The 58,074-nt window shown below is 38.3% G+C and overlaps 5 protein-coding genes across 11 annotated transcripts in view; 3 read left to right on the top strand and 2 right to left on the bottom strand.

The window, feature by feature from the left end:
- The window catches only part of LOC146475740 (histamine H2 receptor-like), a 15,849-nt gene extending 5,456 nt beyond the window's left edge, over positions 1-10,393 (top strand). Inside the window, exons 1-3 of one of the 3 annotated variants that reach the window (XM_085115468.1) lie at positions 1-40; positions 587-651; positions 8,245-10,393. The exon at positions 1-40 is cut by the window's left edge and continues 138 nt beyond it. In XM_085115468.1, coding sequence (XP_084971594.1) covers positions 8,288-9,286 — 999 coding nt within the window. In that variant the 5' untranslated portion in view covers positions 1-40; positions 587-651; positions 8,245-8,287 and the 3' untranslated portion in view covers positions 9,287-10,393. Of the gene's footprint in view, positions 41-586; positions 652-3,519; positions 4,348-8,244 lie in introns of those variants that run through there. The other 2 variants (XM_085115469.1, XM_085115470.1) reach the window with 2 other exon arrangements.
- An 8,942-nt stretch (positions 10,394-19,335) lies between these two features.
- Positions 19,336-22,485, top strand: LOC146475739 (histamine H2 receptor-like). Its single transcript, XM_085115444.1, has 3 exons — positions 19,336-19,549; positions 20,918-21,233; positions 21,768-22,485. The coding sequence occupies exons 1-3, from the start codon at positions 19,495-19,497 to the stop codon at positions 22,468-22,470; spliced, it is 1,074 nt and encodes a 357-aa protein (XP_084971570.1). The 5' UTR covers positions 19,336-19,494; the 3' UTR covers positions 22,471-22,485.
- Positions 22,486-26,183: 3,698 nt separating this feature from the next.
- LOC146475738 (beta-1 adrenergic receptor-like) lies at positions 26,184-32,955 on the bottom strand. Of its 3 annotated transcripts, none has more exons than XM_085115445.1 (3): positions 32,704-32,955; positions 28,193-28,605; positions 26,184-27,037 (listed from the first exon to the last, which is right to left on the bottom strand). In XM_085115445.1, the coding sequence occupies exons 2-3, from the start codon at positions 28,576-28,578 to the stop codon at positions 26,419-26,421; spliced, it is 1,005 nt and encodes a 334-aa protein (XP_084971571.1). In that variant the 5' UTR covers positions 28,579-28,605; positions 32,704-32,955; the 3' UTR covers positions 26,184-26,418. The 3 variants fall into 3 exon arrangements, with proteins under 3 accessions (XP_084971571.1, XP_084971573.1, XP_084971572.1); XM_085115447.1 differs by lacking the exon at positions 32,704-32,955 and adding an exon at positions 32,527-32,621; XM_085115446.1 differs by lacking the exon at positions 32,704-32,955 and adding an exon at positions 30,492-30,586.
- On the top strand, positions 32,206-46,899 carry LOC146475737 (monocarboxylate transporter 4-like). 3 transcript variants are annotated; one of them, XM_085115443.1, is made up of 5 exons: positions 32,206-32,240; positions 41,438-41,687; positions 42,301-42,860; positions 43,342-43,711; positions 46,217-46,899. In XM_085115443.1, the coding sequence occupies exons 2-5, from the start codon at positions 41,462-41,464 to the stop codon at positions 46,402-46,404; spliced, it is 1,344 nt and encodes a 447-aa protein (XP_084971569.1). In that variant the 5' UTR covers positions 32,206-32,240; positions 41,438-41,461; the 3' UTR covers positions 46,405-46,899. The 3 variants fall into 3 exon arrangements, with proteins under 3 accessions (XP_084971569.1, XP_084971567.1, XP_084971568.1); XM_085115441.1 differs by lacking the exon at positions 32,206-32,240 and adding an exon at positions 36,768-37,087; XM_085115442.1 differs by lacking the exon at positions 32,206-32,240 and adding an exon at positions 36,769-37,078.
- Positions 46,900-48,139: 1,240 nt separating this feature from the next.
- On the bottom strand, positions 48,140-53,875 carry LOC146475736 (C-reactive protein 1.4-like). The gene is made up of 6 exons (XM_085115331.1): positions 53,791-53,875; positions 52,519-52,642; positions 51,495-51,709; positions 50,517-50,550; positions 50,031-50,268; positions 48,140-49,284 (listed from the first exon to the last, which is right to left on the bottom strand). Exons 2-6 carry the CDS (start codon positions 52,622-52,624, stop codon positions 48,870-48,872), a joined length of 1,008 nt encoding a protein of 335 aa, XP_084971457.1. The 5' UTR covers positions 52,625-52,642; positions 53,791-53,875; the 3' UTR covers positions 48,140-48,869.
- Between the last annotated feature and the right edge of the window lie 4,199 nt (positions 53,876-58,074).

The following is a 58,074-nucleotide window of genomic DNA, read 5'->3' as shown; positions in this document are numbered from 1 at the left end:
CGGTCGTGTCGCACAGCGCAATAAGAAACATCGCAAGAAGGTATAGTGGAAAGCTTTCATTTAAGGATTTCATGAAGGATTTTCGTATAAGATTCAATGTTGCAATCGCTTAATTTCTCACACACGAAGGTGTCGCTCGGTAGCTTGCATTTTAATAATCCTCATAATTTAGGATTTCATCCACATACTCAAAAAATACAACCACCTTGTGCAGCTTAATATTAAACATCACCACAAGAAAGGAGTGCTCATTAGCTTCCATTTCGATCGTCACATTTTAGGATTTTATAGCTTCAGACTCAAAAGTTATAATCTCCTTTTTCACACAAAAGGGTATTGCTGTTTAACTTCGATTTGAATAATCGTCATTTTATAAGAACTTTGCTTCCACAAATCCAATAATTATTATAACTATGTCACTCCAATTAAGAATTGGAGATGATGAAGATATTGGTGGTTTTCAAAATCACAAAATTTAATCTATTAAAATAAACACGACAATGTGTTTGAAGTGATTGCTATCGTTTTTAATTTGTACCCCAGGTGAGTGCGTTTATTTGCTGTTTTCCATTTTCTTCATTGTCAGGCGAAAGAAGTTATAAGCGGTACAGCATCAAGAAGAGAACCTCAAAGAATCCAGAGCGCATAAAGGTATTACGTTTGAAGTTTGTTAGCTACACCACTTTCGTGAACGATGCCGGAGTGGCGATTTTCAGTCTGACTATGATTTCTTTGGGATTTTTTTTTTTTTCAGAGTAAATAAATAAAGCACAAGCAATAGCTCTTAACTTAAGCAAATATCAGTCCATCTTTATCAGGTTGGACACAGAATCATTAAAGGAGCCTTAAGAAAATAATCAAAGCTTACGATGCGCTTTTCGACTCAGCAGTACGTGATAACGTAAAGAGGATAAATTTGCTAGAGGCGTAGCCGACAGCTACTTAAATCTGCATGACCACTCTGCACACAACCAAAAAAAAAAAAAGATCGCCTACAGATTAAAGTTTTGGTGCTTAAAATCCGACTTAAAATCCGCACGTGCGCTTAGTTTTGAACAAGAAGACTGCAAATAAACTTACCCGTTCAAATTCTTCCTAGAAAGAAAGCTGTTGGATCTTATCATTAATGGCTTATATTTTTTCCCTGACAACGTTTTATCAATCGAATGTATACAATCTAATCTAAAGTCACGAAAATCTTTCGGAACTTGAGGCTACGCCCTACGGAGCTGTGACAAAATTTTCATGTTGCCAGTAAGGGAAACCTAGATGCGATAAAGCAGTTAGGGTCTGACAATAACAGTTTTACAAATCGATCCCGTGCGAACAGGATTCTTTATCGACATTTGGCATTTTTTTGATATTATGACGCCATATTTAATGATTTGTATTGCAACTTGATTGCTCAAGGTACTGTCTGAGGCCACATTCACGACGCCTTGCTGAGATGAATCCTATTTAGTTTTTTTTTTTTTTTAACAGTAGCTGGTTCTTCATCATGAACAATAGCTTGTCGGGCGAAGATAAAGGCTGTATGTTTGTTTGTCTGTCTTGTTAACTAAAGGGACAATACTAAGATACATTCGGTCAAGCTTAGGAGAGATAAGACGGTTGGTTTTTAAAGAAACCGTGGTGCTGCGTCGCTGGGAAAGTAAAAGCGAATGTTTAATGGTTTTATCAACAGAGTTAAATCGATAAATATGAATATTTAAAAATATATATTTGAAACAGAGTTGAATCGGTAGTTTGGCCGCCACAAAGAGATTTGAGTACTGACGTTTCGAGCGTTAGCCCCTCGTCAGAGCGTATTCGTTCTCACAAAGGGCCAATTCGTTCCTAACTTACTGCAGGGTTTTGTGAACCTGGCCTCAGGCTACCGCGTAAGATACCACAGCACAAACACAAACAGGAACAATATGTCGAAATATGTTACGAAAGCGGTAAATTAGTTGGGATTATATAGCTTGAAAAAATACTTAGCCGTTGGAAGAATTTCCTCAATAGGACCTTTATGGGACCTTATGAAAACCACGTTACGTGATGGAAGTTTCCTAATAAAAGATAATTATTATTACCTCAAATACAGTATGAAACATAGGCGCCAATTCTTGATCACGTGAGCAGTATCGTAAGGTATCGCAACAACTGGTATTTTTAAGGAGAGGCAAATCGCAGTATCGACGATATTGAATATTTCGGGATCGATATTGGTCGACCCTTCTAAAAGAGAAGCAAGGCTAAGACGGAGCGAAAATGGGCGGTTTATTTCCCGTTGTATTTTCTGACAAAGCTGTTACAGAAATAGAATCAGAATCAGTTTATAAGGCCATTTGATTTTTAAAAGCTTATAGAAGCTCGTGAGAAAATCGGTAAAACAAGAATTATAATTTTTAACGTACTGTATCTCCGTACTGAGTCCGCATCGCATGCAAATTGGAGACTCTTAATTCTAGTAACATTTTAATAACTTTGTACGAGGTGTAAACAATGAGACGTGTCTTTTAGACAAATTCCTTAAAAGGCGATGAAAATCCAAGGATACGCTAAATTGAGCTTTGCATGATGCAGTCATTACCATGACAAAAAATGGAAAGAGATCTTCACCCTTTACAAACATAATTTCTTAATTTAATAACCCAGTCTTAATTTTCCAGCAGTGTTTTGATTCCTACAAGAACGTGGCTATTGTATAGATGTTTATTTTTAGGTAAGCTAACTGATTATAACCAAAATAGAAGCGGAGAAAACTAATTACCTCAGTGAACCCAGTTGTGCCATCTACATTGAATGTTTTCGAACGATTGCTTTATTGCAGTGTTGTAATACAAATTAAGTTAACAAATATAAAAGCAAGATGTAAAGTAGCATGTGAAATTATGGTTGTCCGCCGAGGTATCGAACTCCGGTCTCCAACATAAAAGGCAGACGTGACAACCGCTACACCACAGGGGATCCCACGTGGTGGTGTAGCGGTTTTCACTTCTGCCTTGATTGCAGGGGACCGAGGTTGGAGTCCTCGCCGGGAATCATATTTTTGCATAGTACGTTATATCTGACTTGTACACGTTGACTTACTTTGTTTCTTTCATATAACAGACCATAACAGACCATAACTGATTTGCTTAGAAGAAATGTACATGTTCCTTGCTGTCTGTTTCAGTTAACAGAAATTAGTCTTAAGCTTCGATTTGCCGGTTACTATTAGTACGGTTGTCAAGAAAGGAACAGTCTGGCAGTCCATCGAAATTGACATGAATATTTTTTAAATTTAAGAACAGACAGTGCCTAATGTCAGATGCAATATTTTTTATTCCACACGTTTTGGAGTAAGCTAAGTTCTTAAAAGAGTATATTCAAGCTAGCAGGCTTTACAAAAACCTTTTAAAGGATGCATGAGATGAATATCTTTTCTATATTTTGAAATATTTCCCCTACAATAACAATGCGAACAAGTGTATCGTATCCTGAAATAGTCCCTTTGAAAAAAAAATGATAATAAAATTATGGATATTTGTTTTCTTAAGGAAGTTTTTCTTCCAAAAAGCAATAACAATTGCTAAGCCTTAGCCTGAGGAAGTATTCTCAAAGGATTGTCAGTATTTGAATAGTATTTTCACTGCCTTTTAGCTCTGCGTCCAAGCTTCACACCGTTTGCCTCCTACAGGTTTTTAGGCAAGGCAAGGATTGCAAAACGTGATTTTCCCCAAAGATAAAAATAAAAACAGTTGCCTCCTTCCCCTATCCCAAAAAATGAGATTGTTGTTCAACGGAACGATGACTTCACCCTAGAATATAAAAAGTAAAATGTCAGGTATCGTATATTGCAATATATGACTTCTATAGAATAGACTGTTAAGCATAAGCCAAACTGATAGGTTGAATATAAAATAGCTGTTATAAATCCGAAGGTTTATCTCAAATCACCTAGATTTTTTTGAAATTATCTTTATACCCAGATGAGTAGCAAGATGAAATAATTGAGTTTAAATGAGGCATAGCAATCGAGGGCTTCGATCAAAGCTTTAACAATTCATCGTGATACCTTTTGGATCCAAAGATGCCAAATTAATTTTAGCATTTTGTTTTGTATAAGTGAAAGAAAAAAACAATTTGCATAAGTAAGAACCCTCGCACTCTACAGGGTGCCTAATCAATTAACAGAATAAAACAAAATATATAGCCTCATAGCTTTTACATCAATCTTCCCACCTGACTGTCGAAGGAACGTTCTCATTGCGCTCCGTTCCGTTTCCTCTCGCAGTTTTGTATGAAAATAAGGCAATGGTGTAAGTAGAAGACGATGCCTCGATACATCAAAAGACAAGGCTGAAGCTGATTCAATTTCTGGTAAGATAAAACTAATATTCAAAGGAAAATATATGCCAAGATTTCTCCGTTTATGATATTTATAACGGTCGGCGGAAAAAGCTGTAAGCTTTCCACAAATATTCTGTTGTCAAATCTTGTGTTTTTCCCCATGTTCGTTGAAAGTTGCAATTCTAAGGGGGAAATTAAAAGACGAACTCTTCAAGGCTTGAACTCAATCGCGAGCAATTCAAGAGTGACAGAGCGTAACCCGCGCATAGAAAAAAATGTGATAAGAAACGGAAATCCAGTAACTTCCACGAGAAAGTTGTAACCAATCTGACGAAAAACAGGAGTTTTATTGTTAAAAATCGTCCTGCTTTTATGACAGGAACTTGTAAGAACCTCGAGCCGACTTTCCAGACAATCAGCTTTGGCTTAAATGTTTTGGCGTGTTTTTCAGATCATATCTCGTTGCATGATCAATCAACTTTTATGAAATCGCCAGTATTTAGTACGAATTAACCTTCTCATGTCATTGAATTAATATCAAAGATATGTGCATATTTTAAAAGTTTTGGTCTTACTACCAACCGGGACAATTCTGCAGATTTTATGCCAGCCTAGGTTGGTTAAGGTAAACCTCGACAAACTTGCACCGCTTGTAGTGTTACCGCCAAATAAAAAAAAAACGACAGCAAGTTGTAAATATGATTCTACCCGTAATTTCCATAATCAAATCGATCAATTTAAATAAGTAAGTAAGTTTTTTCCTAAAATACAATATTATTTTGTAAAGCTAAGCTGCTAAGACCTTCGGCTTGATTTCATTTGGTGCCTCTCATCCCAAGAAAGCGAATTTCGCTTTGAGAAGAAAAGCGATAAATCGTATCTTTCTAAAGTTAGTTTTATTTCAACCGTTAATTTACAGTTCCTGTTGGCCTATAAGGCGTTGTATCAACCATATTGTTATTCTTAATACGGTGTCTTCGGCATCTCCAGTTGTAGACCCAGCTGATTACACTGTCGGCTTAAGTCGGGACTTCAGTTTTTTTTATCGCCTTTGTTGCATGACTAAAAGCTTGATCCAAACACACGCGACGAGATAACTACAAGTTCACATTAACCACTGAAACAGCTTGAGTAAAAACAACATGTACATAGGCAAACGTCTAGTGTTTTATCACCATTACAACTCTTATCGCCGCCAACGCTTCAAGCTGGCAGCGTTAATTAAAGTATAGCGGAATACTTTGTAAAAGGAGTCTAACAGTAAACAAGCGAAATCTCTACTTTCTCGAATCGTCTGATTATTGTTTATTTTGAGATCTTTAACAAAAACATCTTTCCGCAAAGAAAATTGGCGTCAATCAGAGCAGAAAAAAGTCAACAATAACTGATTTGGCTAAAAAATATTGCGATTTTCATTTTTCTGTTGACAAAATCGGCTGTTTAAGGCAAAAACACTAATAGATTTTTTTATTTCAAGAATTTGTCCTGAGGAGTCAAACCATGAGTTTGGCAAGTACTCAAAATATTTTTAATGTCATTGAAAATTTATGTAGGTCATGTGACGTGGTCTTTTACGAAGCCGTTATTGGGTTTGTCACGCAACCCTTCTAGCGTTTACTAAACCTCATGGTGCGCTGCACATAAAGGAAGTTGTTGGTTTCTGATTCTTCTGTTGTTTTGCAGGAAATTTAGTTTCGAACTATTGAAAGGTATAAGGGAATAGGTGTGAGAACCCAGATCGGTAAATCGCTTCTTAGAACAATTCCAAGTTTCACTTACCAATGAACAATTTTAATTCATTTAAGTATACCTGGAGTATAAAAATCGGCGATAAAATATTCTTGTAAAAGAAAACCGAGGACGTTTCGAAGTTAACTGATCGCCATTCTCAAGTCAAAGAAAAATAAAAAATAAAGTTCATAAAATTAATACTGAATAAAACAATAGAAAATTAACAATCTGCTGAGAAAGTACTGTTCAAAAGCTTTTAAGTAAAAACACTTTCATTTATCAGGATTTCATCTAAATAATAAAATGTTGAAACCCACTTACTATAGGATAATAAATAGCACCACATTAGAATAATTTTCATATTTAATGCTTTTCGAAGTATGCTTTTCTAAGTAAGTGTCAAATTTTAGGTTATCCTCCATATGTTTGAAGTGAGAACCGCGAAAGATGTACAAGTTTTGAACGTGAAGGCGTTAAAGTGATTTAGGTGACGTTTCTAGGGCCTTAATCGCATTTGGCAGTCAGCGTGCATGTCTTTCGCAAATTCTAGAGATCGAATTAAAGTCCCGTAGTCCAATCCCTGTATTTCATTTCCAAGAGGCATCGACCCTTGTTATGTCCCTACAATCCCACAACAACAACAACGACGACAACTTTATTTAACGCGGTCAGTGCACCCACAAAACAGGTGGCAGTAGAACAGTCATCATATTTCAAGGGTATACTCTCTGATTCATCCATGAGAGAAGCATACAACAGCCGCATTGCTTGAAGTTGTGGGTCACAATTAATAGCAATAGGACTGAACCATCTCAAGTACCTAAGGCAAGTATTTCAAGCAGCGCCAGCTTTTTAAAATATATTTTGAAAGTTCATTGTTAGCGAGCACTTCAATTTGATGATTTTAAAAAAGTTTCATCCGTCGATCCGGCGAAAGAATTAAAACAGAACTCACATTGACGCCAGCCAAACAAACGTAGAAAAATGGTAAACAATTCAAAAAGGAAAGAAGTAGACATTAACTTGTAAACATTATGTTTATTTTGAGATTATGAACAGCATTTTATTTCACCGTAGTTTTACCTGCAGTTAGCTAAGGCCTTGTAATGTGGAGTAGCTGTAGTAACCAGGGCTTTTTTAACGCAATAGCAGGATAGCAGGGCAGCAAAGATAATGTTTAACCTCCCGTACGACACCTCGTAGATGGACGCCTTACAGTTAGAGAAATTGCCCATAAATGTGAAAAGCTGCAAGTTATAGGCGAGTGCAAAACGCTGTTTTTTTTTTTTTTTTTTTTTTTTTTACGTTTTCGTTACATGTACATCAATGACATCAAATTATCTGCCATCCAAATCACTATCTTTTTCTGGTTTTTCTATAACCTGTTTTGTATTTTATTATATATAAGGGGAGTGGCCTTTGAAAGAAAATTAAATGTCCCCTAGCTACTATCCTGCCATACCTTTGTTCTTTGAAGTTGTAGTGCGTTTTATTCATTTTTTTTGTTATTGTTGTTGCAAAGTATTATTTAACGTTAAACATTAAACATAGCATGTCATGCGTCTGTGTTTATCCTGCAACCCGCAAAGTGCTAACAGCATGTTTAATTTTGCTTCATGTAAATTGCCGTCACGTTGTCAAAGCGATTATAGTATATTAATTACCCCTCGTGAATGAGTGTGCAATAGCAGCTATATGTGAACTGTGTGCGTTAAGCCCCAAGGTACAAAAAAGAAGAAAAGAACACGTATAAAGAAAGAATGGATATGCGAATGTGTTTACACGGATGACCAGTAACTGCGGTATTAACTCCTGATTAAGGAAACCACATTTTAAACTAATTTCATGAAATTTTCATGTAATAGTACATACTTCTTCTTATCAATACAAGCAGTATAATCCTTCAACGTCAGCATATCCATCTCTACAGATGTTAAATTATTATTGTTATTATAATTATTATCATTATTATGTGTTATAAAGGTGTTCAATAAATAGAATCATAAAAACGTGGAAAATAGATGGTGAATATATCGTTTATATAATTTATGTTTATATATTGGATAATTGTGTAATTTATAGACGACAATTGGACAGTATAAAAGAAATGTGTCTCTTTCTAGATCCTTGGAATCCAGGCACACTACATGTAGTTTAATTACTACTAACTATCTTTCTTATCTTTCCACTTGTTAGGTTCTATCTGATATCAAGCGTCTTTTAATTTGAACGACCCACGATGAATTTAACAACGATGAACGATAGTTTCTCGAGTCAGGAAGACAATGAGACTTATGAAGACATTTTCGCAGGGGTATTTGATGCACGTTATCACATCCCTCCCCTGTTGGTTGCTCTTGTTATCATTGGACTAAATGGTTGGGTTATTTACTTGGTGAAAACACGTCCAAACCTTCAAACAAACATGAACATGTTGCTCAGTAGCCTGGCCTTGTCGGATCTTCTGACCGGGTTACTAAGCATCCCTCTGCACGTGAGTTGTGACATCATCAGAGAGACTCAAATCTGCGTGGCGTCTCAGTTGGCTTTGAGGTTCACTTCCGTGTCCACAGTTTCTCATTTGCTGGCCATCACTGTTGACCGCTATATTGGTATCAAACACTCACTCCGTTACAATGATGTTGTAACAAAGCGAAGAATTTTGATCACTTCCTTATTCATCTGGAGCTCATCCATTTTCGCTTCACTTATTCAACTTGCATGGATCGACTACGGGCGCGAGGATATCGATGAGGAAAACGATGATGTCATCAAGCATGAAATCCGCTATGACGTCACCTCACTGATATTGTACGTCCTGCTTCCATTCATGATTATGACCATTGTGTATGTGGATATATTTCTGGCGATTTTGCGTCAGTATCGTCATATCAAGCAATACAACTCTCCAGGATGGCTAGAAACCAAACGAAAAACCCACCAAGAATGGAAAGCAGTGGCGATTTTCTCAATGATGCTTGTCATGTTTCTCGTGTGTTGGCTGCCATTTTTTACAGTCCGACTTCAATATAACCTTGGAAGTGACTTTTTCGACCTCACCCACACCATGGAATACATTTTTATGTACCTGAGGTTCTTTACCTCGATGTTTAATCCGTGTATGTACATTCTTGGCAAACGAGACTTCCGTCAAGCGATCAGTGCCTCAAGAAGGAGCCTCTTCATTCGATTGCGCTCGAACTCGTTTCTCTCTTCCGTCAAGACAACCACTGTGTAGGTTTGATGAGTTTGGTAGTTTAGAGTCAGCTCAACTCTGCAAGGCAACGTGGTGGATTGGCTTGGACAGTGCCCTAGTAACGTTTATTTGATCAGCAACTGTTTACCATCAAATGACTTAGAGAACGACATAAGTTTGGTAGTTTACCATCAGTTTAACTCTCCGAGACAACGTGGTGGAGTGGCTTTGACGGTGCCCCATTAACGTTTATTTGGTCAGCAACTATTTACTGGTGAATAATTATAAGTCACTAAATGACTTGAGTAAGAGATAAGTTTGGTAGTTTACCATCGGCTTAACTTTCAAAAGCAATCTGGTAGAGTGGCTTGGACAGTGCTTTTACGAAGTTTGTTTGGTGAGCAACTGTTTACTGATCAACAAGTATAACCCCCAAATGACTTGGAATAAGACATAGTTTGCATGGTGGCTTACCATCAGCTCAACTCTCCGAGGCAACATGGTGGAGTGGCTTTGACGGTGCCCCAGTAACGTTTATTTGGTCAGCAACTGTTTACTGGTCAATAAGTATAAGTCACTAAATGACTTGAGTAAGAGATAAGTTTGGAAGTTTACCATCAGCTTAACTTTCAAAGCAACCTCGTGGAGTGGCTTGGACAGTGCCTTTGTAAAGGTTGTTTGGCCAACGCCTGCTTACTGACTAAGAAGTATAACTCATCAACTGACGTAGAGTAAGACATGGATGTTTGCTTAGTGAACAGGGAGATGTAGGCATCGTTATTGATTCCCGATGGGTAGTCAATGCGTGACGTTCAGTGCGTGACGTTTAGTGTGACTGACTGCACTGCGGTCAGTACATAGTTTCTTGAAACACACAGCATTCTAAGTGAAAACCAATACGGTTTCCATGATAAGCAAACAACACACCTTGCAACACTGGAGCTTGTTACAAAGATACCTACAGCCATAGACAACAATCAATATACTATGGGTGTGTTTTTAGATCTTTCCAAGGAATTTGACACAGTCAATCATGATATCTTACTAACTTGAGCACTACTTTATAAGGGGCCCCGAATTGCAATGGATTGGTTTAGAAATTATCTGCTAAATGGAAAACAAATTGTTAAATAAAAAACATTCAACTCAGACAGCTTAACAATGAAATACGGAGTACCGCAAAGCGCTGTTTTAGGATCCTTATTATTTCCAATTCATTACAACTTCACGCCGATTTAAGTGTGTCATTGAGAAATGGGTGACTCCGCTGGATTTTGTTGCCTGAAGGCTCTCTTTATTCCTTTGGGCATTCACTTCGGAAGCCACGAAGAATGATGCAAATTTGCTCGTTTTTACTCGGTTGAGAAAAGGTGAGAATTTTACAGGAAGACCAAGAAGCGAATTCAAAAGAGAGGAACAATTGACTAATTAAGCAGCCTTGAGCCGCGTATTCCTTTGTTCTTGTTATCAATAGGAACTGCGAGGAATCACTGCAGACGTTTGATGGTTTTAAGTTTTTCGCAAAATACTTTAAGCTGTTCTTTATATCAGTGAAAGACAAGTCTTTTGAGAGCTTTAAAAAGAGATCCTAAACGTTGTGTTTTGATCACTGTAAGCCGAGTTTCGATATTTTTCGCCAAGCGCTGCTCAGAGCGGCGAAGTTATTATGCTTAATTAAATTTGTGCATGGCATCATCATCTTCCCGACGCGTGGAAATCAATGCCATCCGTTGAATGATAACTGTTTTACGAAAAAGCTAAAACATTGATTTGTATTCCCTAAAGAAAGCACTTTAGGAGCTATGAAAGAGTCAAAAGAGTTCCAATTGTAATTCACTGTAAGCAAACTGGTATTTGATGTTGTGCGCTTTGTTTGTTACGAGTGAAGACGCGGTCGATCGTAATTACGTTTATGTTTCTAAAATACTTGCTTCTAGCGAAGAGATTCCAAAATATCCGACCAAAAAAGGAAAAAAAAAAGGGAAACTCAGCGTGGAAGTCGCATTCTGATTATACTTAATGACGCATTGACAAACAATAACATCAGCTCTTTGGCCTATGTAGGCACGCGCTCTTTTTAGTTTACCTTATTTACATTTTATACTCAGCGGTTCTCTTAGCTAACTTTTAGCTGAAAAGCGAGAATCTGTTATAGATTGCTGTCATTAAAGACGAGAGATAAACAAATCGGCAAATCCATGTATCCGTTTAGCGAACAAAATTTGTTTTTGATTATTCGTTAGTTTGCAGGACTGGAAGTTTTTTTTAAAACTCTCGATACTGGAGCGGCGCGTTGCGAGTCGATGTGATCATGGTGACTGATTTCTCTAGCCTCCCCAGGGAGCTTCTACAGGCCAGCAGAAAACTCTAAAACAAAAGATAAAATGTCTCACCTACTTCAAAGGCTTTGCGATCTTCGGAAACACGCTCTATTGTCGGAAATTGTTCGACAAAAGAGAGAACAATAGCTTGAATATATGAATACTTAACGACCCCAAAATTTGGGGTACACACTTAAATCGGCGTGAAGTTGTAATGTTACGTCAACGGTATGTCCAAATGTTCTCAAACATCTTTTATACTTTCGCAGCCGAGACAAATTTGTTCTTGAATCATAACACTATATATAATACTATAATACTATGAATCAAGAACTAGATCAGTAATGTAGCGCCTGGTTAGCTGCTAATAGATTTATTTATCACTAAATATCAACAAAAACAGTACGTCATCGTAATATTTAAAACTAAAAGAAACGGAGGTTCTGTAATAAGCAAACTTGTTTATCAACAAAAAAGAGTTATTGAAAAGGTAAATTGATAGATAGATAACCTTTCTTTTAACTCGATAAAAATTTCAAGCTAAAAGCTTGTGGGGTCGGGTATAAAAAAAAGTAACAATTATTTACGTGCTAAAAAACGTACGTTCAAATTTGCAAAATCACCATCTCTATGCCACACAGTTGAGGCGGAGACAACGTCGAATTTGAAATCTTTGCAATAATCTTTAGTTCTTAGCCGATGGTTAAGTTGTTTCTGCTTTAAATGTTGAACTCCATGTTAATTAAAACAAACAGCGTTCAATAATATAGAACCTCTATATGCAAGCGCTTCCTTCATGTATCTAGTATCGAAATTACCGTGAAAATGTTTGGGCTTTCGCATGATGAACAACTCTCTTGGAAATACCATATTGATCACATTGCAATGATCGTATCAAAGATGACAGGCATAATGGCTGAGGCGAGCAATGCATATCCCTTCTAACATTAGTCATTAACACTATTTAACACTGTGACCTATCCATATCTAACATATTGTAATGCTTTTGGGCAAGTACTTATTCAACGAGAGTACTTCTATGTTCGAGATTCAGAAGAAAATAATAGGAATAATGACCTTTTTAAATCATACAGAAGAATCAAGGCTAATCCGGTTTGAGTCTTAAAAAATATTGAATACACATAAGCTTAACGGGATATATCTAAAAGCAATTTTCATGTATTCGTATCACCATATAATTTAATCTTTCAGTCTATTTTAACAGAAGCATATGTTTCTGATTTTAATAATTTCTTTACTACAAATGAAAAAATATATATACTTATAATAAACGATCAGCATCAAAAATACATATTGAATTTAGAAGAACCAATTATTAAGTTTCTATTAGGTATAGGGAAGCAATTACATGGAATAATCTACCGAGTGATATTAGAAGCATAAATTCGTATAATCTGTTTAAAAGAAGTTGTTAAAACTATATATTTACAATCAACCATACACTAATGAACAGTTAATAGAGTGTTATAATAGGTATTATTAAAGATAACACTTGGAAAGTGTATTTAACCAATCCCAGCAGTCTCTGATATTACTGATATATAATTATATACGCCTTCTGTAATAACTAAATAGAAATATTTCTGTGGGATCTTTCTAAATTAAAAGCCGAATAGAGCTTGCCGAATCTCTTGTCTCATCTAGTATTATCTTACCAAGTAAGGCGAAATAAATGAATAAATTAAAATTCAATCATAATTGAGAGAAAGTAACTGAATATGTATTCGACTTCCCTTGGTTGAGAGAAAGAGAGATAAGATCGATCGTTTTATTCCAAAGTTGCCTCGCAGGCAATTGGCTGAATTGCGTAACTTAATAATTTACAATTTACATTTCTTCCACTATTTAGATAATCTTAAAATAGATTAGTGAGGTAAAGATGAAATTAACGCTAATATAATACAAGGAAAACACAAAAAAGGCTACTAATAAAATTTATGTAAAAGCCATAAAATGAATTTTGTATTTACACCTAAGCAAGCACTTTGCAGGAATGAACGAAGTTCGGTGTACGTTTTCTAGAGGTTGTATAAGGGCCGTTGTTTAAGATTGTACTTTGGTTCATGTCTAGGTCGAAAATGACTCTACAGTTTATGAGTTGGCTGGGAAATCATACTGATCACTGTCTTGCACAGTTCGTACGCCTGGCACATAAGGTGGATCAATTAAAACGGTCTCAATAATGAACAAAGCTCTCTTCTGTACTCAAAATACAAATATAGTGGCAAGGCATGATGGAAAAAAAGGCGCGCCATATTCGAGGACATCACGGAAAAAAGACTTTCCAGTGGTGCGTCCAACAGTTTATTTATTTTTAATTCTGAAAGTGAACAAAAATCGTTTTTAGAAGGCAATTCCGCGTGAACCCCACCTCAATAAACGGCACTGCACACCCCGTTATGAAATCGAGGCTAGTCTCTCGGCTGCCTGAATCTCGGACGGAGCGAAAGAAGCGCTATGTTTTCTGAAACCCATCCCAATAGACGAATTCAGGAAAGAAAGTGACCGTTAGCCAAGCTAGAATGTGCTCCATAAAATACGGAGTAAGGCCCAGTCAATCCAGCAGTGTACATGTCACCCCACTCTCCCCCGTATCGTTGAAAGGAAGAGCCATGTTATGCTGCGATGGGAGGCTCACGAGGCCGTCAAACGCCCCCCAATATATTCATGCCCGGCTCCCGGGACGGACAATGTATGTTCATTGCTAACTATAAGTTAAATTATAACTATTTTTGTGCTTGTTTGCCCTTTCTCCGTTATATTTACACTATTTTTTGTTTGTCAATAATTATTACTGTTTTGATGCGTTATGTGGAGATAAATAAAGGTAAAGATAACCAGGACAATGTCGAAAAATGCCCCGGGGGTGGGATGGGCAGTGCTGGAACTGACATTAGCAGTATTTCTGAACAACCACTATCTTAGCCTTCTCGATTCTTTGAAACCTTATGAACTTGAAACAAATTGTCCCAAAAATAATCAAAACCATTTAAGAGGGCGTAAGAGTAAAAGTTAACGTCAATACAAATTGTTAGTCAACAAATTGTCCAAATGTAGCCAGCTAGGAATCCATATTTGGAAGGTTACCATATTTGGAAGTGCACTGCACGTGCATCGATGTTAATAGCAGCCATTTTGATACGGGAGTATGTTTCAGCAGTGGTTTCCGAACAATTTTACTTTCTTTGAATATATTTTCCAAGACTCGACGCTTAAGATGATGGTGAATTTTAAGCTGAGGAAATGGTATACCCACAAGGACATCCTGTCTTGTTAACAAGACTAATTCATCACTACTAATTCATTGCTTCTATTCGTCAGTCGGGGACAAGGAGAACATGATGATGACGAAAGAACGTCTCGGTAAGCGAATGATTGTCGATATTTCTTCAGTTTGTAATCTTTATTACGATCTATAAGTTTGTATTAAACTGTGTCTGTTTGAAATGAAACTGTGAGGGAGCTTTACGATATATCAACAACGAAATGAAATATAACAATACATCGCTCTTTTTATCTGCTTTTGCGTTCCGACGTTTATTAGAATATTCATAGAAAGCTTAACAATGGTTGTTGATGTAACGAGAAAGAAACAACTATGAACTCTAGTAAACTCTTAATCCGTATACCAGGCATTTTGCCTCGCGTTGATTTGTTTTGATTATAGTTGTTGTGTTAATTTACTCGTGTTTATCATATAACAATGACTTCCCTTGTTCTTATTAATGCCACTTGCAACAATTTCTGGAATAATAATAATAATAATAATAATAATAATAATAATAATAATAATAATAATAATAATAATAATAATAAACTAAAACAATTACCCTGCTCAATCTCGCTGAATGCCCCCCGATTTAGCCAACTCGCACTCTTCTGCTATGTATCAGATTGCCTATGTCCTCGTCGGCCAAGTATCAGGCGATATTCAGTGCGATTTCGCAGGATACATCAAATATCGCAGAACGATTGTTAAATATGGGGGTGTACAATGGGGATGCATCATCCTCCCCATGCTAAAGGACTTTAACTAGACGATATTATCATTCTGTTTAGTCTGTCATAATAATGTCGATTCAGAGTAATAGTGCGGCAGCAGTACAGGCGCCAATACTAAGCTTCTTCTCCCCCCCCCCCCCCCCCTCCCTGTAGGGTCAGTCCGTGGACATGGTTAAACTGTCTGGTTTCAGAAGCCGGTTTTCATCCTGCTGTCACAGATTCTGGAGTACTGTAAGTAGAAGTTTGTTTATTTCTCGGTCTGCGCCGCTAGGTGATTTGTAACCATCCCTGATAAAACGTTAAATTAGTAATACTCAAAGATTAGGGAGTGCGTTCGATTTCACCAGGCTCCCTCCCCTTTGCCAAGTTGGTGATGATGTCATCCGCCCCTGCAAAATCTGCGGGGGATGCCAAGATCCATTCATTTAATCAACGTTATCCGAAACAATCTCGACTCCAATCTGGGCAAGTAGGAGTGCGTTCTTTCTATGTCGGCGCAATGACAGCTCACAACAATGGGCTCGTTGTAACCTGTTTGATCTCATGTAACGTTCTTCACTTTATACTTTGCATAAAGCATACCAGCTTTAACAAGCACATTGTGAGGTGAACGGAGAACCTATTAAATATGGTCAGCAACCGTTCGAGTGTAAATATTGTCGGCCGAGGTTCTGCTTCTGCCACTACGTTTGAGGTCTGTTCTATTCGTTTTCACCCAAAGTTGTCAGTGAATTCATTTAAAATTTTGGAATCCGTCCCCAGAGCACTCATTCCTAGAACCATACTATGAGCGTTCTCTCTTTTTCTATAGACTCCCTCATCACTTGTAGTACTAAAGTATTCCCTGTAAATTGTATGATATGATGGTGACAGTAAAGTTAAGTTCATGAAAACGAAGAAGCACCAAATCTTTACCTGCTAATACAGCTATCGGTGGTGGAGGCCTATACCTGATTTTAAATGATATGTCCTTCCGTATTAGGGACGGTTCATGTCTTACTACTGTGTGGTATAGGCTGATGGAATTAGGGGGAGGGGTGGGGAAACTGTTGGGAGGGGGGTGACCGGCGACAAAACCGGCTTCTTTTTTTAATAATTTATTCATAATAACACTGATAACAAAGAAGAAAAAACATAACTACATAATTACGATAGCTCTACTTCGATAGATTAATGATACGAAGGAAATTGAACAAACACTACTACTAACTACTACTACTGTAACCACTTCAGTACTGTGCTGATAAACCAGATCTTATATAATTAATTAACTCGTACAGTGTTATTATGAAAACTAAGTTCATGAAAAAGGAAAATGGCTCCTGCTTGCGAGCTATTCGCAAGAATTCTGAAATCCGGTTTGAAATTCTTTGACAAGTAGCTTACTATCCCACACTTTTTGGAATATGATATAGTGCCTCAAGTATATGATGAAGTAATTTTGTGTAAACGGTCTTATGATGTTGTTATTCCGTTTGTTGCAGACCCGAAGAGAAGAGGGGAGGAAGGGAAGGTGGGGAGGGGGTGGGGAGTGTCGCCTAGAAATTAAGGGAACCTGATGGCTCAATAGTCAATGCAACAAATTTCAATTAATAAAAAAACAAAAACATTAAACTACAGACTTTTCTTTTTTAACCTTTCCTTCAAGCGGGGTAGGGCGGGGTGAGGAAGAGGTCATCGAAAACTGACCATTTACCTTGCTTTTCCAAAATAATCACGATGTTTAAAAGTAAGGTAAGTTCTCTCACGGTGTGATGAGAGGGCATATGTGACAAATTTACCTCAATATTAATGAATCGACTGTTCTGTTTTGAACCAGGCAGTCTTTTATCTTGTTCAATAAACTAAAAACTCTCTGTGCTGTGAATACTGCAAACGCTAATTAATATACTTAACACGAGGATGGTTTCCAAACACGGAGAAGTGGTTTGAAAAACGAGGCGCAGCCAAGTCTTTTAAACTAACTTCGAGCTTGTTGGAAATCGGATGAAACTTTCTTTCTTTTTTCTTTTGTTTTTTCTTTTTTATATAGCGTTTCAAAAAATTAATAATACTTGGTGAAATTCAAATCAAAAGTTCAATTTAAGATCACGTTGCAAACTCCCTTCACGGTAGTGATTTCCTTTGTTTTCTCTTCATGAGGAGTGTATAATTAAAAGAAGTGTTTAGTTAAAACACAAGCAGCCCAATGCGGCAATATTCATCCTTTTAAGCCACGGTTAGCGTTGTCTACATTATGCCGGCATAATTTTGAGCATAATAGTGAGGAATCGGCATCGAGCATTATGCCAGCATAATAGTAAGAAAAACTCCCGGAAATATGTCAAAATATCGAATTTCGGGACAACCAAGCATGTGCTATGGAGGACTATATTGAAGCCCCCATCATGCCTCAGTATAATCAGTATAACCAAAGATGATCACATAAAGGGAATGCTTACACTATATGTTGTCTATATAATCCTCCATATAAGCATATCAAGCGATCGTATTTTATTTGAGGTAAAAAAATGAGTGATCCGCGGAAAATATTCTGAGCATAATAGTAAGATTTTTTGAGCATAAAGCCTAATAGTGTAAATTGTGAGCATAATGTGGACAACCCTAGCTACGGTAGAACAGATGTATTTTTGTCTTTATCATATGCCTTACACATGCCATTCTTGGGGGTAAACCTCGCGCTTTAAGGTTAGCGGACATTTAGATTTATCAGTGCTGTTATATTTTAGATAATAAATCACGTAAAACGCATTTGTAATCAGAGAAATGTTCCTTAATTATTGACTGAGCAAATTAATAGATAAATCCGTGTTTGGGGTACTGCGTAAGTTTCCTCGTTCCATCTTCATTTTTATTCACATTTGGTATCTCGTATTTTACTCTGCTACCAAGGCAAGATCTATCAGTGTTGGTTTTCTTCATTTTGTCAAAACAAGTATTGATTCGGTTGATCAACCGCCCCACCGTGCAAACTACCAAGCTGGCAAATACGCAATTTTCAAGATTAAGTCCAAAAATACTGAAAACCGGGATTTTATTTTCAGTTTTTAACTAGATCGTCAACGTAACAGATTGCGACATTTAATACGTACTCACCGCCTTTTCTTGGCTTGAGACAAATCTTTTTTGTCTTGTCTTTCTTTCTCAAGGCGATTGTCTTCCTGCAATTAATCATAATTTTATGGGTCAAAGAACCTCGAGTAAAGAATTCGCTTGGTGGCTGTTAAAAATAACGCTTTTAAATGTTATAATAAGTTTGAGAGGTTGTCCTGATCAATTTTAAAACCTTTTTCGCTTGCTTTACTTACAAAGAAACCTCGTTTATATGAATGCTCTCATCAATATCTATGACCTCATTATAGTTGCTCAAAGAACCATTGCGAATTGTACTAAAGTAGTGTTGAAGACAAAACGCATTCACAGCTTCTTTTCATTTATAAATTACACATGCATTATTAACGAAGAAGGCTTAAAGAATCGTGATATTATTGGCTAACAGAAATAACATGCACCTTTTACCGCCGGAAAAGTGAATGTACATCAAAGCTGAACAAAATGAAAACGCATTTGTCACTGAGCCATTAACTTCCGATTTAGCCGGCGTGAAAAGTGTCCGCTTTTGTTCCGATTGTGTCAATTAAAATCACTTGTATATGAGACAAAATATCTTAAAAGCGATCTTGTGTATCAGATGCCGGGCTTTGGTTTGAAGGCTTACGTTTCCTATCCATTAACAGCCAGACAGGTTCAGTAATCAAGGTTTTTTTTTTTTTTTCTCTCTCTTTCTTTAAGATAAGTCAGCATCTCAGTTGTTTCGTCTCGAAATTCTCCATAACTTTCTTAGTTTTCTTTCATGTATTTGTTACAGGCAGTTTGAGTGAGGCCAGTTCAACTTGCAGCTTCAATATGGCTCAAAACGCGTCTCTCACCAACAACACTCAACACAAAAACACGTCAGATGGTAAGTTACAGCAAACCTTTTCTGTACGTACTCACAGTAAGAAGAACGTTTTTGAAATAAATTAAAGTTTTGCAAGATAGATTAGTTATTTCTTTTAATTTCAGTATGAAATCAGCGTTTTTCTATAACCGCTAATATTTAGCATACAAAGCATTAAATGTCTCAAGAGTTTGCCGTTGAAAAACTCACTAGTCAACCTGCATGGTCAAAGTCAAATCTAAAAAAAAAAAACCCCGCTTTATCGGTGTTTACGTTAAAGGGCATCTCTAATGGCTTTCAAAGCTATTCCAAGGTTCAGGGAAAGGTGATCTATTTTTTTATTTTTATTTTTTATTTTTTTGAGTGATTGGAGATAAATGACATATTTAGCAGTGAATCTAAAATGAGCAAAAGCTGAAATGACTCAAAAATCATCTTGCCTCGAGGATTGTACAAGGACGAATTCCGAGCTTAAATTAATTTTGATAGAAGTAAAACGTGATTTTCTTTTTTAGCTTATCTAATCTTTCCGTACATGCGTACTCAGCAATGCTCGATGCATTATAAATCGTCTTGTTTACTTGTAACTATTGAAGAGATTTACTTCATTTAAAAATGTTTATGTCCTATTTCTCTTGAAAATTGATAATATTATGTTTGTTTAATTCAGAAGCCTAAGTGTCGACAAAAAATTAAGTTTCCTTCTACTCCCAAATAGCACATGTACAGTTACTCTTGGCACCCGTCTCGGCAGGTAGCAAGAGGGCATACAACCAGTTTGCGTAAGGATAGTGCAGTGACAAAATATCACTGCCACTACAACTACCAATACTAATAGCACCATCACTACTACAGCTGCTACTGCTACTGCTACTACAATAGACCCTTCTCCAAAATGGCGGCAACAGGTTTGAATGAGTTAAAATTGAACTGAATGAAAAACTGATACCAGCACTGGAAAGAGCACCTTTACTTTAGTAACTTTGCAAAGTTTCAGCATATTAGGTTTTATATCAGCTTAGGAAATGTAAGATGAAATTTGACAAATTTACAGACGTTTGTATGACTGGGGATATACGTCATACTCCCAGTCATACCAACGTCTGTAAATTTTTCATTTTTCAACTTACGTTTTCTCAGCTGATATTACACCTGATATGCTGAAACTTTGCAGGGTTACTAAAGCAAAAGTGCTCTTTCTAGTGCTGGTATACGTTTTTAATTTTAACTTATTTGACTTTTCGGCCGCCATTTTGGAGAAGGGTCTATCGCTGCTGTAGCAGCTAATGATGCTAACGATATTTCCCCGTCATGGATTGGAATGCTTTCTTTGAAATGTGTTTATTGGAAGCTGTTTACTTATACTTCATATATAATATTTTATTACAGATGGCACATACGATGAATACGAAGGTTTTTTCGACCCCAAAGCGGATGTCCTTCCCATTGTCCTCGCCGTGTTTATTGTTTTCCTTAACACTTTAGTTTTGTCTTTAATGTCAAGAAAAAAGTACCTGCGCTCGAGTTCAAATCTCTTGCTGTGTAGCCTGGCCTTGTCCGACCTGCTAACAGGCCTGGTTTGTGTGCCGCTGTTTATCACGTGCAACATAGTCCGCCAATCAGCGATTTGCATTATGGAGGAGCAGATGTCACGTTTCATTTCTGCGTCAATTGTGTGTCATTTGATGTCTGTTACTGCTGACAGGTTAGGTTGAGCGGGGTTAAAGGGGCTATGTCAGCTGGGGCACATGCGCAGTAGAGTTCGGTACGGTTGAGACTAATTTGCATACAACTCGTCGTAGGATTTTTGCTTTTCCGCCATTGCAAAAGCTTTCAAAAATATCGCAGCAAACAGCTTTTGTGATTACTAAAGAACGTTCGTAAATAAAGATATTCAGCTAACTTTTCGAAGATGAAGGCGATTCAAACACATGTAAACAGCTTCCTGAACTCTCCGACGGTATTTGAAGAAGTTGGGCCAACGATTTCAAAGTGGTTCTCATCAACGCGCGCATGCGCCTGAGGTGACATAGTCCGTTTAAATTATTTACTGTTAAAGATGGTGCAGCAAGAGTGATACGTAAATAGAACAGGATGCTGTAGTTTATCTATAGTACGCCTTGATTTTTCAACAGATAAAATTATAATTATCCCCAAGGCTTAGCTGCAATGCAAATCATTAACTTTTCTCTTCTTTGTTCACAAATCAGAAACAAATTAATTGTATTTATTTTTCCAGATATCTGGCCATAGTCCATCCCCTTCGTTACACGTCATTGGTCACACGATCCAGATGCATTCTGGTTATTCTGTCTATTTGGTTGTTGTCAGCGGTTACAGCCCTGGTACAGCTCAGCTGGCTCGACCCATTCCATCACGAGGTGACTGAGCTCCCAACAGATGACGTCATGAAAGCTGAATACATTTATGACGTTCTGTTTCTTACACTGTTCTTTTTCCTACCGCTCGTTCTGATGAGCTTCACATACACTTATATAATTTTCGAAATAATTCGCCAGAGTCGCAATATCCGAAAAGAATGTGTCCCCAGTTTGCGGACTGAGAAAAACAGAAGCAGAACTCGTCATGAATGGAAGGCCGTCGCCATTTTCGCCGCCATGTTGTTCGTGTATATAACCTGTTGGTTGCCGTATTTTGGTCTGCGAAGGTTTGATATCTCTCATATTCCCCTCCCCCTTGTTTATACCATTGTCTGGTTAAGATTTGTGGCATCACTGGTAAATCCATGTATGTACATAATTGGGAAAAAAGACTTTCGTAAAGCCATCTCTGATCTTGCTTTTAAACGCAGTGAAGTCAATCTCACCACTATTTCAAGGCCGACAGTGAGGGCTACTGTGGCTTCTGATGAAGAAGTGAATGAGTCGATGCTACTGAAACCCTTGTCAAGGGCTGATAGCAGAAATACAAGAAGCTTTTAATGAAAAAAATTAACATAAGTTCTTTGCCACACTGTTAATTCTAGAATACGTCATAAAAATGTCACAGTTGCTTTTAAACTGACCTACCAGCTGGTGGGACAAAGAGCCCTCTCTGAAGTTAGACATAATTTGAGTGTAATGAACAGTGAAAGGAAAATTCCTTGGAGATGCATGTCACTTGAAAATGTTATCGGATAGAATTGATATAAAAATAAATATCAAAAAGTGTCAGAATGGTTTAAAAAAAACAGACATTTTCGGGTATAGAACCGTTCTTCAGTGTGGAGAAAACGGTTTTCTCCACACTGAAGAAGGGTTATATACCCGAAACGTCTGTGTTTCTTCCAAAACCACTTTTGACCCTTTTTTTGGTATTTATTTTTATATCAATCCTATCCGATAATTTGAGCGTCAATGACTTATTGACGTGATGAATCATTGGCCGCATTCGTAGTTTAGTTTGGCACGATTGCAACAGCAGTCATTTTAAAGAATTTTTTTTACAAAACTGTTCAGTCGGTACAAGGAAGTAGGACGCTCGTTTTGTGAGGGAGAAAAGAAGCAGGATTGGTACTACACAGCACATTTGGATAAGGGTGTACCTTCCCATATTCAACACCAAAACAGATGCTATTTCTTTCTCTATTCCATACCTGACACTTCTTGCTAATCTTCTTGTTGAACATCTTATCTTTTTTATTCATCTACCGACCTTTGACGGCTCAAAGCGGCACAAATCCCCCTCAAACCGATATATTAGTTGAGAAGAAATTAAATGTCAGAAGCTTAACAATCGCACGTGGCGAGGACCTGGGGAAGGAGGGGTGTTGGATATCATTTCCCTGGAAGTTTTTTTTTTCTCATTTTTGATCGATGACCGCAGGAAATGAAATCCTAGAAATCTCTTTCGTAGACGTGACTCAGATTCGTTTTGATCCAAAAGGAGGTATCAGTTGTCTAGCTCTATGAATGAAAGGCAGAGAATAGACAGATACTTTCCAACAGGGTAACACTTTCAGTTATGACGTCACAAAAGCTGCCACCAATAGAGGCCTCAAATATGACAAAGATACCAGAAAAGTACAACTAACGGTGTACTACTAAAGTGAAAAAGAAATGTATATTTTAAAGCTAAAAGCAAAGACTACAGAACGTCCATTAAAAACTAAAATGCAAAAAGTCTTTTTTGGTATACTCCAAACTTATCGATGGCAGATTAAGGTGGTCACTTCGCCTCGTCCTCCCACTAATTACATTTCTATTAAACCTAAAAAAATCCATAAAAAATTGTGTACAACGCTTGTCAAAACATTTCTTAACTAGCTTCAATATACATACTCATCGCGCCAGCTCTTAAGAAACTGCTAAGCTATTGTAGGTAGCCCAACGCTTCGTCGCAACTGTCCGTCCGCACGCGTGCCGAAGGCCTCTGTAGCTTCTCTAACTTATCCGCATTAACACTCCCGCAACAATCCTACGCAGTATCACAGTAGTCAAGAGAAGCGTTTAAAGGGGAAGTATCATGGGGATTTTGGTATCTTCATTTAAAAATGATGAAAGAAGGCCTTCAATCAGCTGCCAAATAATTCTACAATGACGAGAGGAAAGAAAGCAACTCAATTCTTGAAAGGAACAACTCACGATCTGTTCTAGCGCATTTTGGAAACAAAAATGCGAGAACTTGAAAAACCGTGATTAGCCCAACATTTTTCAAGTTTCAATCCATATATACCGACCTACTCTGTCTCTGAATAGAGGCACTAATCGGCAGTTTTATTGCACTGGGGTGATAATTTATAACAAAGTTGACAATTATTTCGTTGTTTCTGCTGACAGACAAACATAAGAACAGCTACGGGGCAGAAGACTTTTTACTATAGGACAGTGAACATCTGGAATAATTTAAATAATGATATTAAGTCATGTATTGATGTCAATAGTTTTAGGAATAAGCTTAGAGGGGTGCTTTTAGACAAATTTAAGAGGGAGGAATGATATCCTAATGATTTGCAATTGTAACTTGAAATAATTTGTATATGTTTTTATTTTTATCCTTTTCTTTGTAATTGGCACTGAAAAGCCCCTTTGGGGAAATGGTCAATAAACGTATGTATGTATGTATGTATGTATGTATGTATGTATGTATGTATGTATGTATGTATGTATGTATGTATGTATGTATGTATGTATGTATGTATGTATGTATGTATGTATGTATGTATGTATGTATGTATGTATGTATGTATGTATGTATGTATTTTAGGAGCTTGAAATGACGGCAAATGTGCGTGATACTTCCCCTTTAAGGCCCTGACCGTCGATAGATAAAGAGAAATCACGGCAAATGCTACCCTAGGCTCATGCCACATACAACAGCCTAAGCATTCCTAGCAGTTTAATAAATAACCGAATCTCGTATATATATAGTCATCATTATCATCTTCACTATTATCTTTTTTCAGTTAGAAAAAAAAAGAAGACCATCGAAGATAACTTTGCATTAACGGTTGTCATTTTAAAGACCTTAAGCAGTGCCAGTCAACCAATCAGTTATTTAAATTGATCCGATAAAGGAGCACTATTACCGGTCTTTGGCATTTTCTTCCTTGTCGACTGATCGACAAGGTAGAGTTCAGGTTGTAAACTGACCAGTCGAGAACACGGAACGATCCCAGGCTTTTATTATCCGCTGGATTGAAGTATCATCTGTAATATATACACAATTAACACAAAAGATTGATTTGGTACAAGAAAACAGTAAAATACTTCGGATTAAGACAATTATTCTTCATCGAAGAAAGTATTTCCTCGATGGAGACTCTGTCACTTGAACTTAAGAGACCGTTCTCACTGATGTCACAAATATCATGATCGCCGTGATCTGCCATTTATACCAGGAGCGTGTCCCAGTCCAAGCCACCGCAGAGAATTTACATTGCAGTGTTAATTCTCTGATACTCAGTTATATGGCCCATGCTGCGTGGTACAACCGCTCTCACCGATATCATGATCGTGATCTGCCATACCAGGTCCTAGCCACCAGCACTTAAATTTACAGTGCAGTTTTAACAACAGTGGTACAACATTTCATGTACCCTTAGCATCTTCATTGATGTGTAGTACCACCTAAATTACCCATGATCTGCTCCTATCTTTTTCCCATCAGGCCCCAGTTGTTCAAAGGCCGGATAACTTTAAGTCACTATCCGACAGCTTCAATCTGTGCAAAGATTTCAGTATTTCCTCTCGTACAAGCGAATATGAACACTCTAACCACAGCTTAGTTTGAGAGTGTACGAAAACCTTGGACAACATTTAATGTGAAGTATTTTTTAGACCCTAAAAAGCGCCTCATCTACCGGATAAAGTTATCCGGCCTTTGAACAACTAGGGCCTGATCTTTCAGAACAGTCGGTAAAACATCGATGATCAAAATCCGTGGATTCGAATCCGATGGAGGTCAAATATTTTTCCTTTAATTACCTCAGATCATGTGGATCGCATTTCCTTACTGGGGCCGGGCAATACTCAGAATAATCAATTGCTCAGTGATACTGATTATATAGTCAATGAGATGTGAGTTAGAAATCTCACATCCTGTCCAAAGTTACTATATTTCTGAACTAACTTCGTGGAACCCTGCACCCTTCAAAGCACTATTTTCACTGGACTCTAATAACCTGCAGCTGCATTGTTTTTTAGGGCTGGGAGCACTGTTCTGTTGTTCGTTCGTTTGTCCACTCGACTAAACATGTAAGACGTTGCAAACGGTGTAGGTCGCCCCACCTTTACATACAAAACACGCAAGCTTCCGGGTGACACCTGACGACTCTCGCTGCATTGTCGTGTTTCTCTACAAAGCACGGGAGATCTAAACGAGACGTTAAAGTGGGTGACCTGTGTCGATCAAGAAGTGCTCGAGGATGGTCAAGCACGATATCAATAATGTCAGCCTGATGCTTTTAGTTGATTCAATGGCAACAGATTTCGAAATCGTTCCTTTTGTGTTTTTCTCCATTTCCAGGCCTCTCGAAAGTCTTTCTTACCAAAAGTGTACAAACAAGGGTTGAGAAACGAGGTCAAGAACCGAAGCCATGTCGCGATGTACGCAAAAAGTGGATGAAGATCAGCTCTCTGGTAAATACATCGAAGGATGAAATATGGCAGCCAGCAAATTGTATGCACCAACAACATGACGGCAAAAATCCTAACAGCTTTTCGTTCTGCGTTCTTAATCTCCCTTGCTTTTTGCCAGCCAGGGGTGCATTGTTTTTGTATGTTGTTAATCTGTCGCGAGACTTCGGAATAGATTTTCGCGTAAACAAAAACCATGCATATGAGCGGTGCAAGGAAAAACACCGCGAGTGATATGACGTCATATACCATTTCTTTCTTTAAGAGGTCAGCGGTTGATTCTTGGTAAACGTCGTGGTGGACTGGGTCGATCCAGCTGAGTTGTGTTAAAGCCATTGCCGCTGACAAGAGCCAGATGAACAGCATTACAGATGTGCATCTTGGAAGCGTCACTATAGACTTGTAACGTAACGAATGTATAATGGCCACATACCTAAATGGAAATGAAGTGAGAAATTTATATATCTTCAATGCCAATCTGAATTATTTAAAACAGGGCAACAAATAAATTTACTGAGGGTGACGCATGACAGTAATTTTGGCTCCTACTGATTTAACCCTTTTAGCCCTTACAGTGTGATCAGCATCAAATTTCTCCTTCTAGTATCAATGCTTATTCAATCCATGAGATCATGAGAATTAAGGATATGATCACTGAAGGTTAACTTTCTTGATATTTTAACAATTTCTCTCCAGTACTTTTATAAGAAAAGTATGGGGGCAACAAAGGAGAATTCGTTCTTTGATATTAGTGGTTAAAGGGTTAATGGAGGCCTTAAGTTAAATATTTAACCTGCAAAATCCTTTCGCGACAAAAACAAAATATGAGAATGCAGGGGAGTGCTAATTAAAAAACAAACGAACAGAACAAAAATCAGCTGTACTCAGTAGGTCACTACAGGCGTCGAACTCTTTACTCTCTGCAACACCAGTAAGATCATACTCCAACTCTCGAAGTACAGAGAGACTCTTGTTTCTCTTGAGAACCATGCCAGTTATAGAATCTGCCATGACGAAAGCGTCAAATTCATTTAGCTGTAAAGCAAGGGCGATTATGATTTTTTTAACACGGTTTTACACAGCCAGCTACATGTCCAGTTGCTTAGTTACGTTGTGGGATTTTTGGAATGACCTCATCCAAAGAAGACCAAAGCATATAAATTGAAAAGGAAATCGTACGGAAGGTAATAGCCATGATTCCTCAAATGGCGCCTGTACATGTATTGTGACGCAACATGCAGTCCTGAGCTACCATTAGGGAGTTTACGGAACAGGACGGCTGATGTGGTGGGACGGCAAATTGTCCTTGTATGACCAACGTGACGTTCAAGTATTAACGAGTCTAGATTGTAACATTCCTACCGCTCGTGGTCTTCTCGTTGTAACAGATGAGAGAACACCAGTTTTAGTCGCAAATCGCCTAAAAATGTGAAGGTACTAAGATATCATGTTGGTCACACAACGATAATTCACCGTCCCCTTCCCTCAACCGTCCTGTTGCGTAAGCTCACTATTGGTTGCTGTGTGAACCTCCCTCCCCCCCCCCCCCCCCACTATAACCTGAATTAAATAGGGATCACATGGTTACCTGTCTAGACTCACAGCCACAAGATGGCAGACAATCGACACGGAAGTGAAGCGCAGCATCTGATCTGCAGCAATGCAGTGTGCTGGGTGACGTAGAATGTTACACGTCATGTACAATGGTATGCTCACCAGTCCAGTCAACAGATCAGAGATTGCCAAGCTGCAAAGCAGCAAATTTGTGATTGTTCTCAGTCGTTTCCTTCTTGCAACCAAGAACAACACGAGGACATTGGCTAAGACAACCAGTATTCCTAGTGTGATTGGTGGGATGTCCTCTTTAGCGCTGAAGCTCACCGGCATGTAGGCTCTGGTAGTGTTGTTGGGCTGAGAACTCATATTATCAAAAATTACGCTGTTCGTGGTGTTTTGTGGAGGATCGTGGGGCATTGTCACCTTGCTCTATTGACGATGTTTCTGGAAGGGGAAAGAAATTAAAATTAGTCAGGTTTAACTTGATCGAATGTATGGTAGCAGGTAACTTCGCCCATTACCATATCGCACCCTTTCACGTCACCTCGTAACTATGTTTGTCCGTTGGACGACTAGAGTATTTTAGTCCATTACATTTTCCTCGCCTCAAACAGGTTCCTAACCTCTCAACAATAACAAAAAGTTACAATTAATATTGCACATGCGCAATGTAATAGACAGTAAAATTCCCGTATGCTTACTGTCACAAACAATGGATAACCAAAGTTCAACACTAACAAATAACAAAATACAGTATCACTAAACGTTGAAAAAGCATACCCTTCCTTTCCCCGCCCCAAAAGGAGAAGAGAGTTGAACATACCAATTGCGGTAAATTAAGATACTAGCTTGGCTACGAGGATTAAGGGAAAAAAAGATGTACATTAATTATTCATCTCTAAACCTCAATGTGATTTCTGTTGTTTTATTCTCCTTAAACCCTTGTAGCTAAGTAAGAATTTTAATATATCGAAATTAGTCTATCTTTATTATAAAGAATTTACCAATGGTCTTAGTCCCGACTGTCTAATTAATATATATGTTTTCTTGTGAAGTCCACTGACTCCAGAATTCCCCATCTCTATATAGTTTAACCACAGTACTTATTTTCAGGCTTTGTTAGCCTAACTAAAGACGCCTTAGCATATTTTGGCGTCCCGACGAAGAACTAATTTCTTTTTCATCCGCAAAAATTTTACAAACCTGAGTCCGTTTTGATTTTGCCTTTAGTTTGTGTCCTTAGTTGGGGAACACATAATTATCTCGACTGACACTGCAGTTTCCACTGATATTTTCGTCATTATTACAAATTAGGGTTCTTGTGCTAATTAAAATCTGCCACACGTTTGTAAAGGAGATGAGAAGGTGATAACAAACGTAACTGAAATAAATGTATTTCACAGAAAACAACTGTCCCAAGCACCTAAATTTTCTGTTTGTTAATTTTTCGCCTCGAATTTCTGCTTAGCTTATCCAGACCTAACAATTTCTGAGTAAAATTTACTGTGCATTATATCATGTAGTACCTACAAAATTATTCAAACGTTATCTACTCAAGCCATTTTGGTGTGGAAATCGTTCGAGTAATCTTCATCTGCACTTAAGGCAACCGCTCAGTGTACGTAGTTAAAGTAATTTCAAGACTTTAAAATTGAACACAATAAAAGAAATTTAAGTATAAGTGGAGTAGTTGAGAAATTTCGGTACATTAATTTTATAATTTTGTTTCCATGATTGGAAGCGTTACACTCGAAAACGTGTTGTTACGATGTTGGATTTCAAGAAATCAATTAAATTGAAAACGAAAAAAATTGAAAGTGGTAAGAATACTATAAATACGTGACTTGCAAAACCTCGCGAAGCTCGGGCTGGGTGGAGAGCTGATTTGGAGTGAGGGAATGGGCTAGGGCAGCTAGAAAATATGAATTGTATCGTTCTTTATGATAGTGGTTGAGAGGATACTGTGAAAAAAAGAAAGAAAATCAGTAGTGTCAACTGAATAAATAATATGAAACGTAGGGAACCAAACACTGTATATATTTTTCTCAGCATCTTTTACTCAATTCATTTGTTCAATGAAACGCGAGCTAGGATAGCTTGCTTAAAATTTGTACCAGAGGGATTTTACTCGACGTTCATACGAGATACTCCGCTTAAATTTTGACTGCGCCGATAATTGCATATATTTGGAGATGTTTATCTTTGGCGTAACCTCAAATTATTATCTTATTCAATGAGAAAAATTCGGGTAAAAATAGCTGTAACTGTAGTTCAGTAACCGTGTTAAATCTTATCCACAAGAAAGTATATACTGTACTGTGTCTACTTACTTAAAGACGTCCAAAAAATTGTTTCAGGAAATCTTCGGTTTTTGTCTCTCGGTAAAATGTTTATCGCAGACGATTTACTTGCAAGTTTACCGAATTTGAACAGCAATAGTTTTGTTTGCAGTAAACATCGCTGCATTTGCTTTCTAAAAGAGTGAGAAAATTTTGCCACGAAAATTAATTACCAGGGAAAGTAACTAGCCAATCGGAAGAGGGCTTTCAAGTTCTTACGAAAGCTTATTTTAAAATGTGTTTCAATTTATTACTTGGTGTAAAAAGGTAGACATTTGCAAATTTGCAAGCCATGTTTGTACACTGTGTCTGGCTGCACGTAAAAGTTAAATGGGAAAACATTGCTGTTGCATGGTTTAATTTACTTGATTAATTGTACGAAGTCTGTGGGGCATAAATATGATGTTGTTAGTGGCAGAATGAGAGCCGTTTCATTTGCTTTAGATATCATTTTCTTGTTATTCGATAGAAACCGAAGCCTACAGAAAGCTTCCTAATTCCTTTCATATGCTAATGAGGCTTCCTTCTTTAAACTGTAATGTACTTCCATTATCTTAAAAGTTTCCCCTAAATAAAAGTCCTTAAAGCTAGCTTAATGAGAGTTTCAAGTGAGAGCCAGCCGAAGGCAGTCACCATAAAAACAGAAAGACAACAGGTTTTTACCAATATATTATTAAATACACGATCTTAGAAGTAAACAAACAAAAAAGATAAACATCCAAATTTTACAAAAACAGTAACCTGTAATCGACAATCAGAATGTGTTTCTCTTTCTCTCTTTTTTTTTCCATTACATCATCTTGATTAGGAAAAACCTTATTTGCATTTACGTTCAACACACAATTTACAGTACGCGACTACAAAACTAGTTTCATCGTAAGACCTCGTCAGTTGATCGCCATATTTTTTCGACCTTTTTCTTTTCCTTCTTTTTTTTAGTGATTCTTCAGCCTTCTTAATTCTAATGGTCATTTCAAAAGGTTTCAAAAATACGCTGTCGTTGATCATCCCTGACAAATGCCATAAACTGCATGCTCACATTCACGACTGACAGAAATCAGGGGTGCTTACCATTTACATGGAAAACCCGAAAATTCCAGTTGGAAAATCAAATGGTACGCATCATTCCATTTGGAGTACTTCTGAAATTATGGGCTTCTGGTCAAAGTGATGCATTTTTATTGCTCTTTTTGGGATTTACAGCTGGTGTTCATACATTTTTCATGTTATCCATCTTCTGTTAAGACAAGATAAATCATTTCATATTTATACCGAAAATGTCCATCCGGGTGGTTTGCTTAAATGGTAAGCACCCACTCTTCCTTTTGTGGGGGTGGCCAGGGGGGGGGGGGGGGGGGGGAGGGGCTTACTCTCCTATGTAGGCTATATAGTTATGCGCGGCGCCTATGCTGTACGGGTTTTGAGTCGTTTGGGTATGGAATAGGATATAGATAAAGCCTCGAGACCAGGTCTGAAAATGGGTACGAATTTTAGAGGCCAGGACTGAAGAAAGGGTACCGGAAAATTCCATGTTTTGGTCAGTCACACACCCCCACCCCCACCAAAAATCCGCCGGGGAGTACCCCCCCCCCCCCCTCCCCGCCGGAAGTTTTCATAATTAACGGCCCACTGAATTCAGGCTCCGTTTTTTTTTTTGCAGGGCATGATGATTCCTTGAAGAAACGTTGGTGGATTGCTGTTCTAGAACAGCTTATCAATTAGCCGAATGTCGTTGGCGTGGTAAGAAAGGTTACTTTTACTTGTTTATTTACAGAGTCACCACAGATGTAAATAAAAACTGACTTTAATTGCCCCATACATTAGCACTGAGGCTGAAAATTCGTTAAGGTGCTGATTGTTAATTAGAGTCGGTTATGCTTTTTAGCCGATTTGGAACGTATGCTTTAGGAATACAACTTAGTGATAGGGGTTATAGCTTAACTTCGGCTATTATTATTATTATTATTATACTGCCAAAGACTGATTGTAACATTCAAGTCTGCGCAAAATTAAAAGTCATACTTACGGCGTAGCCATTCTTCGCTATGCTAGTAACTAAGGTTGAAAATGTATGCTGTACAAGCTAGTTCTAATGCGTTAGTCGCGGATTTTCTATTTTTCAAGTGAACATGTGACCATTCCAAAGATAGCTTATAAAGGATACAGCATGAGAATGATTCAAGTTCTCCGACATGTACTTTACCTTGATTTCGTTTTGTTTATCCTGTGGCGTTTCTATGAAGATACTGGTCCTAAATAGTTTCCATAGACGTAGTTTCCGCCGGTTGTTCTCGCGTCGCAAACCTGACAGATGGTAGACTTTCGCCAAGGTCTCACGCTCTCAGATGTGTGAAGAAAAGCACAATTTCGATTCATAAGCGACTCAGATGTTAAAGTTTCAATATGTAATCAATACTTCTCTTAACGACAATTATACGAGCATACAGAGATCAGAAATCCGTGGCCCATGTTTTTGTTTCATGTCTGGTCAAAGACGATAAAATAAAATTACCATTTTCATTTATTTTGGCAAGCATCTCATAACCATTGTCACTCATTGAAAGGAACAATCTGACAAAATGGTGTTATTTGTTAGAGGAGACTGTACATTGTTTTGATTTCTTTTCCGGAACTTCATATTGTGTATAATAAAGACCTCGAGCTCAGCATTCTGTGGCAATTGAATTTTTATACAGTACATTTTATCAGTTTTTGATGGAGAGTTTCCCTAAACCGACAAAACTTTGCATTTTTTACATATTCAATAGAGAGCGGCGAGCCTCACAGAAAGGCAAGTCTGTTTTTACAGACGGAATCCATTTTCTTTGTTTTCGGATAATGTGCACTTATCTATCTTCGCTGATAAAAATACAGGAAACAATTAAAATTTCACTTAGACTTGTACGTGGCATAATTTCCGGAAAAAACCGTTTAGGCTGCTGGGCCTGCTGTTTGAAAGGTGGCTACAAGTTTAATTTTCTGTTGTTCGTATTCAAATTAGACATTTAGCTCAAAAATCAAAAGAATATTTACCTTGAACGAGGCAAAATAATTGGATGTATTTCATTACATTAGTCACTATGGGTTGCTTAGTAACTACTTTGCAGTGTCGTTGCTATGGCAACCTCACAGACAATTCTTGATTAATAGGTACAAGTGCTGTTTTGGAAGCAATTAAGTACTTCCAAAACGTCACGATTACCGAGTAGTACATTTAAATAACGAATTGTAGGAGAAGGTTGTGCGTGTGATTTTCAATTTTTATTCAACAAAATTACAAATTGCCGCCGAGTGCGTGACGGCCTAGTTTTCTTCATGGTCACCAGGATTGATATTGCATTGCGTCCTTCAGCCCAGCTGTGCCAATTATTGACCCAGAAGCCCTTTGTTATCATCATTATCGTTGCTCTCTCAGCAGTTTTCTTTCAAGTTCTGAAGTACTTTCTCATTTGAAACTGCATAACGGCTGTACACCTTTTTTTTTTCTGACGTTTAAATTTGCAGTGTTTGTCTGTGCTCACGCGCCGTTGCCATGGAAACATTATAGGTAATCCTGGCCAACGGAGTATGATACGAGATTAATTGTACTGTTCTCGACCAATCAGAAATTGAGTTCAGTGTACTATAAACAATGTAAACAGCCACGGTCATAAAGGGTATTGCGGGTATTGTATGGCGGGGTCATTTTCTTGTGGTCTACGTTTCTCTCTATCCAAGATGACAGCAATTTTCGCTCCCGTCTCCTGGTCCTCGGCTGGGTCTGAACACTTCCCGCTGGACAAAGGGGAATTTTGACCTCTTGTAGTGAAAATAGAGCAACGACACCTTCACTTGGTAGCAAAATAATTCTAGAACATCAAGAAAAAGAAATCATCTGAATTCTTGAAAGGAACAACCCGTGACCTGCTCTAGTGCAGTTTGGAAACGAAAAGGCGATAACTTGAGAACAATTAGCCAAACTTTTTTCAAGTTGCGATCCGATTCTAACACGGTCCATCTGTGGCCAGAGACACTCATCGATAGTCTTAGTACACTGGGGTGAAATATGAAACAAATTAGAGCAATACTTTTTGGCGTTTTTGATATCACACCAAATTCCTCAGTGAACAAAGAGATCTAACCGAGAAAAAGATGGCGCTGAAAATGTTCTCATCTCTCCATGAGTTCGAGCAGTAAGTGTATTTCAGCCACCAACAGTCCTGTTAGTAATGTTAGCCACTAACAGTCCTAATACAGAGGCAAAACTCTGTTTTGTTCAGGGCCGTGACGCATAGACTTTCTCACCCAGCCACAGAGCATTTAACTCGAGAGGCCCAAAGGATATGTCAGGGTGGGCATCACACATACAAGCAACAGTGCATTTTCGTAATTACTCGACATGGTTGCATACAACGAAACTACCACGGTGTATAATGCAGTTTTGAGAGTCAGTGAACAGGCAATACGGCGATGCTGATGTAAAAGCCATCAAGTGTCACTTAACTACGTTACCAAAACCACACAGGACCTCAGGCAGATCATGGTGGACTTTGATCAAGCAGAGTATAATTGGTGGTTTTGAGAGAACCGTAGGAGGGAAAATAACACAGAAGATTATGCGTGTCACATTTCCATTGGAAAACCGCAGTGGACCGTGTAAGCCTCAGGCAGCAAACGGATCTAAGGCTGGCATCAAAGACATTGTTATCGTGGGATTACGTGCACAGCGTGAAAAAATGCCAACAACTCGACAGGAAAAGGTCAGTGTCCAACGAAGGAATAGCATCATAAACGGATTGGCAACCGTGAACGTTTTACAACCACTGCAACCAACACCCTTTGTACAACTAATTTCCCACATACGGACTTTGCAACCACTGCAACCAAGACCCTTTCTATCACCAAATGTTAAGATACCTACCTTGCAACCACTTCAGCCAATATCTATTTATTACTAAAATAGTCACATATTTAAGTGGTAACTTTTGCAACTACTGTAACCAACACCCTCACTAATTTCTCACATACACACTTTGCAACCACTGAACCAATGACGCTTTCTATCACCAAATGTTAAAATACCAAGAGAGGATGATCCTCTTGAAAATACTTACCTTGTAACTCTTGCAACCACGGCAACCAACATCTGTTTATTTCTAAATAGTCAAATATTTAATTGGAAACTTTGCAACCACTGCAGCCAAGACCCTTTGTATCACCAAATGTTACCATTCTTACCTTGCAACCACCGTAACCAACATCTATTTATTACTAAAATAGTCACATATTTTCTTTGTTTGTCAGATAAATGGAGAAAGAAGAAGTCTTTCTCTGTAGCATGACAGCCATAAGTTTTAAAACATGAAGGAACTTTTTCGTAATATTTTAATACAGCTTTTAATTGGTTAAATTTTATTGTTTATAACATTTGTCGGAATTTACCCTGGCAGGGCCTCCTTTAAGGGCGCCGAAAAGGTCGCGATGTGGATTGGGCGAATTACATCATGACCAAAAGTTACAGATCAAAAACAAACATTTCTAAAACTCTGTTCGATAAAACGAAAACCAAGCTTTGCAAAATTAATAACTTCCAAACTGAACAGTTTAACAGAAGACTAACAAAGCAAAGCAAAGCCACTTGTTTCTTTTCCATCAGCCCTCTTTGACCTTGTTTTCTTTAATGATCCCTTATTGACAAGTCTTGATTATTCCTTTGTAGCTAAGTGGTCAAAACCCCCATGACACTTATTTTTCAGTGTGTTCCGGGATTTTCCCAGGGTGTTAAGGTGTATTTCGTGCCCGTCACGGGCATGCTCCGGAGTGTTACGAGCCTGTTTCTTTGATGTTTCTGGTTTCACGAACACTCGCATAGAGCCGCGAGATGCGCGCGAGTAACGAGGGGGTCGTTTTGACCCCGGCATCATGACATCCGTGATGCGTGACAACCCGCAAAGTGGCCCCATAAGGAATCAATTTCAATAATTGATTATCGATAGGGTTAAAGTGATTCCTGTGGTGCACTATTTTGGCTTGAATCTGTATGTAGTGGAATGGATAAAATTTTGCAGTACAGTTTGCGATGTAAAGAACTATGGCAATGGCAAGATATTTCTTAACAACAACAGAAAACTAGGGATTTTTTTTTTTTTTTACCACAAAAACGGTGTTATTTCAATTTTAATTTTATATACACTTCACTGCTCTCCATGATCCCTGACCTCAGGTGAGGGTGACCACATGGCGCAGTGCCCATGGAGTGCACGTGGACAGAGGCCGGCTCAGCCATTTTGCCGGTCTATCTCGTTTCACATTTCTTGCTCAACCTGTTTTGTTCTTGTTGAGAACAAGAATTGAAGCAAACATGACCGAGCCTTTGCTTTTTTTCACAAGGCATTATACTGAACAGTCCTCGGCTAGGCTTGGCGGTTTATACCTGCAAGCTGAATTAATACTGTGAAAGCTGCAGTCTAGTTTCTCGGTTAGTGTCTCAGGATCGCTTTTTACTTACAATAAACCGTAACAAGTCAATTTGTCACTGAGTGAGAAGAGATATGGACTCCTCTGATCTTAGCCGGACAGATTCATGCAGTTGCCATTTGGTCAGTCTGGTGAGGGATTTGTCAATTTATCTACCATTTTCCCAAGTTAAAAGAATTATATATTATTAGTTTGTGCACGTAAAGAAAAAAAGAAATAATTATGCGATTCTTTTATCGGGCTCTGCCCGTTTGACAAGCGAAAATGTAGTGTTGTTTATATGTTCGATCCAACCTGTTTTTAGCGCTCAAATCGTAGAAAGCTACTGTAAATGCAAACAGACAGACCAACAACTTTATGTTATTTGTGATAATACCACCACTGGTCGATAGTCGCGGCGTTCATCTCGGCCCACGCAACTCAAATCCAGACTCTCAGATTTAGGTTGCGTTCGATTGACCGTATTCCGGAATAAGATTAAGCGGAATAGCTGGCAGATTTTTCTTTTTAAGTAACTGTGGGAAGACATTTCTGCAAAATTTCGCTGACGCGTGATTTAAGATGGATTTTGTACTGCAGTAACTTCAAAACGCGGGCGAGCAAGGGCTAGGTGTCGACATACAATCACCGGTTGGCGAAGAATGCGCCGTGCGTTTACAGTAATATTCTTTGCACCTTAAAATTTTTTGCGCCGTTTAAAATAATCGAAGCCACTAGCAGCTGGCTAGCCGGTGGCAGATGTGTTGTTTTGATATTAAGTTTTCTGAGGACTTGTAAAAATTGCAGTATTCTATTTTATTTTTCGACCGACAGTAAATTTATCTATTCAAGATGAATTGGTAGAAAATATCACGCGATTATTTTTCACAGTTTAAGGGACCATTAGTACCGCCAAAATGATTTTGTTGGATTGCTGAAAAAATTCTCCACTTCTTTAAAATTATTCTTTTTATTTTCAACTTGATTTGTTACGAACGTGAAAAATGAAACGGAGAGGTGGATATCATGTCTTAAGTTAATCAAGCTATTTTTGAATTGCAAATTAAGCGTATTTGACAGATGCTTCTGTCGCCCAGCATCCTATCATTTCATCGTGTGTCAATAAAGGAACCGAATATATTGAGAGCGGATCGGGCGCGCGTTCGTGGTCACGCGATACTTGCCTTGCAAATTAAACGTTTCTGACAGATGCTTCTACATGTACATTGAGTGAGGATGGCTTTCTAGTGCACTCGATGGGCACACACTAAGGGAAAGACTAACCCGGATTAACCCCCCCCCTCCCCCCCCCCCCCCCCACCCCGTCAGCGCCTTGAGTTTACACGCGAGAGAGCCAAAATTTGCATGGGTTATTGTTGGTTACGTAACTTAGCACAGAAAGGTATGAATGTGAGATTCAGGCACTCTTAAACTTTTCACCTTTATTTCCTTTCGAAATTCAAACCGAAAACCGAAGGTCCGATCAATAGTGTATCTAGGCAACGAATGTTGCCGTTTGGCTTGAGAAGAGACCTACAGTATTTGTGGACCTTCGCAATGTCACTTTGAGTGACCCAACAACACATTTGCATCGATGTTACATTATTAAAATAATGATTCAGTTTTGTTAACAGTTACTCCGCTAAGTCACAGAGACTCTATATAGCTAGTATTAATTACTTTTGGCTGCGGATGGCTAGCTAAGGATGGACATAGTTTGCAAATTAAATTTTTTCAAGTTTTTCCTGTGTGTTGAAAGAAATCGCTGAGAAACTGTTTGTAGCGCGTTCTTCATTAGAGAATTCACTTTCACTCAATACTTTTCTCTCGATGCGCTGAAAGCAATTTGATGTTGGAGGAAAGGTACCTTGTCAAATATTTGGTACATCGAAACGAAAGAAAGGAGCTCACGAGATAGCGATAATACCACCCTCCGTGCGAAAAAATTAAAGGTCCTGATACAGAAGCCGATATTATAAATTACTTTGGACCTTATATTTTCATCATACTTGTTGCCAAGTGTACTCTTTACAAATAATTTCCTCAATGACATTGCTGTCAATCGCGGATCGCATATGTACATGTGCAATCACTGAAAAGTACTTGTATCATCGAATACAATTTGTTTTTTTCTTTCTTACTCGCCTCGCGCTCCGCGCTAGATGTCTCGCGCTTCGCGCGTGGTTAGATGAAGGCCTTTTCTGCAGGCTGGGGGATAATTTCCGGGCCTGTACAGATTTCAGATAGTTTCTCTGTCGTAGCATGCAATGATTTGTGATGACATAATTGAGTGGGGGAAGCGAGAAGAACAGAAACTCCTGTGTCACGTGTAATGCACGTGAGTGATTTCGGGACTGCAAGACACTGTCGTCTTTATTGACACTAAAAGTATGAAATTTGTTTACAGTTCGTATCATGATATCAACATTCTAGTGGGAGTCATGGACTTTAACCCAATTTAAACAGGCTATTCAGGTCCGGAAGTGGTGCCAAGTATTTGGGTGAAATCAGACCTCAAAACTATTTATCTTTCCAGAAGAAGCGACAGCCGGAAATACCTCTGCGTTTGTAGGCGAACTGTAAAACGGGCTCTGATGATTTGCGTGATGCTTTGAGGGTGAAAACAAACTACGCATTTTATACGATGTTTGGATTTGATTTTGTTTGCGGCGAAGCTAATGTAATCAAATACAATTTTTGGCTTAACTGATATAGTTAGTGACTGTTATCAGCGTTAAAGGGGCAGTATCATGGGAGATCGATGGGAGATATCATGATTTTTGGCCAAAATTCACTAAATTTAAACTTTGAACACTGTGTTAATTCATTTCTCAATCGATAATTTAAACAATATTAATAGTGATTCTAAGACGAAAGGTTGAACCAAGATATAGTACAACCGGCGACTTTTAGTGCGTTAGAACAGCGAAATTTGAAAACGTCCGCCAGACGTTTTCAAATTTGAACCCCTCTCTATCTCGGTCATATGCCGGCGAAAATATCCGTGGATAGTTTCTTTGCATTCTGATAGTCTATTAATGGAATTTTGTCGTTATATCTTGGCTGCTATCAACCGAATAGCGTCTTTCCGATTTTCGATGTGTTACTAAAAATAGCGTGATACTGTCCCTTAAGTCTTGCGATTCAAGGTTACCGTATTCTATGTTGCAGATTTTAAAGTCTGCAAAATAGATAAGTGCACTAACCTAGTCGATACTTCATAAGTATTATAATTGTTATTATTTTAATGCCTAAGTTAGGAATTGGTGTTTAAACCCAGATGACCATTAGCCTAACTACAGTTGGTGGGTGATTTTGCGTGATACTTTGGACTTAGTATAATAGCACGGGGTGGGGTTAGAGGTGGACGATTGAGAGACTTGTAATCCCCACTATAACGAGTTCAAAAACACCAGATTCGCCTATGAACGGTGCCTCCTTGGCTACTGCGCATAAGTTCTGCGCATCTATCAATGATCCCAGCGTTTCTTGAGGACGGTGCCTACTAACGCAGAGATATTTTTGAGTGGTTTACGACAATGCGGGAAAACCAGATCTTGGCAAGTTCATAAAATATAATCTGATAATAGACCTTTAAATTCTACGACTACGAGTTTTCCCAATAGGCAAAGAGCGCGCGCGAGCGAGTGTCGTTTTGGCGGGAAAAACGAGAAAGCCGTCGTCATTTTACTGCAGGTTTTTTAGACAACGTTGTTGTGTTAAAAACAAGTCCTCGAAACGTAGGTGATCTAGTCGTTTTGGAATCATAAAAGTGCTTAGCTTTCATCATTCAAAAACAACTGCGTCAATATGGTACTGACAGAAAGAGTAAAATGAAGCTTTCTGGGATGCACTGATCTCTTCTGAGGCAAATCTCGCATTTCCACTTGTCCTAGGATCTGAAGGTTTCTAATGTTGTTTGAAGTTTGTGGTTTACGCGCGCGTGTATAGGATAAAACAAATGACAAAGACGCGCAAATGATGACCCCTCCGGCAGAGTCGCACTGAAATGGATACTTTTTGTCTGGGAGTAGAGGTCAAGGTGAAAGCGAATCCCTTTGGTAAAGTGATGTTTTGCGTTTGATAGAACTGATTGCAAAACAACTTGTTGTGGAAGAATTTTGTAGTGTAAATGGACCGGCGCTTATGGCGTTGTTTGCTTGTAAGACGTAAGAAATTAACGGCGATTTCTCTTTGAGTGTCTTGGCTGCAATCTTTGTGTTTTCTCGCTGAAGCCTTCTCTCTGTATTTCCAAGGAATCTTTGACAGATTGCTTTGGCAACAAGTCTTTCTTCGACGAGTTCATCTGAATATTTCGTCACAGATAACATACATTATTTGCGAATGCTTTAAGAATAGTTTTGCACCATAGATCGCGCGAATTGTTGTTTTACATCACATTTGTAGGGCTTTTACTTTATTTCGTTATGTTAATAGACGGTGTCATCTATATCAACCCAAATTTTTTTTTGATTGTCTATTTGCTGTTGTATCCATTACAGTTACCTCAAGCCATTGAAGGTGAAATGAGTAAAACAAGTGTTTTGCCACAAAAGTGTAACGCTGGGGGGAAGATTACTCAGGTTGTGACATGCGCAGAACAGATGTCACCTCTGCAGGACAGTTGCTGGTCCTGGGTCGTGTGTTTTGCGGGAGTTATTTCTAATATAGTCATCTGTGGATTCACCTTCAGCTACGGTATATTATTTCCAGCTCTATTGGACGAGTTTCAGCAGGGAAAGGCTAACACAGGTAAACAACAACAACAACAACTATTTATTATGTAATAATTAACATTAAAGGAAACCTGAGGGGTAAGCCCTATCGATGATATTCCTTCCAAACGAAACTTTACAAAAGAACACAAAAACAACTGGAAAACAAAAATCAACTTAAAAACAAACGAACAACAAACAAACAAGGCAAACCATAAAGAAAATAAAAAAAACGATTTACTCGGTGTCGTACTGCCTGACTGGAAAAGTGAAGGATCATATGGGAGAATTTGAAAGCAAACAAGCGAAAGAAAGAACTATTGAACGGAAGAATAAATGGGTGAACAAAGAAACAAACTAGCAAACTAACGAAAGAGTGAATGGATGAACGAGTGAGCGAGTGCATGCATGCATGAATAAATGAATGGAACGCAAAAACGAAAGATTGAACGAACGAACGAACGAACGAACGAAAGAGTAAATGACGGAACGAAGGAGGAAACGAATGAACGCACTGTTGCTTGAATTATTGTCTACGGGCAGATGGAATAGATTGATGGATAACTACAGATGTAAGGATGAAAAACTGAGCAACAAGACAGTGAGGGGCGTGCAAATTAGTAACAGCAAATTTTCCTTTTTTTCTGTAGCATGGGTGGGATCTATTGCAATGATGGGTAATGGATTGTACGCACCAGTCATTGGAAAGCTTTACAATCGCTTTGGAGCTCGAACTGTAGCATTTGCAGGATCTGTCATTTGTGTCGTTAGTCTCATAGCAACAGCGAAAGTCTCCAATCTCTATATCATGTTCATTACATACGGCGCCCTGTTTGGTTTTGGATCTTGTGGTATATTCATTATTACGTACATTGCGGTGCCAAGATACTTTAAGAAGTGGCGCTCTCTGTCCTTGGGGCTTATCGCTATGGGGCCGGGAGGAGGGGTGTTTATAATGAGCCCCCTTGTGCAAGAGCTGTTTGAGAAGTTTGGTTGGAGAGGAACGTTTCTTTGCATGGCTGGCATTATATCGGTCACGTGTTTTATGGCATTCGTTTATCAGCCAATCGTCTTGGAATCAGAGAAATTAGAACTAAAAGATGACAAGAAGTTCTGGGACATCTCGCTTTTAAGGCACAAAAGATTTCTAATATGCGTGACTGCCACAACTATTATCTATTTTGGTCACTACGTTGCGCCCGTGCACATGGTAAGATTATTTACAATCGAATCTTGTAGACTTGCTTCCGCAAAATCGGTTTTTGCTTTTCACCCTTTTCCCTTCAGCCCAGAGATGTGCGCTGGTCATAAAGGAACTAGTCAAAACAAGTGAGTCAGAAGAGGACCCTCCTTATCTGGGCAGGGGGGTTGTCGAAGACACCACCAATCTCATGAACATTACTGACAAAATTATCTTGGCTTTAAAATTTGAGTTGGCACAGAAATATTCAGCTAGTAAGAGTAAGCATTGCTAGATAAAGAAGGAAAGTGAGGTTTGAATCTCATTGTCATTTTTTAGGTTGAGGAAGGAGGGTGCGGGTATAGACTACCATCTATTTTTTGTGGTTTGGTGGGTCCTGTTTGAGTACAGTAGTAATTCGACCACTTCCCTAATTTTCACACGGCGGCTATCTTGGGTCAGCTGAATATGGTCAAAATAGCTCCCAAACTACTTTTTCTTTGATTTAAAGGTGCGTTACCTAGAAGAGATCGGATTCGCTGAAGTGAAAGCATCACGCCTCTACATCTACAGTGGAGTGGCTTCCTTACTGATCCGACCTGTGATTGGTCGAATGAATGACATCAGCTGGATAGACCCCTTTTATATTTACACAGTAGCCGCGATTGTGGAGGCTGTGATGACCTTCCTGTTACCCATGGCAACTACTACATTTCACTTTGTGGTATTCTTTGTGGTGTATGGATTAGTTGACGGCACGATGGGATCCGGATTCAGCATCGCTGTGTTGAACAGTATTCCCGAATCATTACGTCCCTTGGGATTTGGCCTGTTTCAATGTATGACATGTATGACGTCAGCTTGTGGGCCAGCCTTTGGAGGTAAACGTTTTGTGTTCTAGGTGACCATCATATAGAGTGTGTCCGCGGCGGCCATGTTGGAGGAGCGAAACAATAAAAGATATTTGCATAGAAATAAGATTTATTTCCGAAATGAAAATCATTCGATTGTTTCGCTTCCCCAATATGGCCGCCGTGAACACACTTTATAATACAGATATTATTACAAGTTTGTTACTCTGGCCATTATAAGTGCCGCCATGATGGGCTACTCTGAATGCTTATGGTTTTTGCATCATGGCCCGTCGTCCTTAAGTAGACGAGAAATCTTTACTTCATCACATCCACTACGGAACCGCACACCGCGGTGCGAAGAAAATCTTTACTCCAATACTATTCTCGGTTTTCACTGTCACGCCATTGAAAAAAAAATCGACATCATTCCATGAATGAAGTCAAGAAATTGACATGGTATAGAGGATAAATAAATAAGGCATCTGTCCAAGTGTCAGGTCTGTGCGGCATTCCGTACTCGAGTTATTTGGCAAAATGTTCCACATAAATTTATAGAGCTTAGTATGGAGACGCCATGTTTGTGTCCCTCTGAGGGGCACAAACATGGCGGCCGGAAATAGGAAAAAACATCTGGAGTTCACTTTTGCCAGAAAAGATGTTTGTTTGCCCTTGTGGCAGGGCTCGAAATAATTTCCGGAGAGTCTCCGGACACAATGACCGGCCCAATTCATTTTAGCTCGGTCACGTACCGTTTCTGGCCGGTCAAATTATATAAAATAAATAACTCTTAAAACAGGGGCCCATGAACCAAAACTGGCGTTACATATTTCCAAAAAAGTTAGAGAACTTTAAAGCACTCATTGTCAACAACAAAAGTAAATTACAGCAGCAAAATGAAAATAAGCCTACAGTGTATGTGGATTAATACCCCTTTATACGTACTGTACGTTAAATATCGTTATCGTATACGTTCCGATAAAGTTTGTTAATGGCACGACCTAGATCAAGGAGAAAAATTCAATTTCGTTTTAAAAGAGTTAAGTATCGTATCTGACAATTCTAAAACAGAGTTTTAAAACATTGAAGCAATAGCTAATTGTTAAGGAAAATGTATTTTCAAATCAAAGGTGTAAAAATCTCCGAGACTGACATGTTAAAATCAATAGCTTCTATGTTTTGTCCAAAAATTAAATATTGCCAGGTTAATTTTGTCTTTTAGCACAGCACGTTTACCGGTTTTTATTTTTGTTATAAAAGCCTGAGGAATTTGTGTTTTCCTCGTATATCCGTGAACTGACATGGATTCCAGGACATTCCTTCGTTTTGCGGTACGTTTTATTAGGATCACTTCCGGTCCGGGGATCATTTGCGGTCCAATTTGGGGATCATTTCCCGTCCGGGGATCATTTGCGGGCCGGGATCATTTCCCGTCCGGGGATCATTTGCGGGCCGGGATCATTTGCGGGCCTGTACAATTCTTGTTGCATTTCACCCAGGATTTCAGATTAAAGTTCCGCAAATGACAATACACAGCGACTTGCTACAACTGAAGTAACTGAACAGCATGGAAATTTTAATCTATTTCATTTTCAAAACGATCAAATGTGACCGGTCAACATGACCGGCAAGACGAAAGGTTGACCGGTCAACTCCCAAATCAGTCCGGACATTGTCCGTTGACCGGCCGTTATTTCGAGCCCTGTTGTGGATTTCCGAATGTTTAGATTAATATTTCTCCTTAAACTTAAATTGTTTAGAATGCTGAAAATCACCCGAAGAGTCATTTTTAACGTACGGAAAAGCTCTGTCACGGCCGTCCTCCTAATGTCACACACGATGGAAACTCGGAAATTGAAACTGTTCTATTTTCAAAAGGAAGCACGACATCGAGCTAAGAAATTGTGAACAGACATATTTTTAGGTAATCTTTCCTTGAAGGAAGGTAAAAGCTTTGTAGGCCTCCCAGTTTTGAATTCTAAAATTTGGTTACGTCACGTGAAAACCAAGAATTGAAACTTTTACACCGTATGCGCAACCGCAGACTATCTTGTGCAGCTAACGTTTTCCCTGCATTGTAGAATTGTTCCAGAATATGTCAGTAATTCTCATTTTCATAAATTTAACATTGTGACGTCATCACTTTAATTTAGGACGCTATTAATGCACAACAGGAGATTGTAAACCCGTGGAAAATAGGATTTCAACACGATTCGAAATCATAACCTTGTGATCCCTGTTGTATTAGTTGCTCTTGCTGACCGATTTCTTTCATCATCATCATCGTCATCATCATCGCCGTCGTCGACGTCATCGTCATCATCGTCATTATTATGTGTTACTTAGTCACTGCTTGGGCAGGAAGTGAGTTTCAGAACACCAGGCCACCACCTCTGGCCTAAGATGCTCTGCACCTTCTGTACGTTCCTTGACTATCTGCCCTTAAGTTTCTACCACTTTTCTATTGCTGTTGTTATTTTGCATCACATTTAATTGCTGGAATTATTTTAATTTGTTTCGTTCTTGCTCCCAAAGGTTTTGTGGCCGATCTAACAGGATCTTATGTACCAGTGTTCCATGTGGTCGGAGCCATTTATCTGACTGGTGCTGCTATATTAACAGGTGTTTTTTGTGTCAAAAAATCGGACGATAAACCGAGCGCAAAGGAAGTAATAACAGTTTGGGAGTCGCTCGTTGTTGTAGAAAAATGCTCTGTTGTTTAGCCACACTAAAACATGAGAGGCGTAGCAGTGTTGACTTGAAGCAACCGCGATGGTGACTCCAACGCAATTGTCACTCGAAGAAAATGTATATTCCTTCTTTTTGACCTCGTCGTGTTGGTTGCTTATGGTCTCTGAGTTCACTTTAACCTCTGTATTAACGAGGACGGGTACAAAAAAAATTTATATCAAAAATTACCATTTCTTTGCCTTAGATGGAAAGGCAATGGCAAGGCATTGGCTTTATTAAACAGTGGTAGAGAAATCGTCTGTTGAATTTCCGAAGAACGGTCTGTCATTGGAAAACAATTGGAACCGATGTTAATTAAGGTATTGGAGATATTCGAGAAATTGAAAGTGGCATATTAGTCAGGATTGGCTAGAGTGTTAGCAACCTTCTTCTTTTACTGAATACAAGGTAGCGGAGCGAGTGGGCGGGGAAGGCGAGTTGAGTAGCGTGTGTACAGTATAGACAATAAATGTTTTGTTAATACTGTTGTTGGTTCATGCTTTTAGCTGTGTAAATGAAGGTATACACCCTGCCGAAATAAACATATCATGGGTGTTTATTCACTCTTTAGTCTATATAAAGCCTGCCCTTACCCATGCCCAAATCAAAAAGTTGAGTTGAAAAGATCTGTTTGAGAAGGAAAGTTGCAAAGACATTCTTCGGGCTTGCCAGAGTGGCAGATCAGGGCACGTTTCACTGCTGCCAGTGCTGCTACAGTGAGCTTAGAACAACATTCACCAAGGTGCTTGATATACCAAGACACTGTGTTGTGAGCTACATTATCTAAAGATATTGGAAGCCGTCACTTGTAGGCTTGATTTATTACCTAAAGTGCACCTAACCCCCAATTTTTTTTCGATTAAATAAATCTTTGCACCTGTTCGAAACGCATTGAGCCTTTTTGCGCCTTTTTTCAACCAAATCTTGACCTTTTATAGGCTGTAAAAGTTACGAAATCTAGCCATCATCTGTCCCATGACCGAGCTAGTAAGGGGCATGGGTCTATTCCTTACTTGACGTCACAAACTGATTTGCATTGTATTAATTCTTTGTGAAAATGCGTGCAAAGCAGTTTGTGACGTCATGTAAGGAATATACCCATGCCCCTTACTAGCTTGGTCACGGGACAGATGATGGCTAGATTTCGTAACTTTTACAGCCTTTAAAAAGTCAAGATTTGGTTGAAAAAAGGCGCCAAATAGCTCAATATGTTTCGAACAGGTGCAAAGATTTATTTAAGAGAAAAAATATTTGGGGGTTAGGTGCACTTTAAACCTTCAGGTTCCGAGACCGGTTAACTAATTACTAGACCACTAGTACTTCTTAGTCCCCAGCAAAACTTTCCTTTGTGTCATAAAAGCAACGCGTCTCCCTTGAGAGAAACTGCCTGATGATACAAGCCATTGTGAGCTGATCATCTTAAACGTAACTTGTATACGTGAAAATGGGGCTGTCTTATATTGAATTAACAATGACAACCAAGCAACTTCAACTTCAACCTTATTAGGTGTTTGAAAAAATTTACATGTACAATTTCTTGGCGCCGCAGGAAACAAAGCTAATCTAGGCGGGCCAGGATGACAAAAAGAAAGAATGACTTTAACTGCTAAGTAAGAAGGCAGACTGAGCTATAATTTCAAAGATACAAGAAGCTAATCAGTTTCGTGTATTTGAATAGACTACAGTGAATGTCTCCATCTTGTGTAGTAAATATTATGCTACAATCTTGGACAAAACTACTTTAAGACAACAATGAAAGAGTGATTTTTAATGCAAGTGAAATATTCTTTAATTTGAATAAAATAAATCTAGTCCTAGAAGGTACAAAACATTTACCAGTAGGGTCGGATTCATGAAGCCCTCTGAAGCTTAACTTATATATAATACTAAATTAACTTAGTAAACCATATGCAATGCTAAATTAACGAACCGAGACAAATAAAGGACCTTTTATCCAGAATCAATGCATTCTAAAAGGTTGGACTCACAGAAGTTAAGGGTAGAGCCTTAAACTGCAGTGCTTTCTTGGTTAAATAATTCATTGATTTTTTTCTCTTTATTTAAAGTCAAATTTAAAGGGGCACTGTCACGGTGGTTTTGCTGTTTGTTGGTAAAAACTGCTCAGACATTTGACAAGGAACTTCTTTTCTAACATGAAATTACTTTTAGAGCACGGGGAGGAAAATATGAAATGATTCCTCCGAGAAAGAATAAACTATAATCACTTGTTAGCAATTTTTCCGAAATACTAAGAAGGAACTTGCAAAAACTGGCCAATATTTTCAAGTTGCAATCCGTTTCCATCCTAGCCATCCGCAGCCACAGATGAATGATACTAGTTTCTGTGCACTAGTAGGGTTATTATTAACAAAACTGTACCAGTATTTTAACGTTTACATCCATATAAATCTGTTTTTTGGTTATTCAAAATGACACTAGATATAGGTGACACTGCCCTTTATGTGCCTGTTGGCTTGACTCGAGTCCCAGGCAAACAGGTTGTCGGAGTCACATCGCGCACGTTTCCATGTAAGCCCGTCACGAAATCGCTGCACATCAAATAATTACCGATGCCATCAGAGCAATTTTGTGACATTCGCGAAATCTCTTCAACTGACAACACTTTGTTCCACATGTTCACGCCATACATTTCACCAACGAAGCTCTGATCCTGATCGAATCCACCTCCATAATTATCTTGATCCTGACCAAGGATCGCAATTCCATTATTTTTTATCACGTGACCTGTTTCGAAGTTATCGCCATTGGTCACTCGCTCGCCATCGATGTAGAAGTTCCAGGATCCAGCGGTGTTCTCCCACGTTGCGCAGATGTGGTGCCAATGGTTATCATTGACAGATTTCTTTGTTCCCCTGAGAAGTTCAGAAAAACAACAACCAATGATGAAATATTGAACTGCAAGAAGAGAACTGAAACAGGAAATGAATCAGCTTCTTGACCCGGTTGTTCAAAGAGCGGATAACTCTTTCCAGATAAATTGTACTCCAACCGTACCAATACATTTTGCCCGCTGGATAGCGACTTATCCACTGGATAATGGTATCTGGTGTTTAAACAACTGGGGCCTGACTTACACTGAAAATTATACATTTCTTTATTCCTTTAGCCTCATTTTCAGAGTAATTCCTGATGCAGAAAGTTAGCCAGATGTCTAATGGACTTAAAAGTATGCAACGTAAAATTAAATGCAAGGCTGATCGGACAGCTAAAATAATTTTATTGCCCAATATTTCGGTTAGGCATTACTAACCTTCTTCAGCGGCGGCGAAGAAGGTTAGTATTGTCTAACCGCAATCTTGGGCAGCTAAAATAATTTTATTGCCCAATATTTCGGTTAGACAATCGCCAACCTTCTTCAGGGGCGGCGAAGAAGGTTAGTATTGTCTAACCGAAATATTAGGCAATAAAATTATTTTAGCTGTCCGATCAGCCTTGCATTTAATTTTACGTTTTATTAAACATTGCTGATCCTGATCTACACAAAGATCCGGCTTCACTTTGCTGCTGTTTGTACAAGTGGTCCCTGCACTATTCAAGAGTAAAAGTATGCACCAGTTAATGTGAATGCCCGATTTCGTACATTTGATTTGTTATTTACCGTTCGTAACCGTTAACCGCGAGCTTCAAACTTGCGTAGTCGTACACCACAATTTCGTTGTCTTCTTTGGGAACTGAGTAGCTAAACAGCGTCGCGTCGTCTGATTGATCGCCAGTTTTTATCCACAGGCAGACAGTAAAAGCGGTCAGCGGCGGAGCGCAACTCAGCAGGTCAAATCTGACGTAGTCACTGACTGTTTTGTTGGCGAAAGAAAGCTGGAAATTTGAATTACGAGAATCTGCAAGTTTAAAAGAAAACAGCATTGAGATTTGTTAATGAAAGACGGACAGATTGGTAGAAAGAAAAAATGACCAATAAAAGGGTGGAAGGATTCTTTGAGCTGAGATTTGTAAGTTTTATAAGATTTATAAGTTTTATTCCCAAAAAATGAAACTACAAAGAAGATATACAGAGACGGACAGAAATGAAATTCCTACGCTGAAAAGCCGAGGAGATTAAAAACAATGACTCAAAGATTGGACTAACCTGATGATGGACAGCTTCTATTGCAAGTTGCATCCTGGGAATTAAAAACGTAAATTTTCTATTAATTTTATTACATTCTCCTTATTCTATGACTGAAGTGGTCCACAATGAAAACGGAGCATTTTCATCGGTTTGCTTAGCAGTCCGCAGGTTGCTGTATTCCATATATAGAGGTATTCAGAATAAACTTTTAAAAAAGGGACAGTTTTGTTTGAGAACAAACTTTGCCTAAAGTTGCAAAACTTGTATTGAAAAATGCCCTATAGAGATTTACTCTTTCAATCAATCAATCAATCAATCAATCAATCAATCAAATACCTCTGTAGCGCAAGTTTTCCAAGCTAAAATATTCTTTGCTTTAGAAAATTTGTGGAAGAGCCACAATCATAAAACCTTATCGTAAGTTACTCGGTCCGTATCGCGGAAGCATTGGGCTTGCAACCACTGAAGAGAGGCATAATCGCATAATCAATAGTTTCTCGACAAGAACCGAACAAATTAAAATAATCATCACGGCCAAAAGTCTGGGCACTAACATAGGCTCTTGGCCTGGGACAAATGCGTAGTTACTCGCGAAAAAAACAATACCTTGTTGTCCACCCCTCCCCCCTCCCCCCACCAAAGCCCACTTCACTTGCACCTTTGAATCCAGCTGAACACAACTGAAACTGCATTGAAGGCTTAAAAAGTTTTTCTAGGGAGAGAAGGAGGCATAACGCTTTTAAAACAGTCGGGGATCGATGATTATTTTCCGGGCGCGTGACATTCAATTGCACGTTATATCGAACATTGTTAAGATCTGTCCAAAGCACGTTTGCTCAAACATCGGTCAGGTTTAATAAAACATATTCACTATTAGCTATGATGTTTGATACCCTGATCTGATAGTAATTGGCACAAGGCAATAACAGTCTTTGTAATCACTTAATTATTCTGTAAGTATTGACATAATTACATTTACGCATGCGCAATTCTCACCGAGTCCTCGTAATATTTAAATCCTTCCTCGTCCTTCATGTTGTGGGGACACATCTTTGCTGTAGCGTCGCTTAGCTGACAAACGTGACTCGCGGAAGTTGACTTGTACTGGTAGTTGTATGACAAACATCTTGGATGCTGGGTGCATAATGCGTGACAGTCTCTCAAGGAAGACACTTGATTGGTAGAGATTGCGTGACCGGAGAGGACATGGTCTATACAATAAATCGACAATCAGAGCGTGACCAAAGTATGCGCTTAATCACTGAACAATTAAACTGGATATGTTTATGTAAAATACGGTGTTTTTAACCATGATACTATGGTAACGCAAGTTTGTGATGTGGAACGAGGAAGGAACTTACTGATTACTCTCGTATTCTTTTTTAATTCCTTAGTAATCATTTCTCTTTTCATTTCTTTTTTCATTTTAATAGTTTGTTTAGTCACCCACATGAACAGAGCATATAAAGTAGGTTGAAGAGAAACCGTTTGTAATGATATTTCATTAAATGTGACAAGGTAAGCTTATATCAATAGATTTCCTGAGACCAGTGAGTCATCTCTAGTCATTGGTGTCAACACGAGAACGCAGCGCGCATTAATCTCCTTCCTTCCCAAGAAATGATTTTATCAACAGAGTTGATAATTAAAGGTAATTTGGTCGTCGTAAAGATCCGGGTGCTGGCGTTTTGAACGTTAACTGCCCTCATTAGAGCGTTTCGCTCTGACAAAGGGCTAACGCCCGAAACGTCAGCAATCGAATCTCTTTACGGTGACCAAACTTCCTTTAGTAATCAACTCTGTCGATGAACCAACGTTCGTTTCTACTCCCCCGCCGATGCACAACGCAGCAGCTTCTTTAGAAACGGAACCTCATATTTTTTTGTGAAACCTTGAACAACAGGAAGGGGGTGATGGGGGGGTGGTCGGAAGTGGAAGCACACGCTCAGTATTGCCTATATTACACTCGCCTCATTGGACTGGAGGCTATGTTATACGTCATCTTTTTTTTATAATTTACCTTTAGTGGCTAGGAACACAGCTGGTTTTGAACAAAACCCTTGCTTACTCCACACAACCACTCTGGTTACTGTGATCAAAATGACGATTGCTTGAATTGCTTCCATTCTTACTCCATATCGTCACTGATAAAAATAATCATTGTAATATTAATAATAATAACCATCATCACCATTGCAAAGATAGACTTTTTAGGCGTAAAGCGACAGAGTTGAAACTGCCGTGTAACCTCTTCGGTAAAAGTCAAGCTGGTGCTCTTATCTCGAAACGAACAACAGTTGATCAAATCCGGAGGTTGTGGGTTCCATTCCCACCTAAGTCGAAGAATTTTTTCTTTGGCTCGTGTGTTTTCCTATTTCTTCTTAGTTGGAAATTCATAGATTCACCTCAGCTCTTTCACCTTGAAAGCAGAGTTAATTCCTTGATTTGCCATTCGTCATGGACTGAATGACTGGGTCTTTATCCTCTTAGCATAAGGAAAACCGCTATTCAACACAAGATGTCGTAATGAAACAGGCTACCAACAACCCAACCAAAATTATACGCCCAAGATGGTTAATTTAAGGTTTCAATAAGAGAGGAAGGATGTTCGGAGAGATTCGTTCATCAATAGAAGGGATCTTGATCTTGATCGAGTTTTGTGTAAAATTACCTCAAAATAACTTGAACAACATTTGAAACGCCCTGAATTAGACAAATTATTCATCACAAATGTGGGCGATATGAATAATACCCTCGAATAAATTTAAAAAATTGTGAAACGGTTTCTCTATACTGAAATCGAGTGGCAGCGAAAAGATGACAAAAATCATGTTTTCATAAGAAGCTGAATCTTCTATAAAAACGCAATTCTAAGCTTTTAACACAGAATTCTAACCGAAGAAAGGTGAAATGCTAAAACTCGCAGCCAGACTTTTCCGTTTGTTGTTTCGTTTCAATTTTTGTTTTCTCATTCTTTTCTTTTTTTTTTTCCTCATGATCAATGGTTTAGTAAAACCAGAGAGCCACCGCGAGATAGATAACTCATGATCACTACTTTTAGGGTAAAATAATAGGTTTCAAGCCTTTATAAAGGAAAAAGTCTCCAGCCATTCTAACTTTAATGCTGGAGCAATCTTCTGTTTCGCCTACGAGATATCTGCATCGCAACATTCTATTTCTCTTACCAAGTATAAATTGAAAAAGTCAAGTTCCCTTAAACTAAATGAAATGTGGTTATTCAACACGTTTTTTTAACTTATCAAGTATCAAAATATATCTTTGACTGACTCACATTTTAATCCTGTTTCACCTTTGTCGAACACACTGTGATCTCCAAGAGCCTTTCATATCCATTTAAAAACTGATTTAATTTCCGTTAGCACCATCAATATAACTGATGAAGGATGTGGATTAAAATTCAATGAGTGAAATTGATACGTGCTGTGCTAGAAACTGCACTTAAACAATGAACATACATTTTTTTTGAGAAACTGTTTAATTGATAGAAAGGTGTTTATATAACACCCATTGATAGTAATTCAGAATTTCACTTAAGGGAGTACAATAACCTAATGCGGTGCTTCAGATAATGCAGGATTTGCAAATTCAATAACCTTACGTTTCTGTTATGTCACGAAGTAGATGTTAATAAAATATTGTTAAATTTCATTTTCAAGAGCTTGTGCAGCAAATTGTAGGTTGTTAATTAAAGTTTTCATAACCATTCTCGATTTTTCCAAACCACCGAAGAACAACTCGATCGTAAAAAGAGAGCTAGTTTAATTTTCGGTGGGAATTACTCCGGAAATGACAGCTGTGTGGAAAAATTTACAACAACATATTAAACCTCTTACCAGGTTTTTTTTATAAAAGAAACTAATAAAAATAAAATAAAATACTTGGTGTTATAAGTTAGCTTAAAGTGTTTTATAAGGGAAAAGTTTCTGTTCAAACCCAAACGTTCTCAGTTCACGTTTTAGCCCTCTGTCATTGCATTGTCTTTAATTTGTTCTAAGTTACAATCTTGATTCCCTGAACTATATTCCCTTATGTTGCGAGGCCTTAACTTAATCAACTAGTCATAGTTTAAGCAGACTTTCTTTTGGCGGAGATGGCAAAAAAAAAAAAGAAAAGATTTATATTATTTATCAACCTTTGGTTAAAAGTTTAAAATCTACAGCTTAGTCCTTTGTTAGTGAATCCCAACAGCATTTTGTTTGTTTTTCTTAGCGATGAATTCTTTTATGTTTAATATTTTCTAGAAGAATTCTTTTCGTGAGCTACTTTCGCGTGGGCTGCTGTAATTTTATGGAATGCCCGCCTTCATTTACATTAGAAATAGTTCCTTTGTTTCCGTTTTTAAAAACAAACACAAAACTTACCTTTGTAAAGGGCACATAGGTTTTCTAACTTATCCTGAGTAAAAGAAGCGCGCACAGGCTTGTTGTTTGTTTTTTCCAATTTAATTTTGTGTCCATACGATCACGGGTTCATGTCGTGATCATTGTACTCAAAATGAACGTTTTTGTCTCACCCTTGAGATCACAAAGCGCCATGTCAGCACATTCCTTTGGTTCTTTCGTACAGTTTCGTTGATGCTCGACAGGATCTTCGTTATTCCCAAGAGAGAAATGCCCTGTAACGTCGGATTTTATCGTAGACAGTGTGATATGTTTAGGTTGTTGTAACACGAGTTCTTATTTGGAATGTTGTTGCGTTTCGGTGGCAGAATCTCGCCACAAGCGAACCATTGTTTAAAAATCCGTGCCAAGTGTCATATATTTCTTCTTTTTTTCCTTCAGGGTTAGCAATCAGTTCAACAGCTTTATCAAAATTAAGGAGAAGTAAAATGTTTTATTGCAAAATGGTGTACCTACCTAATGCACGGGGTACACTTAGCAGTCACACGTGGTACACAGATCGCGTGGTAAAAAAAACTGGACAAGATGGGAAATTTTCTACCAAACTCTGACCCTTTTTCAGACAAAAATTTATGATTTCCCAGCACCCTTTTTTGGACCTGGCCCCTATAATCCATACCCATTTTTAACATATGGAAAATCCGGAATTTCCAGTTGGAAAATCAAATGGTATGCATCATTCCATTTGGAGTACTTCTGAAAATTATGCGTTTCTGGTCAAAGTGATCCTTTTGGAATTTACAGCTGATGTTCATACATTTTGCATGTTATCCATCTTCTGTTAAGACAAGCTAAATCATTTCGTATTTATGCCGAAAATGTCCATCCGGGTGGTATGCGTAAATGGTAAGCATCCATAACCACTTTCAGTGTTTCAGACCAAAATGGTTAAAATCTATACCCTATTTTTGACCAAAAACAGCTCAAAACCCATATCTTTTGGCGACGTACGCCACTATATATCTTATGTAGGGGAATACTCAACTCCCCACCCGCCCGCGCCCCGGGCTATTGCGCAACACTCTTTCATCCCCTATTTCAATTGCCAGTTATCTAGCGAAAGAAACGGAATACCAAAGCCACATCAGGCTGTAATGCTACATAACGTAATGCAAATTCGGGTAAACAGTAATACCTTTTTGTGACCAACTTTTGGGTTTCGGTGATCTGTTTTTAATAAATAACTTGACTAAGGAAGTTGTGACAAATTAAACTTGTTTGAAGTCAAGTCAAGTCTAGTCAATTTATTTGATTCACAAGAATATTACAAAGATGATTATTTTTTCAAGCAAGGTCGCAATACATCAGAATAAAGGATACAGTACATACAGTAATAGAAAGAATAAAACTGAAATAATTTTGGCCTCCAGGTGATTTCACCAAAAATGTATAAATCGAGTGAGATGGGAGAGGGGGGATAATTGTTTTCCATATTCAATATCTTAGAGCTGTGAATCGGAATCTGGACTTCGGAAAATAGCCTTTCTGTGACAATTTAAAACACTGGCCAAATCCATCTGGGACGAACTCGGACGTAATATTGTATAAACGAAATGTGAGTGTTCAGTTCATTGGCTTTCGAAACGCAACTTGAAACCGATGAAAACCAATGCTTTTATTTTCGAGTGTTTGAATACCCAATCAAACACGAGGCACGAGTTTTTTAAAAATTACTCAGCTTATCAAACAGAATTGAAATTAGCCTTCTGTCACATTGACACAGTTCAGTTCTTTGTTGAACAAATTTCTTCATGTGGAATGATACTTGTCGTATCAACTACTCTTTTGTTTTTATTCAAATAAGCGTTCATTTGTGTTATTTGTTCAAGTTATTGGAAATTTACAGTGAATATTCCATAATGTTTTTCACAACTTATAGCTCGCATTTATTTTATTGAGCAGAACAAGCATACAGTATTTTATTCATTCACTGGGTGATAGTGGTTGTTGTTGATTGCTGCGAACTGTTTCTCTCTTGGAAAGAAAACGCAAAGCTGCAGAGAACTTGGTTAAAGAGCCTGTGGAAATCGAAGAGACAAAGTCAAGCTGTTCAAGTTAGCGTTTCAAACAAGATGCAAGTCAAAATCCTAGGTAAGGTTCCCAAACTAGCAAGTTTTATAACCCGGTGAAGTAGAAGTACTAATATTTGCTGTAATGGTTCATGAAAATGCAGATTAACAAACATTTTACACATGAGTTTAACATCGCTTTCACTGAAACACGTTTGATTTTCAACTCGAACAGTGGATTTCTTAGCTTATCCACCAGACCACAATGCGGCGTGCTTTTAGCTTATGAGAATATGAATAATAGGATTCAGTGAGAAGATCGATTCTTGGCGCGCTTCTGATTGTATCTTGTAGTTCGTGTAGCATCTATAAAGATGGACACAACTGGTGCAAATTATGTGTGTAGGTGAGCCATATATCTGCAAACAATGCATCACTTAAAAAAGTCTGCTTAGTGTACGAGTTATTTGGCTTGTGCCCGTCCTTACTGACTACACGAACTGTGAGACTTGTAACAAGATATAGTACTAATGTTCGTTTAAATTAATAACCGTATCTAGATTGGGTTAGGGTGGGTGAGTAGGGGGGGAAGGGGTGTTGTTGCAGATTGTGTCCATGCTAAGTTTGAAGTTTTATAACTTGTTTAATATGGGAGCTAGCACCAGCAAACTTTGTGAATTGTTCAGAAATTTACCTCGAAACAATTTTTAGTACTAGCTGATGGTTTGTGGAATTTAATGTTACCTTAACAACTAGATTTTGGCAGGTATCTTATTAGAAATTAGAATGTTCCTGTTTTAATGAACAAATCTGGTAACGTTTTTGAGATAACTTTTATACTTAAATTTTCAAACGAATTCTACATCATTCGTATGACGTCGTCAATACCTGTTGCGGACATCATGGTTTTAAGTGCTACTCTCAACGTAAGTCACATTGTCATAGCGTCAATTCTCTCGAAGTTAAGGGAAGACAGTGTGAATTCTCCTTTCGATCACAAAAGACGAACAAAAAAACATTCGGTTCATCCCAGAAGGAAATTTATTGCATAGAGAAAACCGTAAACAATCCAAACTCTTCTGACAATTCCTGACCTTAAGTTTGATAAGAGGGCAAAGCTGTTGAAGTAGAGTCGTTGATTTCGTT

This window comes from Pavona decussata, unplaced genomic scaffold (genome assembly GCF_977016875.1).
Source record: "Pavona decussata unplaced genomic scaffold, jaPavDecu1.1 SCAFFOLD_83, whole genome shotgun sequence".
Lineage (NCBI taxonomy): Eukaryota > Metazoa > Cnidaria > Anthozoa > Scleractinia > Agariciidae > Pavona > Pavona decussata.
Note: the sequence above shows the minus strand (reverse complement) of the source record. Positions and strands in the feature narration are given on the sequence as shown.

Bases quoted from the DNA above. Each gene is read 5' to 3' on its own strand.
- LOC146475739 (XM_085115444.1), top strand. From the start codon at position 19,495: ATGGCTCAAAACGCGTCTCTCACCAACAACACTCAACACAAAAACACG. The intron at 19,550-20,917 runs GTAAGTTACAGC...ATTTTATTACAG, and splicing joins ACACAAAAACACGTCAGATG to ATGGCACATACGATGAATAC. The intron at 21,234-21,767 runs GTTAGGTTGAGC...TTATTTTTCCAG, and splicing joins ATGTCTGTTACTGCTGACAG to ATATCTGGCCATAGTCCATC.
- LOC146475736 (XM_085115331.1), bottom strand. From the start codon at position 52,624: ATGGAAGCAATTCAAGCAATCGTCATTTTGATCACAGTAACCAGAGTG. The intron at 51,710-52,518 runs GTAAATTATAAA...TTTATTGTATAG, and splicing joins TGTGTTCCTAGCCACTAAAG to ACCATGTCCTCTCCGGTCAC. The intron at 49,285-50,030 runs GTAAATAACAAA...TGAACTTCTCAG, and splicing joins GCGGTTAACGGTTACGAACG to GGGAACAAAGAAATCTGTCA.
- LOC146475738 (XM_085115445.1), bottom strand. From the start codon at position 28,578: ATGCCCCACGATCCTCCACAAAACACCACGAACAGCGTAATTTTTGAT. The intron at 27,038-28,192 runs GTAACCATGTGA...ATTTCCATTTAG, and splicing joins GTGGCTGTGAGTCTAGACAG to GTATGTGGCCATTATACATT.
- LOC146475737 (XM_085115441.1), top strand. From the start codon at position 37,031: ATGGACTCCTCTGATCTTAGCCGGACAGATTCATGCAGTTGCCATTTG. The intron at 41,688-42,300 runs GTAAACAACAAC...TTTTTTCTGTAG, and splicing joins GCAGGGAAAGGCTAACACAG to CATGGGTGGGATCTATTGCA. The intron at 42,861-43,341 runs GTAAGATTATTT...TTTGATTTAAAG, and splicing joins ACGTTGCGCCCGTGCACATG to GTGCGTTACCTAGAAGAGAT.